The following is a 72089-nucleotide window of genomic DNA, read 5'->3' as shown; positions in this document are numbered from 1 at the left end:
TGAAGGTGCTACGGCTAATTTTCTAACAAAGCAAAACTACCCAGCAGGACAGAAGACAAAAAAGAGCCGACATCTTTCAAATACAGGTTCTAATCAGCTCTGTAAAAAACAGATTTTTCCAACCTCCTTCTACAGCTAATCAAGCCAAGGCTTAAACTTGGGCCAAAGCCTCAGATATGAAAAATGCTTCAAAATGGAATTGGGAGGTGATGGGGCTGAGGTAGGGAAATGTGGGGGTAGAGGAAGCACTGGCGTATGTTTTTGCTTCCAGTCTGCAGTTACTGAGTTCACGAGATTGTACGTTCTTGGACCTGTTGGCAAGTGTGTACAGAGCACGTATTTTATGCCAAGGTTCAATGTGGAACTCAGAAGTGTATGAGACACAGCTGCTATTCTTGAATGATTTGCCATCTAGCCAAGGAGACCAAAAGTAAGCAAAGATCTACGTAAAGGATTTGGTACCTGGTGGTAGGGAAGCTCACAAAGTCACTTCCCGTCTTCCCTTTGGGCTATTTGAGAGAAAGTTGATGTCAGCTCTTGTGGTGTCTTTGGACAGGGAGGAGCACTTTGACCATGGAGAAGGGAAAGATCGCTGTGGGCTGAGTGGCCAGAGAGATAGGCAGGGTGAAAGATGGCCAGGGGTGAGGGTGCCATGAGGAGAATTAGCTGGTGGAGAGAGAGAGGAGGGGGCAGCCCATGGTGGAGCTGGTAGGAGTGGAGGGCAGAGAGCTCAATCTGGGACCTCCATTTCCACGCCAAGTGGCAAAGCCAGGGCTTGAGACTGGAAGCCAGTGGTTCATTCTGACAGCCAGGGGATTTCCTTTTATGTTTATTTTGTATTATTACTTTCATAGTGTTTTATTATCTATTTTTAAAATCTGAATTGAAGAGTATTTGCTCTTCGAGTTTCAATTTAGCTCCAAGCCCCACTTCTCCTTATTGTCACCCAACTCACACATTTATGTTACTTGCGCAGACCCTGTAGGAATTTGAGTTTGTGACCCCAGCTCTAAAGGTAACAGGGAGCTACTGAAAAGTTTCAGAATGATGGAATTTCAGAACTATCACTCATTGGTAGGGTTGCCAGGTCAAATACAGGGTACTTAGTTTAACTCGAATTTCAGAAAAACAACAAATATTTTTAGTGTAAGTATGTCTCGTGCAATAAAAAGTATTCATTGTTCATCTGAAATTCTAATTTAACAGAATATCTTGTTGTTTAGGTGTTTGTTTTCCAAATATGGTCATCCTACCCGAGTGTTATATAGCAAATCCTCTTTAGAATGGGAATAAACTAGGAGGTTGCGTCAGCTCCCAAAAGAGATGGGCAATACGCTCCTACACTGGGCAGGATGGCCGGAACAGAGGTGAGAGACATTCTGAAGACAGAACGGGCAGAACTTGCAACCTGGGTAGAGATGTGGGAAAAAGCAGAGAAGCAACCCCAGAATTACAGAAATGTAATTCACTTAATTAATTAACTGTGCAACCTTGGGCAAGATAACTCCACGCTTAACCAACTGCCTTGGAGTCACTTCTAACTCATGGCAACACAATGTGTGTCAGAGTAGAACTGGGCTCCATAGGCTTTTCAATGGCTGATTTTTCAAAAATAGCTCACCAGGCCTATCTTCCAAGGCACCTTTTGGTTAGCAGCCCTATTTTTCCTACACCACTCCAGCTAAAGCCATGGTTTGCCCATGCTGTCCTTGTCTAATTATTTTGAACACAGGGCAAAGTTCCACCTTGCTCCATGTCCCCACTGGGCCACACTGCTGGATGTACACAATTCTTAGTTTTTCCAACTGGGCACTTGCAAGTACTTTAAGCTTCCTGTCACTGGCAAATCCAATGACCTTTTCTCAGTTTCTTCATGGAACCATTGGTAAAAATGTTTATTAGGGCAGGGTTGAGAATAGAGCCTAGCAACGAGCCAGATGCACTGACCCTCCAGGTGGACATCACTCCATAAATAAACACCCACTGTATCGCATCTAATGCACCTTGTCTCTCTGTCCTCAAGCATCAGGCAGAAACTTCCTGTGTAGACCACACAAGGCAACGGGCTCTGAGATCCACCCTCCCGTCTACTACTTTCTAGCTCTGTGATTTGGAGTAGGTTGCCAAGCCTTTTCATCTAAATAGAAGGTATTTTGTCCTTTGATGCCCTTTTATTTTAATTGCTTTTTCCTTTCTTCGTGTCATTTTTATGACTGATTAGTGCTTACACTAAGAGTGTCTAAACAAGTTCTTTCTGAGTTACAAATGATGGATGCATAAAATGCTTTCTCCTGACTGAATTTCTTCGTTAACCTGCCCCAGCTCTCAGGGAGCTCTGTCTCTCCCCATACCTGCCCGCCCCCAACCCCCCAATTGGGATTTAGGCCAGAATGCAGCACCTTTCCTTGGCCTCTGCTGCCACCTTCCGGATGATGTGGGGGATAGTTTAAGAACCCTGGATATAGCAGAGGAAAAAGGGAAGAACAGCGGCTGTGAGGCAGCTGTGAAGTTCCCTGGGCTTTACCAGTTGTCCACAGACCTCATGCCAAAGTTTGAAGGATGCAGCCCATTGCCTCTGTGGAGCCCATGCTCCATATTTAATTAGGTCACTGACTTTGGGCAAGTCACTCTTCTGAGCATCAGCTTTCTCATCTCCAATACAGGATTTGATAGCCATAAAATTGTTCTCTAATTAAAAAAACTCAAACCAAACCTGTTGCCATAGCATTGATTTCGACTCATAGCAACCCTACAGGACAGAGTAGAACTGCTCCGCGGGGTTTCCAAAGCTGTAATCTTTATGGAAGCAGAATGCCATGTCTTTCTCCTAACAAGTGGCTGGTGGCTTCAAACTGCCTACCTTTCAATTAGCAGCCGAGGTATTAATTGGTCATTCATTGGTATATTTCTCCATTAAACAAACAGCATGTTAAATACAAAGATATGAGAAAAAATAAAATAGTCCCTATTGGAAATTACTGTCTTATAATGGGCATCAGTCAAATCCATAGGTAGTTGTCACTTCCTTGTGGTACTTCCATGTCCCTTCTACTGTGACACCTTTCCTGCTGGCTCCAGGCATAGTCGGACTCCGACTCAAAATAACCCTATAAGTCAGAATTGACTCGATGGCAATGGGTTTTGTGATACTTGTAACATCAGAGGTATGAACAAAGTGCCAGGTGAACTGAGTAGCAGCTAACTCTGTCTGGTGCCAGCAGGGAAGGCTTCACAGTAGAGGGGAAATGTGAGCTGAATTTGGAAAAAACACACAAGCATTCACCAGAGAGAAAAGAGGGGAAATGGCATTCCAGAGAGAGGGAACAATCAATCATATTGCTTTGGCCTAGTTTGGCCCAGAAAGTTCCCAAGCGGTGATTGAACTTTCAGATCCGGCAGCAAGCTTGGTAAAAGAGAAGTGTAGGGAGAGAGAATTTTCCAGCTTCAAAGCAATGACTTTGCCCACGGTGAGGCCTGGCCCTGGCAGTGAATGAGGAAGAGGAGCTACAAGGGTGGGAAAAGAACATTCCAGTCAGGATCCAGAGGTCTGGTTCATGACCCAGGCTCTGCCACCCACTCACTATGTGACCTTGGCTAAGTCACCCACCCTTTCTGTGCCTTGGCTTCCTAATTTGCAAGTGAGAATAATAATACTCACCTTGGCATGTTGTTTCAAGATAACACAAGCAAAATCGTTAGCTCAGTGCCTGACATGAAAACCAAAAACCAAACTCATTGTGGATAGTCAATTCCGACTCACAGTAAGCCTATAGAACAGAGTAGAGCTGCCACATAGGGTTTCCAAGGAGTGACTGGTAGATTCAAACTGCCGACCTTTTGATTAGCAGCCAAACACTTAACCACAGTGCCACCAGGGCTCTGGTGCCTGACACAGAGGTGTTCAAATATGTTAGCCACTGGTATTACTACTACATATCCACTAGGGAAGTTAGCCTACCTTACCAAGCCTGTTTCTCATCTATAAAATGAGAATAACAGTGTCTTCCCTACATGCATCAAGAATTAACTGTGAAGATACAAATAAGTAACACAAGCTGTAAAGTCCATATAAAACTGAGGTATAAAAAGGGGAGTAGATCAACCACATGGGACCAAAAGGACAACATTTGCCCAAAAACGAAGTTCAGAAGGCAGAAAGGGGCAGGAAAGATGGGCAAATGGAAATGGGGAACTCAGGGAAGAAGTTGGTAGAGTGCTGTCACATTGAGGGGATTGCAATGTCACGAAACAAAATGTGTATAAATTGTTGAATGAATGTCATGAAACAAATGTGTATGAATTGTTGAATGGGAAACTAATTTGCTCTGTAAACTTTCACCCAGACCACAATAAAATGTTAAAAAAAAAAAAAAAAGGGGGGGGGACAGATGACCTCAACCCAGACCCAGTGCCCTCGAGTCGATTCCGACTCATAGCGACCCTACAGGATGGAGTAGAACTGCCCCACAGAGTTTCCAAGGAGTACCCTAAAAATAATAATAATAATCAAAACCTAGTTTTAAAAAATGTACTATTTTTCAAATACATTTTTAAAATACACCTACTATCTGTAAAGCATTTTTCCCTTCATTATTTCATTTAGCTTTTCCTGACAACAACCTTATAAAGTAGGTATCATTTTATAAAGAGCCTTGGTGATGGAGTGGTTAAGCACTTGGCTGCTAACTGAAAGGTCGGAGGTTTGAACCCACTAGCCACTCCTTGGGAGAAAGATGTGGCAGTCTGCTTCTGTAAAGATTTCAGCCCTGTTCTTTAAGGTTCTACTGATAATAAGTAAGGTTCTACTCTGTACTATAAGGTCGGTATGAGTCGGAGTTGACTCAACAGCAATGGGTTTTTGGTTTTAGATCATTTTATCTGTTCTTAACACATGTGAGGAAAGTGAGAGTTAGAGAGGTTAGGCTAGATGTTTGTCTTAGTTATTTAGTGTCACTGTAACAGAAATATCAGAAGTGGGTGACTTTAACAAACAGAAATTTATTTTCTCACAGTTTAGGAGGCTAGAAGTCCGAATTCAAGGTGCCAGCTATAGGGGAAGGCCTTCTCTCTGTTGGCTGGAAGGAAGGTCCTTGTCTCTTTTGAGCTTCTCCTCTTGGATGATCTTCATGTGATTTAGCGAACATTTTCTTCCATCTCCCCATAATAGCTTGTGTTCAATCTCTTTTACATCTCAAGAGAGATTGATGCAAGATACGCCCTACACTAATGCTGTCTCATTAACGTAATAAAGACAACCCATTCCCAAATGGGATTATAACCCCAGTAATAGAGAGGTTTTTTAGGATTTACAATGCATATTTTGGGGGGACACAGTTCAATCTATAACAATGTTCCTTGAGCAGGCACTATGGATAGAGCAGTGACCAAGAGAGGATCATGGGAATTATATTCTAGCAGAGGAAACAGGCAAAATGTACATGCTCGAGACACTTAAGGCTCAGCATTGGGACTTCTTTACCTTCACTCACTTGCTAGGTGATCTCACCAGCCTCACAGCTTTCAGTACCACCTATATCCTAACAAACCCTTTTCTATGTGCCTGTCTAGTCAAGAGCTCCATTTGCTTTTCTAACAGACATCTCAAACTCAATGTCCAAAATTGACCTTTTCTACCACTCTCCCCCTCAGACTTCCAATTTTAGTGGCAATGTCATCTTTCCATGTGCATGGAGTCATCCTTGATCACTCTCTTTCTCTGACACCCCACAATTTAACAGGAAATCTTTTTATTTTGCTTACCAAAGACACATTCATAATCTGATCACCTCTCTCCACCTCCACTGCTACACCTGGCCTGAAGCAGCACCCTCTGTCACCTGGATCACTGCATGGCCTCTTCTTGGCCCAAGTACTCTCTATTGTCCATTCTCAACACAGCAGCCAGTGTGACCCTTGTAAAAAGTCAGTGTCCATCTTCTACTCAAAAACCCAACAGTGGCTCTCTCCATTTCTTTCACATTAGAGCAAAGTCTTTAAAATGTCTACAATGCCCTATACAAGCTTCCCCTCCCAACAGGTGATTTCCTTATTATATCTGTTGCTTATTGCTATTTGAATGCAAGCTCAGCAAGGGCCCCTTTATTGGTACATAGTAACCAGTTGCCCTTGGCTCAATTCTGACTCATGGTGACCCATGTGCTACAGAGTAGAACTGCTCCATAGGGTTTTCTTGGTTGTAATCTTTACTGAAGCAGTTCACCTGTGTTTTCTTCTTTGGAGCTTCTGGGTAGATTCGAACCAACAATCTCTAGGTTAGCAGCTGATGGCAAGCTGCTTGTGCCACCCAGGCTCTTCACATAGTAAAAACAAAACAACCCAGTGCCGTCGAGTCGATTCCTACTCCTAGCGACACTATAGGACAGAGTAGGCATTCAATAAATATTTGTCAAATGAATGAAATATAAGTATTTAATTACATAGTGGTAAATGCTATGAAGGAAATGTACAAAAGGAAATTCATATCCAGAAAACCAGAATTCCAACCAGATCTCACAGCTCCAAACCCAGAGCTTGTTCTATTGAGACATGTGCAACAGAGTGCTGGGGACACAGTAAGTGCTTCCATATGTTAATTGAATTTAATCTTTCCTAACCATCTTTTTTTTTTAACCATCTTTTGAAGAAGACCTGGTAGTAAAATGGTTAAGTGCTTGGCTGCTAACCGAAAGATTGTCAATTCAAACCCACCCAGTCACTCCACAGGAGAAAGGCCTAACAATCTGCTCTGATATCCTACAAAATCTATGGGGCAGTTCTATTCTGTCACATAGAGTCACTGTGAGTTGGAATTAACTGGAGGCAACAACCTTTCAGAAACTGCTTGGCCCACTCTTTCCCCCCACCCCGTGCCCCTCACACACTCTGCCTTTCCCTGGCCTGCTTTCCTTAGGTTGGAGGATTTGTGGCTGCTTAAAATATAAACAGTTCCTGAGAGGAAGCATACAAGGACAGTCACCTGGACAGAGCCAGGTCACACTGGCTCTGCTAGGGACAAAATGTCCTTTCCCCTAGCATTTACTGCTGGGTGGAGAGTAGGCATCGACTGGAGGACGCCCAATGCCTGAGGAGGATGAAAGAGAATGCATGGGAAGGACATGGCTGCAACTCAACTGGGGGGACACCTACGGCCTACCTTTCCAGTCAGGAAAGGCAGGCTTGCAGAGGGCTCCCAAGAACTTGGAATAAGGTTGCCCTCTGCAGGCAAAACTATGAAATCAGCTCACAGTGGAAGTGTGCCAGGAACAGCAGGACTAAACTGTTCAACTTAATGGCCTGTATTAACCAAGGCCTCCAACCAGTTCCGGTTTGAACCCCTGCTGAGAACTGCGTTTCTAACAAGTTTCCAGGACGTTACAGGTAAGAATCACCTGGGGATCTTGTTAAAATGTAGATTCTGATCCAGTAAACCTGGGATGGAAATGCAAATTCTCAGCAGGGGTTCCAACCAGAAGGAACAGGTTGGAAGCCCTTTATTAACACATCTCAGGTGGGTAGTGTTCAGAGTGCATCAGAAACTAGGGGCACAGTCCAGGTAAGGGCAGACCCTATGGGGCTCAGGAAGTATCAGGTCACATTAAAACAGGCCAACAGGCTGTCTGATGCCACAGCACCGTCAATTCAACTGACACCTCCCCCCGCCCCCCCCCCCCCAATTCGTGATCTTCCAGCAACTTCTCCTTCTCTGGCCTCCCCTGAGGGTTGCCTCCAGGAAGGGACGCACCCCACCCCCACACCCCCAGGCAGATTCACACATGAGCCCTCCCCCTCCCCTCCCCCAGTGCTTTCTGTTGTAAATTTATAAACGACCTCCTGCGTGGTCAGCACAGACCTTCCCAGTCGGGCCCCCTGGGTGAGGCCGCTGGGGTTTAGAGGCACTGGGCTATCCCTGGACCCGACCCCACCCGCCGGGCTGGGAAGGGCCAGGAGAGGGCAAGCCCAGAGCTCTTCGGGTCCCACCGTGGGCTTCAGTGGGTCCAGGTATAGCCGAAGGGTAGTGCAGAACTGGTCGGTGAGGGTGCATTTTCTGGGAGGAGTCTATGGCTTCCCTCGGACTCTCAAAGGCCCCCAGACCCAGGAAGGCTGGGAGGAAGGACGCGAGGAGACCCGAGGTCCGACCTGTGGGACAGAGCCCTGGCTGTCCCACCCAGCCTCGGTCTACTGCTTCAATAGGCTCACACCACCGCATCCCCTCGGCTGTGTCGCCAGAGATGCGGAGGACGAAGGGGCGCCCGGAGAGCCGTGGGGCCGCCGCAGTCGGACTGGCGGCCACCTGCACAGGCTGGGCGGGTCGCCGGGCGCCAGGGGGCCGGGAGGGAATTGTGATGAACTTTCCTCTTGACTCTGGAACACCGACCCCATCCTCCTTCGAGAGTGGGGAAAAGGCCCCCAGGCGCCCCCAGAACCCGCGAGGCAGCAGACAACCCTGAGGGAAATAGTGGCCCGGCCGCCCTTCCTCAAGCGGAGAATCCTCGCCGCCGCAGCACCAGCGGGACTGGGTAGTTGTTTATCATAGGAGTCGCTGGGTTGCCTTGTAGATGGGCACGAGATGGGTGGGTGGGTGGATGAGTGGATCGATAAATGGACACATAAAATGTATATAGTTACGTGTATAATGTATATAGATTATGCGGATAATATATATACAATATAATGTATATCATATATAAGGATCGCTGGTGGCTCAGTGATCAAGCGCTGGGCTGCCAACGGAAAGGTAGGTGGTTTAAACCCACTAGCTGCTCTGCAGGAAAAAAAAGAGCCTGCGACCTGCTCCCTTAGAGATTACAGCCTAGAAAACCCTACGGGGTAGTGCTACTCTGTCCCATGGGGTTGCTGTTGATCCGAATCGACTCAAGGGCACACAACAACATCATACATATGTACATTTTTTTATCCCATAGCAGCTGCCCGTTGCCAGCTTTCCTGTAGTGGGCGTGGTGTTAAGGTAGAGGAGGGGACACCTTCATCTGTGGTAGTGCTGGGGCCAGGCCCGTTACAGGACTTCGTTTGTCCTCACTTCCGGCCTGAGCGAGGATGCCAGGATCTCGATTCTGCGCGGGGTGGAGAGGGGCTGAGGGAGGCTCGGGAAGACGCACCCCGGCCTGAGAGGAAGGGGCGGGGCTGTCACCTGGCTGCCTCACGGGGACCTCAGATCTCGGTGCAGCCAGACCGAAGACAGGGCAGACTCCATCCGGCCTGTACAAAGAAGCAACTTGCTCCCCCACTTTCCCCAGGCGGGCCGGGGCGGGGGCGGGGGGGAAGGAAAAGACCCCTGACATTTTTCTGAATTTTAACAAAATTATCGTTTGGGTTGTTGGGTTGTCCATTGTGGGTCTGCATGGAGGACTTCTCTGCGGGCGCAAACGTGCCCACGCCCACGCCCGCAGCCAAATCAGAGCCTGCCCTGGCCAGCGCCATCCCGGGGAACAATGCCCATTTGTCGCTCGCCCTCTCAGGGCTGATCCTGCCCCTCTGCTCCCGGGACTCCCTCCCCTTAAAGGATTCCAGAGAGAGCCACAAGCCTCACTCTTTGAGGTTTGTGCCTGGGAGAAAAGCACAGCAATCTTCCTAATGACTCCGAGCCAGTGGAAAGGAAGAGAACTTGCCCTGTATTCTGAGGGAGTGCCGCCCTTGAGTCCTTCCAGACAACCCTATCCAGACGAATGATTACCGAAGTTAGGTTAGCGCCTTGTGCAGGGGCCTACAGACAGTACATGGCAGTGGGGGTCTCAAACCCAGTGTTCTCTGACTGGGGAAAACTATATACATACACTATATATATATACGTACATACATATGTATGTATGTTTGTATGTATAAAAACCCATTGCCTCCCAGTCCCTTCAGACTCATAGCGACCCTATAGGACAGAGCAGAACTGCCCCACAGAGTTTCCAAGGAGCAGCTGGTGGATTTGAACTGCCTGCCTTTTGGTTAGCAGCCAAGCTCTTAACCACTGTGCCACCAGAGCTCTGTATGTATGCATATGTGTGTGTGTGTGTGTGTGTGTGTGTGTGTGTGTGTGTGTGTGTGTGTGTATAACAGCTACATGTTTATCGTTGTTAGTTGGCTGTGGAGTGAATTCTGGCTCATGGTGACCCCATGTGTTGCACAGCATCACTGCTCTGTAGGATTTTCTTGGCTATAATCTTAAAGGAAGCAGATTTCCAGGCTTTTTCTTCTGTAGTAGTGATGGGTGGGTTCAGTCAAGTGTTAGGTTAGCAATTGAGTGTAAACTATACATATGTGTGTGTGTATTATATATGTAAATATAATGCATATATATATATGTATATATATATAGTAAAACTTGGAAAAGCTGGAATCTGTAGAAGGCAGAAACCTGTCAGAGAAGGAAAACTCAAATATTTTCTACTAAAACAGGCAAAAGTAGTAAAAGAGCACCCTGGAAAAGGTTGAAAACTTGCCACACCCAGAAAAACAAGGCAGTGTTGTTGAGTTCCAGCACTCACAGGTTTCACTGTATATATACAGGCAATCCCCAGGTTACCAATGTCCAACTTATGTACAACCCATAGTTCCAAGCCAACCCCTGTAAAGCCTACTGTATTAAAAATTCAAGGCACATACAATGGTTTATAACAAGCGGGCACTACTTTGCAACTTGCATTAAAACATTATTACTGTATTATTATGTTAAAGATGTTTTAGTATATCCGGAAGTGTTTCTTTAATGTTTTTATGGATAGAAAGGTATACTGTATACTAAGACAAGTATTTGACTAAAAAGAACCTGTTGCCGTTGAGTCATTTCCGACTCATAGTGACCCTATAGGACAGAGTAGAACTGCCCCATAGAGTTTCCAAGGAGTGCCTGGTGGTTTCAAACTGCTGACCTTTTGGTTAGCAGCTGTAGCTCTTAACCACTATTCCACCAGGGTTTAGCTGACATTAAATATGAACTGCACCTAACTGTTCCAAATTATGTACAAATTCAGCTTAAAGAGATTTAGGAATGGAACTCGTTCATAATCTGGAGACTGCCACACACACCACACACACACAGTTAGTCCCTGGCTTATGTTGGGATCCCATTCCAACGACTCCATCTTAAATTGGTTCTGACTTAAGTCAATACCTCTATTTTTTTTTTTTTTTTTTTAGTTTTCATTATTATTGCCTTTTATTATCAGTATCTTTGTTAATCCGGTCTTTATTTGTCTTTGGGGGTTGAAAACATTACATATAAACATCTGCAAGTGAACATCTGAGAATAACATCAGTAAATTACATGCTGCAGCACTGTATGTAGTACAGATTACAAATGATAAGATGTAAAAAAAAAGACAGTCATAAGTGCTGCTGGTCATAACTTGAATATGTCGTAAGGCGGGGACTATTGGTATATATATTCTTTCTACCACACAGGGTTGAGAAATAATGAATTAATGCCATTATGACATTGTCCCCTTTCCATTCAGACCCTTCAAAAGCTAAGGCTGGCAAACACTTGACTCCAATTCTTCTACACGGCCTAGTAAACAGCATCTTCCCATCCCTTCCGTCACCGACTCCCCTTTACTTGCACCACCTCTTTGGTAGTGCTTGGTAACACTCAGGGTCAGAGTGTGACTGTTTTGGGGGCCTGGCCTCATACGCCATCTGCCTCATTCAGTTCTGAGCGGCCAATGCTTTCTATTCGGGTGCCCTTCAAAATGGTCCTCTCCTCTCTGGCTGTGGCTTGTCAGCCTCCCCTCAATGCTCAAGCCAGTCTCTCAGCCTCATTGCCAGGGCCTGGGAGAGCCAGGTCTTTCCCATCTGCTCTGCAGAGGGCAGACCTTAAGGGTGGTGTGGGTGCAAGGGTGTTCCCGTGAGGAACTATTGGCAGCATCCACAGGTTTCCATGGAGGCTGGAGCCAGTCTTAGACCAAGGATGATTGCTGAAGGCACAGGCCAACAGTTACAGAGAGACCACAGACCAAAGGTGCAGAATGAACGGCTCTTTGGGGGAATGTCAGTATCTAGGGGTGGTTATTTGGGTTGGAGGCAAAAATGAGGTGCTTGCACTCACAGCTCCATAGATTACAAAATTCTTCTCCCACCCCACCCTTTTCCTGTGCTCCCCCTCCTGTTTGCATTGGCTATGGACCACTTGTTTTTGCCAACCGACTCGGTGTAGGTTGGAAGTTTAATTTGAGAGAGGCCTGAAGGCTATATGCCTACCAATATTCACCTCCCCCCATAATAATAAATTAAAAATACGTAAATAAAAATAAAATTCTCAGTACTGGATAACTTAGAGATCCATGCAGAATTTGTAATTCCTGCTGGACCCAGAATGTTTGGGTCAACCAAAGGCAAGGCCAGGGCATCGTATGTGGAGATCATGGAAGTAACCTTCAAGGAGAAGGATAAAAGGAAAAATGTGAGGCTCTGACCTGGCTTACAATCCTGGTTCTGATACTAGCTGTGTGATCCTGGACAAGTTACTTAACCTCTCTGAGCCTCAGGTTCATCTTCCATAAAAATAGGAATAATACTTCTTGCCAGGGCTGTTGTGAGGAGAGAAAATGAAATAACATATTTGAAAGTCCCTGATGCACAGGAAGTTCTCAGTGTTTATTTCATTGGTAAATAATTATTCTGGTAATGAAGATAAGAGTGATTTCTGTGAACAAGTGTCTAAAATCCTCTGGGAAGACAGTCCATCAGAGGTCTTTGGGCACTTCAAGCAGGGTCTGGATGTATTCAGGAGGATGGGAAGGTAGAATACGGACTGAGGGTCCGGGGACTCATTTCCTTCTGGTTTCTCACAGTCTAGGTACAGAGGAAGGCAGCATAGCATTCTGGCAGCTTGCAAGTTTTTGGTAACATTTGTAAAATTGTCATTTCTTATAAAGGTGTCCAACTCTAGTCTCCTTTCTTCCCGCTCCCCTTCACCCCTTCTTGCTTCTCTTTCCTATTTCTTTCAACACCCATAGGATTTCAACTAGCCCTTTTAAACCTCAATTTTCTCATCTGAAAAACTTACCATCATAGTGATTCATAGGACTGAAATAAGGAATAAGTGAGAGAACATATATTCAATAAATAAGTCCTATTTCGCCTAAGTTTTTCCCTCTTTTCCTCTTCCCTGTTGATTTCTCATTCTCCCTGCTTTTCCTTTTTCCCGTCTCCACAGAGGAGAAGGTGAAGCTGGATCAGGTGCAGACGTGAGAGATGGGTCCTGGGAATTGTGCAGTTCCTTTGTTATCTTTTCACCCACTTCGCACTCTACCCTTTGAAGATGACTCTCAGTGGTATAATTGGCTCTTAATGTCTTATTGGCTGACGGCCTCCCACCATGTGTCTCTTTGAGTGAATAGCTCCTGAATTATTTACTTTTTGTAACTTCTCATTGGGTGTTTTAGTTACAATTTGGAATCCTAGAGCAAATAAATTCAATACTGTAAGTTGATTCAATTTGGGGTAATTTCTAAACTTGACAACATTAAAAATGTACCAGCCTGACCTGAGGGCTCCTTGGGAAGGTTACACAGAGCAACTTGCTCTGTTCATCTTAGAGCTTTGCAGCTCAGTGTGGACTACAGACCTTTTCAGGATTGTCTTAGAGTTAGGGTGGTGACTATTCTAGTCTCCTGCAGGAAGGAGTTTCCTTGTCCAAGGCTAGGGCTGGCTTCTCATATACATCAGCGGTCCTTCCTCTGTGTAACACTGCCTCCTTAAGAGTTCAAACTTGATTGACTGCTTGAGGCATTTATTTACTCAGCAACCATTTACTGTGTGGCTTGCTATGGGTGGGATGGGGTATTAAAGGCCCAGACCACTTGCCAGGACAACACCCCAGCTCCAGAGCTCCCCATGGGGCCTGCTGAGGTTTTTGTTATGACTACGTCACAGCCCCCTTCTCCTTGACTGAACCTGCATCCTTCCTGTCATCACACAGCTATCAGGACTCTCTCATGAATTCCCTTCATGCTAATCTCAGCACCTGATTCCCAGGAAACTCAATCTGCAGTGTGGAGCCACGTGAAAAGCACATGGACTGTGGAGTAAGACAGACCTTGTTGAAATCCTGGCTCTATCACATAGTACCTGTGTGGATTTGGATAAATTATTTAATCTAATTTTTTTTTTCATCTGGAGGAAAAAGATTATTGTTAGAATTAAATGCGCATACATAATAGTGTATAAGTGCCTGGACCGCTGAAGCAGCTCAACAAATGTTAGTTCCCTTCAACAGAATTTCTCACACATGTGGTCCCAAGTACTACCAGAATTTATGTTTTCATTTTTTTTTAAATAATAGTGCCTCTTTGAAAGGGGTGACTCTTTCATTATTAAAGCTTCAGAACACTGTCCTAAGTGAAATTAAAAAAAAAAAGTTGCCATCAAGTCTAGTAGAACTGTGTTCCGTAGGGTTTTCAATGGCTGATTTTTCAGAAGTAGTTTGCCAGGTCTTTCTTTGAAGGTGCTTCTGGGTAGACTTGAACCTTTAACTTCTCAGTTAGCAGCTGTTATGGATTGAATTGTGTCCCCCAGAAATGTGTGTCAGTTTAGCTAGGCCATGATTCCCAGTATTGTGTGATTGTTCACCATTTTGTCATCTGATGTGATTTTCCTATGTGTTGTATATCTTACCTCTATGATGTTAATGGGAAAACCTGGTAGCATAGTGGTTAAGAGCTACGGCTGCTAACTAAAAGGTCGGCAGTTCCAATCCACCAGGCACTCCTTGGAAACCATATGGGGCAGTTCTACTCTGTCCTATAAGGTCGCTATTAGTCGGAATTGCCTGAGTCGGAATCGACTCGATGGCAACGAGTTTGGTTTTTTTTTTTTTTTTTGGTATGATGTTAATGAGGCAGGATTAGAGGCAGTTATGTTAATGAGGCAGGGCTCAATCTACAAGATTAGACTGAATCTTGAGCCAATCTCTTTTCAGGTATAAAAAAGAAGTGAACAGAGAAACAGGAGACCTCATACCACAAGAAAGCAGCACCAGGAGCAGAGCATGTCCTTTGGACCCAGAGTTCTTACACTGGGAAGCTCCTAGACCAGGAGAAGATTGATGACAAGTACCTTCCCCCAGAACTGACAGAGAGAAAAAGCTTCCCCTAGAGCTGGCACCCTGAATTTGGACTTCTAGCCTTCTAAACTGTGAGAAAATAAATTTCTCTTTGTTAAAGCCATCCACTTGTGATATTTCTTTTATAGCAGCACTTGATGACTAAGACAGCAGCCAAGCCTGATTACCATTTGCACCACCCAGGGACAAGTGAAGTATAATGATTAAGGAAGTCTGATTGACTTTGGTTGACTTTGAACAAGTAACTTAACCGTATAGCCTATTACCTAGCTAATCCTTATGAAATTTTCTCATCTGTAGAATAGCGTATTAATAGAACTTATTTGTGGCAGATTGTATTTTCCATAAATGACTACAGAAATATCTCCCATCCCTTGTGCTCTTCTGAAATGTCCTGGCCATCCCTCCATCAAGAGGTGGAGTCTAGCTTCCCTCCCCTTGTATCTGGGCTGGCCTCAGTGACTTGCTTGACCATTAAAACATGACAGAAATATGTTCTGGGACTTACAAGTTTTCGCCTTGGTCACATGAGGCTAGGTCATTTCACCTGGGTCTCTTGGGATGCTCCCTCATGGAACCCAGTCACCGTACTGTGAGAAGCCCAAGCCACCTGGAGAGACCATGTGTGGTTCAACAGCCCCAGCTGACAGCTAGTATCAACTGCTGGCTAAATGAGTGAGCCATCTTGAACTCCAGCCTCTGTGAGCCTTCAGGTGACTGCAGCAGCAGCCAACATCTGACTTGCAACCACATGAGAATGGCCCAGCTGAGCCCAGTTAATCCACAGAACCATGACAGATAATAATAAAGTGTTGTTTTAAGCCTTTAAGTTAGGGGGTGGTTAGTTATGCAGCAATAGAAAGCAAAACACTACCTCCCAGGATTGTTGTGAAAATTACATGAGAGAGCATTGTCGAGGGGCTTTGAAATCTATGTTCAATGCATTCTCTCCATAGAGGCAAACTACTAAAGATAGCCAGGTCCTGATCAGAAGGTTGTTTGTTGGGAATGGGGTCAAACAAGAGGTGCTTAGATAAGTCAAGGTTTAATGGCATTGGTCAGGTGATATGGCCTTTGGATTTGGAAATATTCAAACTTCAAATTGCCTAGCCTTCCTCTCCAGGATGGTACCCATATAGGCACAGTCAGTGTCTGTCTTAGTGATTCTGCTTTCTGTGCCCTCCCATGGCTAATCAACTCCTTTTCCTCTAGAAACATTCTTTCTCTCTACATCTATCTTAATATACTCAACTGGGTTATGAAGCAGTGATGAAGGAGAGCTGACTTGCACCAACTTACACCAGCTCCAGAAAGTAGATTGCACACATCTCTTCTTAACTCTGTGGTCAATGATGTCACATTGGCAGCTTAAATGGGCCATAGTGAGAGTATTTATACCACAGAAATTGGCAAACACTATGAACCAGGGATTTTCTATTTTTATTTATTTTTTTCAGAAAGCTCTTAAGCATTTACCAGCACACCACTGGTTATAAGTGCAATCGACCCAACAGCCTTGTTATTCTTTCAGGAACATAGCTCTACATCATCCATTATGGCCTGATCTTATATATGACATTTAGAGAGCAATTTGTTTATTTCTAAAACCTAACAAGGCACCTCACTTAGCCCCCAGCCCCATGGGATGCTGGTCTCAGACAGGTGTCTGCTCATTCTCAGTACTGTGTTTCTCGTCATACCTCTTACCTATCAAAACAGATACTTCTGTGCAGGAGTTGTTCCCAGCACTTACATCATTTATTTTCAGTTGCTAGTATTGACACAATGTGTTAACACTCTTCGGTCTGTTTGCATTTTCATAGATAACAGTGACAACTTAAAGGAAGAATGCCAAGTGGTAGAATTTCTGGCAACACTGTGGGATGCTGGGGGAGTTATTTGGAAGCAGGAACTTTACCAACATTTCTTAAATGCGCTCAGGTTAGCTACCACCTGCTCCTAAGTATAACCCCGCTAATTGGTTCTACAAATCTGGAAAGAAGAAATACTAATACTATTAATAATGGACATCATGATGATGATGATGTTCCAGGACTAATCCATCACTGTCCATCCAAATATGTCCCAGGAGCACGGGGATTCCTCTGACTTTTGGTAAGTCTCAGACAGGAAAGGTGAAATTCAGAATCTCTGTAACCCAATGATATGACAGTACTTGTCAAAAAGTCAAAATTTCTTATTATCTGCGATTTGGCCAGACCATAGAGTATGTCTAGTCCATCTCTCCTGTTTTTGCAGATATGCCTGTGATGACATTGAGTGAAGGTGCAATAACTCATGGGAGGTAAAGGCAGATCCCCTGTGTCCCAGGAGAGCACCCTCCACTTTACACTAGCCTACCAGCGCCTCACTCTGGGGCTTCCACTTGCCTGGAAGTTTACATCTAGATGCAATGAGCAGGGTATAGCTGGATAAGCCTGATCAGCAAATAACCTGGGAGAAACAGACACTTGATACAATCCTTAGAAACAGTATCCTGGGAGCTGCTGTCTAGTGTTCATAGGTACACAGTTGGTGTGGTGGCAGGCCTGGGCTGCCTTCAGCTTGCAGGCTGCCAGGGGAGGTCTGGGTGGCTCCTGCCAGTTCTGAGGTTCACCTGTGGCTTTTCGCTCTCTGCACCCGTTTCTTGTCCAGCTGCTTATTGTTGTATGATTCATATGTTGTCTTCTTTTCAGTGCCTAATCGTTCAGGGACTCAGCTGATTCATATAAGAGGAAAGCAAATAGTCATGAGGTATGTATTGAGTAGCCTACTAGAGAGGGCATTAATTAAGCCTCAAGAATGTTGGGCCTGAGGAGAGGTAAAACGCAGAATTCTGAGTGCAGAGCCTTGCCTTATCAACACATAATGTTCCAAATTTACTGTCAAACCCAATCTTTGGCTAAGCCATTCACTCTTTCAGGAGAAATAATTTTCATTTGGAATCTGCTCACCATTTAAAAATGAACCACACACCAGTTTGTAAAAAAAAAAATAGGATCAACTGTGGAGCTTCCAATAACAATAAATCTTTATATTTCTATGATGGTTTATAGTCTACAAAGCACATTGTCTCCTTTGATCCTTACATCAGCCATATGTGGTTAATAATTTTATTTAGCCACATTTTATAGGCGAGGAATTAAAGTTTACAAAGCTTTGTAGATTTTCTCAAAGCATGACAGCAGAAGTAAGACTTGAACCCAGGTCTACAGATTCATTCCAAAGTGCAGGCTTAAAAACAAACTAACCAAAATCAAAACAACAACAACAAAAAAAAAACCAACAAACAAACAAATCCTATACCACGGCACTTTATAGAAGCCCTTTACTGGAGAATTCATAGTGAATTTGATCTTGGCTCCCTTTTTCCTAACAAAGAAGCCAGAAATTCTGGAATCTTTTGTAAGAACATAGCTTTTCCCATAACATTGACCCTGCAGGATGGTTCTGTATAGTGATATCCCAAATTGAAGGAGTATTGATCATGTATAGTACTTTCACCTGTTTAAAAAAAAAAATCTATTTTTTACTAAATATTGGTCCATCTTAGTGAGTGTGCCTTTTTTCTACACAATAAAAGAACAGAGCACTCCCAAGAAAAGAGGAAAGGAGTCCTAGGCCTCTCCTATCAAGGCCTAAATGGCTGTGGATGTGCTGGGCATTACCCTACTTTGTGCAAGGTTTCAGATCCCCGTAGGGGAAAGTACTTCTGCAAACTATAAGGTTACTCTATGGTTTAGTCTGCCATTTTCAGATGAAAAGGAAGCCTATAAACTTTTTCAGATGGGCAAGAAATGTCCAAAATACATTTGTATTTACAAAGGACTTTTAGGCATATATGAGAATCATGATGAGACCAGGTTCATAACAACTTTAGGCATTGCCATTCCTCCACCACTACCACCACCAAATTATTGTATTTATTCTTAAAATCCCTCTCATTAAGCATGAATTATATTTTCCTATACTTTAGAATTCATGTAAGTTTAACTCTGGGTGGTTGCATCAGCCAAGCCCCCTTCTTGTCCTCACAAACGCCTACCTCTTGTCCAGGAGGAAACTTTTAGTTGTGTCTAGGGAGGGTATGCATGAGACAAGGGCCCATGCAGCTGGGTCTCCTTGAGCAGTAGCCCATAGAGAAGAGGACCTGGGTTGGAAAAGTGACCTTTCTGGGGTGTAAGTATATCAAGATGAAAGAGGCAAGGTCAGTCCTGAAAGGCCAAGGCATAGCAACACAGAAGGCACCCAGCACTTCCATCACATTGAAGCAAGAAGCAAAGACTGTTGAGAGAATTTCCAGTAAGGAGCCCAGGAGGAGAGAGAAGAGTCTGCCAATGGAAAAGGGTGGCTCAGGACCTAAGTCCACGAGCTCTGAGCATCTGCCAGTATGACTCTTTTTAAATGTTTTTCCATTAAGTGGGCCAAGTCAGAACACATGGAATAAGTAGAGCCCTTATCATTTCTGAACAAATGGCCAAATTTAATCTTTCGGTATCTGATGAGCAAATTATTACATGGACTCTTTTTTTATAAAAATAATCTCTAATTAAAAAAAAAATTATTATACAATCTTTAGAGATACCACACAGTTTTATGTCATACTCAAGCACCCAAGTTCCAACAGTATTATCAGCATTAACACTGGTAATAGGTATTGCAGATGGGATGGGACAACCCAAAGATGGCATTGAAGAAGACAGACAGGGCCTCTTGGGGACTGTACCTCATGTGTGTGTGTTGGGGGGGAGAAGGTGGGTGATTATTGTAGCACAGGACCTAGGGTTCAACTGTGGGGGTCCAGAAAGTCTACTTTATCTATACCCCAGTGCCAATTAGTCTTTTGGGAACAAATTTTTAATTCTTTAACTCACAAGAGGCTGGAGAATAAAGAAGAGTAACTATTTATAGTGGTGGTGAAGTGGGTAAGAGCTCCGCTGCTAACCAAAAGATCAGCAGTTCAAATCCACCAGCAGCTCCTTGAAAACCCTATAGGGTAGTTCTACTCAATCCTATAGGGTTGCTATGAGTCGGAATCGATTCGACAGCAACAGGTTTGTGTTTTGTTTTGAATAGTGGAGATCATCATTCTTTCCAGCAGCTAAAATGCACATGCCCCTTCTCTAATTTACTCTCTTCCAAGTAGTAGGGTTTTGGGGAAGCTGAATCTATTATAGAAGGAAGGTTTTGTGACCATGGGCTCAGCAAAGTAGAGACCTGGAGGGAAAATTCCTCTCTACTCCAGTGACCAGAAATGCTCAGCTCTCCCTTGCTGAATAATGTTGGAAACATGTTGAGTTCCTATTCTCTGATCACCTATTTTCTGAACTCCAGATCCAGCTTCACTTGTTTCTTCAGACACGTTGTCACTGCTGATGAGGCTCAGGCTTCCTTCATTTCTCAATCATGATCTAGACTTATGATTCTGGTCCTTCCAGCTTTGATCTAGAGACATACTGACCTCTAAGATGACTCCCAACCAATCTCATCCATGATGTGTGGATTTTCTTAGCAACAACAATTAATGTTTACTGAGCACTCACAATGTATCAGGCACAGCGATGAGTGCTTTGCATTCACTAGCTCACTTTACTCTCATAACAACCCTCTGAGGTTATTAATCAGCCCCATTTTACAGATGAGAAAGCTGAGGCTTTGGATGGTAAGTAAATTTTCCAAGACCACACACAGTAAGTTGTGACAGCAGGATTCGAACCTAAGTCATTTTGACTCCAGAGCCTGAGCTCTTAACCATTAGGCAACACTGCCCTCCAGGAGTAATCTTGTGTCCAACTTCTGAGAGCATTTCACTGTGGACTCCTGAGATACACTCAACACAGTAACAAGTGGTATATATAAGAGCACTTTCTTTGTTGAAATTGAAGCTTAAGAATAATTGATTTGGAGTATAATTGTTAGAACTCAATTCATGATCAAGGAAAATACTTCCAGAGAGAGGCAATAAGAAGCCTGAGATCCCATTTGTGAAAATCAAGCAGTTCACACTATATTGCTTATTGTATAACATTTTGAAAAACATGTATTGTGTGGCACGCCAAATGCTGAACAAGACAGAGAATCACACACCAGGCCCTTCCCACACTGGGAAGGCAGCCAAGAATGACTGCCACCTCCACTCCAGAGAGGGCACCCTACACTAAAGGCCACAGACAGGACCTGTCCCTCCTCAGAGATAGCTTGCTATATTTCTCAGGCTGTGAGAGTTTCCTAATGAGTAAACAAGTAAGAGTACTTATATAATTTTCAGTATGATTCAGAATCAGGAAGCAATAAGCCTTTGGTGCTTATATGTAAAAGACAATCACAAACAGTGTACGTTCCAAACAGCTGAGAAAAAAAAAAAAGGCTTTTCAGAAAAACAACAAAGTAGTTCTAAGGCTGTTCACTGTTATACCCTCTTTGTTTTCTTCATGTATGACTCAAAATTTTAAACAATGAACAAAAGCCAAATGTGACTGGAAGCTAATATGTTACTGTTTGAATTAATATGGATCAAGAAGAAAACGGAAAAAAAATTTAAAAATCACAGATAATCCCTGTTATGCTTTGAATTGTGTCCCCCCAAAACATGTCAAAAGGTCAGCAGTTGGAATCCACCAGCGGCTCCTTGGAAACCCTATGGGGCAGTTCTATTCTGTCCTATAGGGTCGCTATGAGTTGGAATTAACTGGATGGCAAGGGGTTTGGTTTTTGGTTTTCAAACCTGTCCCCATCTGGGACTGGGCTTTCTTTGTTATGTTAATGAGGCAGTATTAGTGTAGGGTGTCACTTAAATCAATCTCTTTTGAGTTATAAAAGCAAATTAGGAAAACAGAAGAGGAAGTAGAGAGGGGGGAAGAAAGATGCCAAATCATGTGAAGATCACCAAGGAGCCAAGAAAAAGAAGCTGAAGGACAAAGACGTTCCCCCAGAGCCCACAGAGAGAGAAAGCCTTCCCCTAGAGCCGGTGCCTTGAATTCGGACTTCCAGCCTCCTAACTGTGAGAAAATAAATTTCTGTTTGTCAAAGCCACCCACTTGCGGTATTTCTGTTACAGCAGCACTAGGTAATGGAGATAATCCCCAAACCTCACTTCATGTGTTAGGATTCTCCCCTTTTAGATATTTTACGGAAATGCTAACAAGTTGTCAATAATTACTTTATTGATCATCTGCAAGGTCCACGGCATTGCACATAGCTTCAAAATATCCAATTGACTTTTGTCACATTCTCTGTAAAGCCTTCTCTGATTCCCTGGTTTTGTTGCTTTTTCTCCTGTACTCCAGAGAACATGCTTCTGGTACTCTTACTGCAGCACATACCAGGATATGTTACAGGAATCTATTGTGCCATCGCTTCTTCCCACTAGATTTTGAACTCCTCAAAGATGGGATCCATGCGCTGTTCATCTCTGCCACCCTGGTGTTCAGCACATGTTTGATAGATGAATGGATGATTGAACAAATGAAGAGTACTTCACTTTGGTTCCTTCTCTCAAATCCCTAGTCTGCATTTAGGGGGAAGTGCTTATGCTGAGTGAGAAAACACCATTCAAAAGGCCCAAGTGAAAAGAGGAGTGTCCAAAGGTATGGCTGAACCACAGACAAGAACGTCAGTTTCATAAGCATGAAGAGGTGTCTGTCCTCCCCAAGGGCCTGAGGATGTAACACAGCCATAGCAAACTCCTCAAGCCAGAAAAAAAAATGGGGTTAATAAACCTGAACTCCTGCCTCAAGGCCCAGTGTAGCTCACTGGGACGAGGTCAGCAGTTCAGCCACCTGCTGGGCTCCAGGCCCAATACAGCCTGTTTCAGAGGCACAGCCAACACTAGCAGTCCAGAGGAGCCTCAGCCACCTAGCCGTAAGGGTATTTTTTGCTTTACTGTCCGTTCCCAGATTCCAAAAATGGTCATGTAAAAATAAATAGACACTAAAAAACTCTAAAAGAGGACATTTCCAAGCAGCTCCACAAAGGAATGGTTTGGGTGCACTGTCCCTTGCATGGTCCCTGGGGACTCAGGCTGCTGTGGGTGCCTCCTTTGGGCCTTTCAGAACGCAAATACGTACTATGAGGGAATAATGGATCCCACGGGATGCAACAGTATGATATTGTGCATGGGAATCTAATGTCTTCATGACACATGCCAAATTTAATTGATTAGTCAGGGCCTGGGTCTTTTTGATGAATTTGAGAATTTTGCTATGGTCAGGGAGGCAGGTGAATAGCAGCACGCATGCCACGTATCTGACATCCCAGGTGTGACAGGATATGTGCAAAAGACTTGGCTCCTGATCTGCCATCAGCTAGTCATGAAACTGAGGGCAAGCCGGTTGCCTCCTTGTGCCCCAGATTCCTTATCAGATGAAGGTTTAACCAGACTGTCTCTGGGGTCACATCTGAGATTTCCTTTCTTTCATCCATCATCATTACCAAGGTAAAACCTCACCCTTTCGTTTACCTTCACATGCCTGAAATGAAGGCAGGCCCACTGACAGACTTTTATGTTCACAAACATGAGTGTTTATAAAATACTGCTTAAAATTATTAGATAAATCTAGTGCCTATCTCCCTATCATGTACTGATCTAGTGTTCATACTCCCCAAACTTGCATCACACATCCATCAGGATGGCAGCTCATTGGCTGCTGCTCTACTTTGGGTCTAATTCAACTATCTTTCTGCAACATTAATTCCCACTGTACTAACAGTTCTCATTGACCAACCCAATGCAAATGGCTGACCCATTGTTCTCTCCTTGAATGTTCTGTCTTTCTCAACATCTAATTTTTGCATCTACCTTTCTGATGACTGGTGGCCTGCACCCTCAAGCCGGTATTTTACACTTGGCCCTTTCTTGCCTCACAGCCACTCTTTAGAACATTCAGAAAAATCTAGGTGATTCCATCCCAGCTGTGGAAGGTAGAGCAAAGTTTGGGAGGCTCTGCTTTCTCCTGTTACCATTTTCAGTGCAAGGTTTAAAATGACAAGTGCTTGATCCAAAAATTTAAGATAAGCTCTCAAACTGAACTTGTCTTAATGGGAGAGCTATCTTTTCCAACCTCAAACACACTATAAAAATAATCTTCTAAGAGGTAATAATTCTTAATCAAGTATTTTTATATACAGTTTTTTTTTTTCAAAATTATTAGAGCAGTTTTTTGTTTTAAGTTTGTGTGTGTGTGTGTGCAGCTCTTTTCTATACATTTAGACCAAAACAATCATTTAAGCCTAAAAGTTTGAGTGGTTCACCATCCTGGGTACTTGCCCGATGCATTAAGAAAGGTTGATCTAGTATGTTGCAGAATATGAATATACATATTAGCTTAGCATGCAGGTCTTTGAACTCAACCTTCTCAACTACAGCTTTAATATATACCCAGTGAATCCAAGATTGGCTGAAAATGTCCAAGGGCTCCCACCCTTGAGTTCTCTTCCTTACACCTGAGAGGACTGTATTACACTGTTCAAGGGGCAAGAAAATCTTTGCTCTTATATTCTCACTTAGTCATGCCACATCTGGCAAAGTACAGAGTAACAAAAATGCTTAACGTTATTGAAAAGAAAAATGCAGCAAGGTTTAACTTGGAAACCACAGAAAGCTAACAGATACAGCAGGCTTTCTAATCCCAGCCTAGAAAGTTATCTCAGTAGAGAGGCATTGTCTGCATTTCACCAAGTTCAGTTGGGTTGAGGAGAAAAAGCAGAAATTGCTAACAAATTGGCCAGGGATATTTATTCAGTTTTATCTAGAGCCTCAGGGAGTAATGAGGGGAACAAGATTCCCTTCCTCTTTTCTCAAAAACCCTTTGGTTTAAAGTTGTCTTCTTCCCTATAATTTTAAAGTTGTCTAACAAAACCAAACCAAACCCAGTGGCGTCGAGTCGATTCCAACTCATAACGACCCTATAGGACAGATTAGAACTGCCCCATACAGTTTCCAAGGAGCGCCTGGTGGATTTGAACTGCCAACCCTTTGGTTAGCAGCCGTAGCACTTAACCACTATGCCACCAGGGTTTCCAAAGTTGTCTACACCCCTATAATTTTTAATCATCATAAATGAACACCAGAGTATCTCAGAGCTCATCTATATCAGTGAATAACTGAAATTATTAATGGCTTGAAAGTCTGCACATATCACCGGAGGTACACAGCAGATTACCTACACATAACCCCACCCTGAACGTCTCTCTTGGATCAAGTCTAAACTGTACCATCTTCCTTTGCTAAAACAGACAGATACCCCACCAGCGGTCAACTATAATCATTGACTCGACAGAAGCCCACTGTAAAGATAAAACATTCCAGATTTCTCTATGAAAAAAAAAAAATCAAATTCACTGTGGCTGAACACTATTAGTTTTTTGAGTTCTATAGCTCCCCAGAATTGTCAAAAGCAATCCTGTAGCCGATCCGTTTGCAGATACCAAAAATAACTTGACACAGACCAACCATAGTGCCAAATGCAGTGTCAATTAGCAGAGACACAGTGCCACCAAGGCCCACAGCAATGTCCTTGCACACAATCGGAATAGCACCCACAGTATACACAGGGAAAGTGGCCACATCCACAATCACCCGGACAGGGATGCCCAGAACACGGCAAACAGCCTTCAGCAGACAACAAAGGATCCGGAGAATGGCCCTGATGATCTTGGCCGTGACCTTGAGCACCTTCCAGGGAATGCTCACCAACTCTTCCCCAATGGCCATGAAGTATGAGACGGTGGCTGAGCCCAGGTGGTAAAGGCAACTTTCTATGCCGTTTATCGCCTGTTTGGTAAGGTACCACAGGAAACAGACAGTGTACTTCAGGACTCCCACCATAACGTAACAAATCAATTGGAAAAGCTTGATGAATGGGGTAGCAATGATGCCCATCAGTTTTCCCAAAAGGCTACTACTACTTTCCTCAGGTGCCTCTGGAGACAAAACAGCAGACCTCTTGTTCTTTGTGCTGGAGAGAGGAACAGGGATCACTTTAGATTGCACCGTTCGCTCTTCATCCTGGACTTGGTTAACCATTTCCAGGATTTTCTTCATTTTCTCTGTGTCTTGCTCAGTTTCACCACAGTTGTTCTGGAACAGCTGAGGGTTAGATGGAAGCAGTTTCTCAAGATCTTTCACCATCACATCTTCTATGACATCACCGTCCTGGATGTGCTTGACAAAGCCCATAGCCCAGCCTCCAGGAACAGCACAGCAGGCTGCCAGCCAAACAAACTTAGGGACCGTCACTTTGTCTTTAACTTTGTGGTCTGAGGGCACTGCACCTGTGATGATATACAGGTTTTCCCCATTGCCACACTGAGGGACCAAGGCCTGGTCCATTAGGCTGTTGAGATTCATGTACCACCGTTCCCTGAAGGACGGGGTCATCGGAGCTGCATTTGTGAGAGTGAATGTGGCCATCGGGAAATCACTGCTGAGGGGGAATGGATACAGCTGTCCTCTTTGATAATCAGAATCTAGGTAATCTGTATTCAAGGCTTGCTTACTTCCCAGATTGTTCACCGAGGTGATGGCATCAGCTTCATCAATCACCTCCTCAAGGTTGCTGTTGGGGTCATCGATCTGAAAGAAGAGAACAAGTGTTGAGATGTGACCTTGTTCACAGCAGAGAGGATGTACTTGAATCATGAGATTCTAGAGAAGTCTCTATTGCACACTCATTTCTCATGAAGGCTGGGTTCACTGGCACATGTACACTTCATTCTAAATATTCCACAATTCTGCTGTTTGAACACTTATTTCAAACAGGCTGTTTCTGTTTTACTCCCTGTGTATACCCCATCCCTGTTCAGCAGTACTCCCCTACTTCAAACACGCACACACAAATACACTATCCTGATACTCATTTTTAATCTGCTGTGGTTTTATGAATTTCATAGTTCTTTTCTGGAATATTTTCCCATGGGACTCAAATTAGATGCAAAAGTGAAAACAAAGGGAAGCAGGTTTCAACAAGAAATCAGAACTGCAATTCAGATAACAGCCACCGATTTTTGCTGCAATTTAATACCTACATTCTTAACGAATGTTTGCACACTGTGAGATACATGAAAAACAATCAACTTCAATCACAGCATCTAAATCAAATAGGGGAAAGTAGACAGTCTGGTGTAAGTTATTACACACTTAGGCCAAGCTAAAATTCAACTTTAAGCCTGCTGTTTGAACTGAACCTCCCCATGACATTTGCTGTTATTAACAATTCCTTTTCATTCTTGGTCAATCTAGATATGTTATATACCAATTATTTTATATATATACATATATTAAAAAGAATTTTTTTATATGTAGATACACACATGTATATATATATACATATATATATATATATACGCACACACACACATTCCTTCCTTTGGTTCTCCTTTTTTTTTCTTTTTTAATTCAGCAGTATAATATATACTTTCACTTTGCCAATCTGAAAAAACAAAAGGGAAGAGCTCAAGAATAAACCTAGGCCCTAATTTATGGCGTAAATAGAATATTAAGCGTAACTAAAAATGCACAACTCCAGAAGATAAACTAGATAACGAAGACCTCCTAAAAATTAAATAGCCATGCTCATCAAAAGACTTTTCCAAAAGAGTAAAAAGAGAACCTACAGACTGGGAAAAAATCTTTGGCAATGATATATCTGATAAAGGTTTAATTTCTAAAATCAACAATAAAAAGATAAGCAACCGAATCACTAAATGGGCAAAGGACACGAACAGGCACTTCACCAAAGAGGACGTCCAGGCGGCTAAAAATATATGAAAAAATGCTCGCAACTATTAGCCATTAAAGAGGTGCAAATGAAAACCATGATGAGATACCATCTCACCCCTGCAAGAATGGCACTGATAAAAATTTCAGAAAACAATAAATGCTGATGAGGCTGTGGGGAGACTGGAGCTCTCATACACTGCTGGCGGGAATGTAAAATGGTACAATCACTATGGAAAATAATAACAGCGCTTCCTCAAAAAACTAGAAATAGAAATACCGTATGATCCAGCAATCCTACTCCTGGGAATATATCCTAGAGAAGTTAGAGCTGTCACACAAATAGACATATGCACACTCATGTTCACTGCAGCATTATTTACAATAGCAAAAAGGTGGAAACAACCTAGGTCCCCACTGACAGATGAATGGATAAACAAACTATGGTACATACACACAATGGAGTACTATGCAACTATAAAGAACAATGATGAATCTCACAACATGGATGAACCTGGAGGGCATTACGCTGAGTGAAATAAGTCAATCACAAAAGGACAAATATCGTATGAGACCACTATTATAAAAACCCAGGAAGAGGCTTACACACTGAAAAAAACAGTCTTTGATGCTTATGAGGGAGGCGAGAGGTGAGGAGGGAAAATCTCTAACTGGGTAGTAGCCAAGCATTAACTTTGATGAAGGGAAAGACAATGCACAATACAGGGAAAGTCAGCACAACTAGACCAAAGCAAAGCAAGATACTTACAGGAACACAAAGGGGGAAAAAAAAAAAAGGCAACCAAAGTAAATACTATAATGTAGGGTCGCTATGAGTCGGAATGGACTTGACAGCAGTGGGTTTTTTTTTTTATACAACCCTACAACAGTAAAAACAAACAACTCACAAGCAGATACGTAGGCAGATACATATGCTGAAGAGGGAAGGGAGGGCATATATAGGTTAGACTGTGGAGATTTTTACATACATATTTGTATGCACAGAATATATTCATATATGTAATAGAACACAATGGGGGCACAGTCACAGAAGCTTCCTACGCACATCCAAATACCTCGAGGGACAAAATTACTGGGGCTGAAGGATGGGGACCATGGTCTTGGGGGACAATTAGGTCAATTGGCATAACATAGTTCATAAAGAAAATGTTCTACATCCCACTTTGGTGAGTAGAGTCTGAGGTCTTAAAAGCTTGCCAGTGGCCATCTAAGACACATCTACTAATCCCATCCAGTCCACAGCAAAGGAAAATGAAGAAAACCAAAGACACAAGGAAAATATTAGTCTGAAGGACTAATGGACAATACGAACCACAGCCTCCACCAGCCTGAGCCCAGAAGAACTAGATGGTGCCCAGCTACCACCACCAACCACTCTGACTGGGTCACAATAGAGAGTCCCGGGCACAGCAGGAGAAAAATGTAGAACAAAATTCAAATTCACAAAAAAGATCAGACTTACTGGTCTAACAAAAGAATAGAGGAATCTCACAGACTAGGGCCCCCAGACACTCCTCTAACTCAGAACTGAAGCCACTCCTGAAGTCCACCTTTCAGCCGAAGATTAAACAAGCCTATAGAACAACCAGTAACACATGTGAGGAATGTGCTCCTTAGATCAATCAAGTATACAAGACCAAATGGGCAACACCTGCCCAAAAGTAAAGGCAAAAAGATGGAAGGGACAGGAAAGCTGGACGAACGGAAATGCAGAAACCAGCATGAAAAGGGGGAGATTGCTGACACGTTGCAGGGATTGCAACCAATGTCACAAAACAATTTGTGTATAAGTTTTTGAATGAGAAACTAATTTGCTCCATAAACTTTCATCTAAAGCACAATAAAATTTTTTTAAAAAGAATCATAGATATGCACCAGGTTTAGTCATAACTGGAGACAACCTAAATATCCAGTAATAGAGGATGGTTAAATGGTGCTATAATCAAACAATAGAATACTACACAACCATTAAAAATAGTATAGAGTTATATGAAATATTACATTGCAGGCTGGTCATAATTTACTAGGCTAAAATCAGATTATAAAAATACTTTTACATGAAAAAAAAATACATAGGCCTAGAAAAAAGACTAGAAGGTATATGTGAAAATATTATCCATGATTATCTTTAGGTGCTTAGATTGTGTGGTTTTGAATTTTTTTTTGTTTGAACATTTCTATGAAAATTTTCCACAACAAAAATTATCATATCTGAAGTAAGAAATAATAAACTTATGATTTTATTAATCTTCTGGTCTGTGATATTCAAAAACAGCACCCTGGACAATCAAGTTTAAATATATATTTAATTATATAAGACAATACTAAGTAACAAAATATTCCCTATAAATGAAAATACAGAACAAAAGAGGTTTCATCCTAATTTCAAGGAGGAAACTCTCTTCTTAGCTTATTTTACAGATGGAGAAAGTAAGACACAGTAAGAAAAAGTAACTTTCCCAAAGTCAGTTATCCATTAGTGGCAGCAACTGAGTTTGAACAGAGATCTGTCTTTTTTTCCCTCAAAGCATATTTTTGTTGTTTGTTTGTTTTTTACTAACCCATACTTTCATCTTAAATGGACTCTGCCGTGCCAGTTTTCTCTATCAGAGAGTGGAAAACAACACTGCCCTACACAGATTGCTATCCGTAATCTCCTTTGCTCTCTGTATTATGGAATAAATGAAGCTCCTTGAGGTTGCAGGGAGGGAAGCTGATATCTGGATCCTCTGAAGTTGCAGTGCCCAGAATGAAGAAAGAACGGAAAAGAAAAGGTCAAAAAGTGTGTGCACAGACTGCTCCTCATGCCTCCTTTTTGCCTTTGTTCAGGGCAGGTAGTAGCTGAGCCACTAGCTTCACAGCCCAAAAATGTGGCAGCACATTGGGCAACCGGCCAGAGTAGTTGCCAGGGTGCTAGGAAACAAACAAACTCTTTCCCATGGACTTGACTCTGACTCATGGCGACCCCCATGTGTTAGAGGAGAACTGCTCCATGGGGTTTTCTTGGCTGTAATCTTTATAAAAGCAGAGCACCAGGCCTTTCTTCCACAGTGCTGCTGGGTGGGTTTGAACCGCCAAGCTTTTAATGAGCAGCCAAGTGCAAACTATTTGCACTACCTAGGGACCTCTCAGGGTGAGAAAATGGTTAGTTGGCTGACTCACAAGAGGCACTGTTCCTATTTATTAGCACCTCACTGACCTACTCCCTTTTTCCTCTACACTAGCAGGGGCAGAATAGTAAGAATCTATGCTCAGCAAGCTTTCCTGGAGAAAAACTGTAAAATCAGTGCTCCTACCTCAGCCTCCTCCACTCTTACTCCACAGAGATCTTTGAGACATTTAGGAAAGGGACCCTATGCAGTCAAGGTGACCTAGAAAAATCGTAAAGCTTAACTGAATCTAGACTGTGCTCCTTAAGGCTATTTTCAATAAACAAAGACTTATTCAAGTTGCCTTCTATATTAATGAGGGGCTCACTGGAAGAATACCAAAGCATAGAAATCCCACAAGAGTAGAACCAACTGACTCCACAAAGACCCAGGAATGTGGTATAACTTGGCACTGCTAGAACTAGAAATGAATCCCAGGCAACCCTAGGGAATCCTGGCAACTACAGTCTGTGATTGGCATTCACCAGACTTAGCCACACTTGACCTCTCTCTCTGTCCTTCTCCCACCTGGCTTCTTCACCTACTTACTTTTGCATATTCTGTATAGCTCTTCTTTGCTTCATAGCTTCTGCTTACTTACGGTTCCTGTTCCATCGTAACTTGAACACGAACCATCATGGGCTCTCTAGCCCACTTGCCATATCTTTAACCTTTATCTTCTCCTGCTACCTTATTTCTGACTTCAGACGTTCAACAGGTGGGATCTGATTTACTCATCTTTTCATATCAGGCCATATCAAGAAAAGCCTATGGAGTACTTGTCCCTGAGTCAAATGCCCACCTGCCCACCTCTGTCCAATCAGTTGTGGCTGGGTGCTGGAGAGAGGACTCTGGTGATCCACATATGGCTGCCCCTTCATCAGGAACTGTGGGAGTACCAGGCATTCTAGGCTTGGCTTGTCTGGCCATGGCCTTAGTACAATACTCTAATGTACATAAATTAGTGTGGATCCTGGTAACCAAAATTAAAACACAAAGTAAATAATTGAGAAATTTCCCAAAGTTTATCTAATCTAGTATGAAATCTCTGTCAAAAACACCAAAGGATCTCTTAAAAGAAGACATGCTGATCTTCTAAGAACCTTGTATTCTTTCCTTGTAGAATTCAATTAGAAATACACTGAAGCCTATCTTTCTATCCTGTATGTGTCTTTTCTTCTTTTTCGTATTTTATCTCTCATCATCCCTCTATAGTGTATTTTAGCTCTCGTCATCCCTCTATACTGTATTTTAGATGGGTTCCTCCGATTTATCTTCCAATTCACTAAATCTTCCTTAAAATTGTGTCTAGTCTATCCAACCTGTTTATTGAGGTGTTTTGTTTTGTGGTTTTTGTTTGTGGTTTTCATTGACAATGTTTTTCGTTTCTGGCATTTCTATTTTTTTTTTTTTTCTTTCTCTTGTGACATTCCTTCCTTTATCTTTGAGTAGTTTAGACATGTTTATTTTAAAATACATTTAAGATTCTCTATTTTATTTAGCTTCTTGGTTTATTTTGTTTCTTCTACTGGTTGACCTCAAGGTAAGTACACGTAAGTGCTTTGCCTTTTTTTTTTTGCTAGTGAGCTTATCTTTATAAAAAGTGCATGGTGTTTTGCTGAAAAGAAAAAAAAATCTAATAGGATTGCTTTTGTGGTTTCCTCTGCCAGAGTCCTATAGAATTGAACGATTCCAGGTTAGTTTTTGAGTTATTTTCTCAGTTCGGGGTTTCCACATGGAGGTAACAGTGTGAATTCAGACTCTCACACAGGAAAGGTACTAGCTCTGGGTTTACTTCTGGAGGATAGTTGACTATTCCCATTCATGACATGGTGTGGGCAACTGCTTCCTGTCACAACTTGCAGGTAGTTTTCTGGTCTGGCTCACCAGTGCTGGCTTTCCCGGCTCCCAGTTTTACTCAGTGAGCGTAGTTCCAGTTCCATGTCATGAACAGGCCCTTGACCCCTGTTCCCAGTTAGGTTAGAGCCCTGGTACCAAGGGCCCGTTTGGCTTCCCATACATAGCTTTGGCTATTGGTTTCTTAAGTATTTTCTGGCACCTGAAAATTTCTCTTTCTTGCTTTTTTTGCCTAATTATGAATTCAATATATTTAAAAAAATATATATATATATTATGCAACATCTCTATGTGTTTGTCATAAGAGGAGAAGAATCCCACATCCACTCAGGCACTTTCGTTTTTCTTTCTTTTATTAGCCAAACTGCAGGTTTAACTCATATTCGCACTGCTGTAGTCAAAACCAAAACTTTAATTAGTCTTCTCCGTAGGGAAATTTAGTGCTTACAGGATGCGATCAGACACTCTCAGTCATTAAGGAAGTCATTTTGGGGATCGAGAAGCCGGGGAGGCAGATGCCTGGCTGGTGCTGGCCGCTGAAGCAGCTGCTGAAGGGTTGCGAGAGTCGGCGGCGGGGGGGTCGTTCCAATGCCGCCATAGTGGTAGAGTAGATAGCGGACCCCCTGAATACTCGGCGCCCCCACATTGGCACCGTGGCACGCCATCGGCAGCAGGGTTTGAGGCTGTACGCGGTAGGCGAGGCACATGAAGGCCAGTGAGTAGAAAATCAGCGCTGTCGTCATGCGGCCGCTGTTGGTCTCCGGGGATGCCCTCATATCCTTGAAGGCGGCCAGTGGAAGGCCCCATTTGGCCACGGGACCTCAAAAGTGCGTGCTAGTCAGGTATTCCCGGAACTCCTTGGACTGCACGTGGTCCCTTGCCCTCGCACTAGTGTCGCCACTGTCACCATCATGGCTGAGCCGTGGGAGAGACAACCAACACTGCTAAGCACTTTACATTAATTTGCTCATTTAACCCTTAAACATCTCTGAGTTAGATTAACTATTAAACCCATTTTACAGGTGAAGATACTGAGGCTCAGTCAGTTTAGGTAAGCTTCCTAAGGTTATGCCCCCAGAAAAGAACAGTTAGGATTTGAAGCTTGCTCAGGCTGAATATAAAGACAGTCCTTGTAACTATGTTTAGTGTAAGTTGAGTGGTATTTTTCAACACTGATGGTGTCAAGAACTTTATAGGCTAAAGCACCTCACTAAAAATTAGCTACAGAGACCACACCCAGCCCTTTCCTAAATCACATCAGCCAGCTTATAAACAACCTGATTCTATTTACTGTCTTCTTTGCATTATTATCTATAACTCTTTTATTTGTTCATGTGAGTGTTTTTGTCTTCCTGAAATTTATTCCTACTGATTTTGTATTTTGCAACTTGAAGTCATCCAAAAAATTGGAATTATAAACTCTTTTTACCTTATTATTTGTTTAAAAATATTAAATCCCAGGACCTTATAATGCCCTGCCAGCTAATCCCCACTGAAAAAAAAATCCATTAGGCTAACTGTTGCTTCTGTCGTAAGACCAGTTTTTTAACCTATGTCAAAACTTTCTTCTGATCCCAAGATGACTAATGTTTTAATAGCCTTTGTTAATGAATCATCTGAAAATCTAAATAAATCACTGTACCAGCTCCCCATTATCTTCATGGTTATTTACCTCTTCAAAACAATCAAGTGTGTTTGGGTAGGCTCTTAATTTCTGAAGGGATGCCAAAATGTATGTGTGTGTTTAACTAAAATGCCTCACTCATGTGTGGGAAACTATACTAAAAATAATGATAGTACCTGATGAAAACAGTTTTAATCTATTCTTGGACCCACTGTCACTGAAAGGGCAGATGTGTTTTTTCCATGCTGTCTACAGACATAGCTCAATGATCTGGTTATTGCAAGTACAGTGAATTACTGACAACACCACTCCCTAAAGACAACAATACACCCAGGGTGTAAGAGGTAATTTCAGATGTTGACTTCTGGGTTACACCTGTTCTTCTGTTTGTACCACTAAGTCTTACCCTTTCGCTTCCTGGTGCAGCTCTGGTGCAGGGGCAGCCACAAAGCTCTCGCTGACTAATCCGCCTCCTCAGCTGACCTAGTGCCCCGGGAGTGCCAATGGAATTTGATACAATTCCTGTATTTGATGGAATTTTTTCTTCTAATCTGTTAAATAGATTTTTAGAAGAATGAACCCTTCCCCCTCCACCCATAAATAATCTTATAGTAAAGTCCATTTCAAATTCAGTATCAGGAAAAATATTGTTTCTCTCAATGAACTGATATGTTTCCTTATACCAGACAGTAAAAAACTATTTAAACCCATAGAACTTCCTTTTTGCTTCAGAATTAAATGAAGGGAAACATTCAATTTTTGTACTAATATGTCAGCAAGAAAAGAATGGAAAACTGAAAAGGAATTCTATTTTTTTCCATTGCCATCGAGTTAATTCCAACTCACAGTGACCCTATAGGACAGAGAAAAACTGCCCCATAGGGTTTTCAAGGCTGCAAATCTTTACGGGAACAGATTGCCACATTCCTCTCCCCAGAGCGGCTGGTGGGTTCAAACTGCCAACCTTTCAGTTAGCAACGAAGCACTTTAACCCCTGTGCAACCATGACTCTTTGAAAAGGAGTACTGGAGGGGAAATAGTCACCCATTCAATAATGAATTTATTGAGTATATATACTATATGCCTAGCACTGCAGGATGATGTATAAGGTCTGATAACACCAATATTACTACTGCTAGCAACATTTACTGAGCACTATATGGCAGGATTCTAAGAGCTTTAAAAAAAAGAGCTTTACATGTATTAAATCTGTAAGTGGCGAAGCTAAGTATTCACTCACTTAAACTCAACAACTAGGTACTATCATTATCACCTCTTGGCAAGTGAGGAAACTGAGGCACATCAAGATTAAGTAACTTGCCCAAGGTCACCCAGTTAAAGTGGTGGAATGAGGGTTAGGATCGCAGCTAGTGATCCCAATGACTGTTTTATATGCTTCAGAATAGGTCTTCACATCCAGAAACTCATCTATTTAGGGAAACATGACATAGATACAAGGTTAAACAGAAAAACAAAAGTGCAGTGCAGCTCATGTTAAATGCAGAATGAATGGTATAAAAAAAAGGCAATACAATTTCAGAGGAAGTCAGGGAAGACTGTACTCAGATACTATACACTGGGGAGACTTTTTGTAGGAAATAAAACCTGAAATGGGACTTGAAGAATGTGCAAGATTTTGATAAACTTAGAGAAATAGAAAGGTCGATAAAGGCTTAGCAAGACTTCTGTAAGAAGGCTTGGGGGCAGAGACAAGCAGCCTGTAAAAACATAATTCTAAGTATGAAAAAGTATAAAGTTTAAGTGGAAAGAATAGCTGGGGACCAGATTATAAATCCTCTGAGATGTGTGTGTGTATAAAACTAATAATAGAATAATTATGACTACCACTTACTGAGTGCTTGCCATGCACCTTGGAAAATACTTGGCATAAAGTATCTTTTTTAATCCTAACAACATCCCTACTGCCTCCCTTCACAGAAGAAGTTGAGGCTCAGAGACACCAAGTACCTTGCCCAACATCACATCGCAAGAATGGGTGGTCTGACTTTAGTGACCATAATGCCCCACGCCTCTGTTCTGCTTTCTGGGCTCTTTAAATACTATGCTTTTAAGTTTGAACTTTACCTGGCACAGGGTGGAAATTCACTGATGGTTTTTGAGGACTGAAGCATCAGTGTGGACATATAATTCCAGGGAGACAGACCCTAAAGAATATTGAATGTTCTGTGGTCTGTCAGAAGAACAAACAAAATCAGTCTTAGAAGAAATACAACCAGAATGCTCCTTAGAAGTGAGGATGGCAAGACTTCGACTCTCTTACTTTGGACAAGTCATCAGGAAAGACCAATCGCTAGAAAAGGACATCATATTTGGTAAAGTAGAAGGTCAACAACAACAAAGAAAGAGAAACTCTCAGTGAGATGGATTGACACAACAGCCAGAACAATGGACTCAAAAATTCCAACGATCATGCAGATGGCATAGGACCTGGCAATGTTTCGTTCTGTTATACATAAGGTTGTCTTGAGTCCAAGCAACAAAGTCCAGGCAACTAACAACAGCAGCAAAGTACTCAGATACAGCAAAAATTGTAAAGCAGGTTTGTAAATTAATAAAATTTAGAAAACATTGCTGCACTCCATTTACTTTCTGTGCAACACTACGAGGTAGGCATTATTATCATCTCCATTTTATACCTCGGAAAACTAAAGCTCAGATAAGTGGTATATACAAGGTCATCCAACCAGTAAGTAACAGAGCTAAGGCTTAAGACCAGCCTTTTAGACTCTAAAAGTCCTAACCCTGTGCCAGGGATAGCCCAAACTCTGCATGAGGAAGGGAATGCAGGGAGCCACAGAGCGGCCACCACTAGAGGATGACAGGAGAATGAAGAGACAACTGGGAGATACAGATGGAGCAATAAGGAGAATCCATTATCTAGCGTCATGTCCACCACTCATTTGCCAGTTTGTCATGGTGGTGGCTTGCGTGTTGTTACGATGCTGGAAACAATGCCACCACTATTTCAAATACCAGCAGGGTTACTCTTGGTGGACAGGTTTCAGCAGAGTTTCTAGATTAACACAGACTATGAAAAAAGGCCTAGTGATCTACTTCTGAAAATTAGCCAATGAAAACCCTATGGATCACAACAAAATATTATTTGATATAATGCTGGAAGATGAGTCCCCTAGGTTGGAAGGCACTCAAAATACACAGTGGCCATAACAATGGACTCGAGCATAGCAACGATGGTGAAGATGGCGCAGGACCAGGGAATATTTTGTTCTGTTGTACGTGGGGACACCATGAGTTGAAGCTGACTTGATGACAATTAATAGCAACAACAGTGTCCCGGTCAGAAGCCAAGGGAGAGGAATACTTCAGCCAGAGAGGCATCAGTGGTGTGTGCCACCTGCTGCAGAGAGGAAAGAGAAGGATGGAGATAAAGTCAAGGCCTTCGATGATTAGAAAATTATTGGCATGATTTCAAAGGGCAATTTCCACAGAGGGCTGAGGAGGAAGATGGGGACTCGATATGGGCAACAGAAGGCTGCATAAACAGATTTTTTGTTGGAGAAATCTTTGGGGAAAAGGCAGGAGTCTAATAGGGTCTTAGCTTGAGGGGCAGAGCGCTAAAGGAAGCAAAGATTATCTTCCTGCTGCCCATTCTTACCCAAGTAAAGGGAGCCCTGAAAGGTTGGAGTATTTGGGTCTGTATGTAAGGGGGTGTCTTGGGGCCTATTACTTGAGATGCTCCTCTAGAGCATCTCAGGGGGACCAATCATAAGGTGACTGGCTAGTGGTATGGGAGCCACTGATCACAGCCCCAGGCCCTGAGGGTTTCTGGGCTGTAAAATCCACGTGAACCTCAGGGACCAGAGTCACCTGGTGCAGATTGGCCACGGGGAGTTTGTCACTGAGGAGGGAGGAGGCACTGCTTGTTGAGTGTGATAATGATCTGCAGAAAACAAACATGAAGCTTCAGCCATTGTCAGAGGCAACATGCTCACCAACTCGCAGGAGCTCTCTCTCTTTGCCTCCTTTTCTCTCTTGTCCTCTGTTATGTGTGAACTGTGTCCCCCAGAAATATGTGTTATATAAATTTCTAACCCCTATACCTGTGGTTATAATCCCATTTGGGAATGAGTTTTCTTTGTTATGTTAATGAGACAGTATTAGTGCAGGGTGTGTTTTAAGTCAATCCCTTTTGAGATATAAAAGAGATTAAACAAGCAAGCAAGAAGCAGAGATGGGGGAAGACAGATGTCATACCACAGGAAGATCAGCAAGGAACAAGGACCTTCCCTGAGAGCCTAGAGAGAGGGAAAACCTTCCCCTAGAGCCAGTGCCCTGAATTTGGACTTCCAGCCTCCTAATTATGAGAAAATAAATTTCTGTTTGTTAAATCCACCCCCTTGTGGTATTTTGGTGATAGCAGCACCAGACAACTAAGACATCCTCCTTCCTCTCACTCTCTTCCCAACTCCTCCATGCTATGTTCACAAGCACTTACTTTGAAATAGCTTAGAGACATGGCAGGTACAAGGGAGTTCCTTTAACTCCAGCAGCAAGCCGTTGATGTGACACATGATCTCAGAGGGCCAGAAAACTATGAGGGTCAGGTGGCTCAGCTGAGATTTCCAAGATCAGCCAGAGGACTGCAGTGGATGGGGAATTATACCAGGGGTGGCTCTGAGAGTGGGCGGAGGGTCATGGATCAGTGCCAGCATACACATTGAGTACAGAGAGGTTTTGCAGAGGGCTAGGATGCTTGGTGGTGGGGAGAATGAGAATGGTGAGAAGGTTATCATTAGTTACCAAGTATTAGTTTTAAAGGGCACATGCAATGTACCCAACTGGGGGTTTGAAAGTCAAGAGGAAAGAGTTACGAGAGAGTGGAAACACTATGCAGGAGAACAGGCTCCCATACATTTGCTTCCTTGTATTTTTACAGTTTCTAAGTATTGGGATGGTATCTTGTACTTTTTGTCTGCCTAAATCATCTTCATATGGTAGATTCTTGGTAATTTTTTTTTTTTTTTTAGTTACACTGTACTAAGTCCACCATCCGTCGGTTTGTCCCACTGTGATAGCTTGCATGTTTCTATGATGCTGGATGCTATGTCACCAGTATTTCAAGTACTAGTAAGATCACCCATGGTGGACAGGTTTAAGCAGAGCTTCCAGACTAAGACTAACAAGAAAGGCCTGGAGATGTACTTCTAAAAATTAGCCAATGAAAACTCTATGGATCACAACAGAATATTGTCTGATATACTGCTGGAAGATGACCCCCTAGGTTGGGAGGCAACAATGGACTGGCATGCCAACAATAGTGAAGATGGTGCAGAATTGGCCATTTTTTGTCCTAGTGTACCTGGGGCTGCCATGAGTCAGAACCAACTTCATGGCCACTAACAACAACCAAAACAACAAAGTACTAAGTAGATGAGTACACAGGTCATCATGATGGTAGCGATGGGCAATGGGACAGAAAAGGGAATAACATCGGGAGCACATGGAAAAGAGTTGGTCTAGGATGAGGGCGGAGCCCTGGTGGCACAGTGGTTACATACTACGGCTGCTAACTAAAAGGCTGGCAGTTCGGATCCACCTGCTGCTCCTTGGAAACCCTATGGGGTAATTCTACTCTGTCCTGTAGGGTCGCTATGAGTCAGAATCAACTCAACAGCGATGTTTTTCAGGTTTTTTTTTTTTCAAGTATGAGGACAACCTCTTCTGGGAGAGCAGAGGAGGATAAGCGGAAGGTGGATTTTGTTGGTGATTTCTCAGGGAAGTGGTGGTAGGGTTCTTTGCCATGAGTGCAGAGGTGGCAGCAAGGGGGCCAGAGTGCAGGGAAAGTTGAGACAGGTCTGGAAGCCTCATAAGGTCACTGTGCCAGAGAATGCACAAGAGAGGACAGAAAGGGTGCAGAGAAGGAAGGCTGGCTGGGTGGAAGCTAGCCAGGATAAATGGATGGGCCAGCTCTCCTAGGCCAGGGTTTTGTTTTTTGTACTTGAGTAAGCCAGCTCTCCTAGGCCAGGGTTTTATTTTTGGTACTTATTTTATCCTGAGTAATGATCTGTCATCTAGGAACAGAAAGAGAGAATGACCTGGCCTGGTAAGCGCCATGGTGGGTATTTCACATGGGAGCCTTGTCACTCCAACGTTCCAGGCGCTTTCCAACAGAATGGAAGTGCCTGAACTCAGAGTCCAGGTGGGCAGGGGCTAGGGTTGCAAGTGAAGGCTAATGACGCTGCTGATGTGGAGAAACTGAACTGGTGTAGGTGAAGGTGAAGAGTAAGACTGGCTCAGGAAGTGTGGAGAGGCGGAGGAGGCAGGGAAAAAGAAGCAGTGAGTCAGCAGCTCGCAGGTAGAGGTACCAGGTATGGCCTTGCTGACGACTAGGCGGCTGGTATGAGTGGAGACACCTCTGAGGAGTCTGGGCCATGAGTGAGTGATAGTCAGGCAGGCTGATGACTGAAGACAACACGGGCTGAATCGTTCCCTGCAATGAAATTATATGTGTATCTATCTGTCTGTCCCACTTAAGTGAGGGGTCATGGCCAGGGCCTCAGGATCTCTGTGCTTCCTACAACTAGCACCAAGGCCCTGCATATGAGAGTTACCTTGTTTGACCTCTACAAGATTCTTCCGATGCACAGGGGATTCATTCCAATTTGCAAATGACAAAACAGAGGCCCAGAGAGAACTGACTGTCCTTTTAGTTCTACTTCAGGATCTGCAGCATGGAAAAGGCAGCCATAAAAAAACACAAAAACAGTTGTCATCCAGCTCATTCCGACTCATGGCGACCCTATGTGTGTCAGAGTAGAACTGTGCTCCATAGAGTTTTCAATGGCTGATTTTTTTTTTTTTTTTTTTGGGAAGTAGATCACCAGCCATAAAGAAGCATTATCAAAGTGGTTAGGAAACTTCACAGAGATCGGCCATCGGAAGGGTGGAGTTTCCTTCCCCTGGAGAATTTGAAGATAAGTACATGTCAGGGTGATTCAGACAAGATTCTGTGATGAGGAGATGATCTAGTGAGCTCCTATCTCCTCTGTGGGGACAAAGAAGCTATTTCCTTTGGGGTTTGTTCTATTTTTCAACAAGAGTTAAATAATAGATCGAGTTCAACAGTGACTGCTCCATTTTGTCTCTGCTGTGTCATCTGGGATATGTACACACATAAGAAACCCTATCTCCCTGCTGCGTATCACCAGATAGGTCGAGGACCCCTCCTTAGGAGGAATCATGAGTGCAGCTGACAACTGAACATCAGGTAATCTAATCAGAGCTGGATGGGGCTTAACGGTCCTTTGGACAGTCACGCACATCAGAAAGAACTAGAGCTGAGGTCCAGGTAAGTCCTAGGAGAACCTACTTACCACAGAAGATACCCAGCACAGGAAAGAGCTGCCTTTCAGAAAAGAAGGGGGAGGCCTGCGGGGCACGAGAGCAAGATTAAGGACCTTGGAGGAGAAGCAACCACCAGCACGTTCAGTTCGTGGGAAATGAATAAACAAAGTTCAGACCCACCCCCTGAAGGAAAAAAGCCTCCTTGCTTGGCATTTAAGATATTCTTGATTCTCTTGGGAACAGACACAGCTTTAGAAAAATTAGAAGGATGCCCCCCCTTTTTTTTTTTAAGTAAAGAGAAATGCAGAGGCTCTTATTTCCTTGGCCAGCTGTTCAGCCATAAATTGGGCTTCCCATGCTCTCCGCCTTCCTCCCAGTGAATCACATTTCCTCTGGGCTCCCAGGCCCCTCACAGACCTTCCTGCCTGTAGGCGTTGCTGTTGTTAGCCAGTCAGTCCCCAACTCATAGCCACTGCATGCACAACGGGATGGGACCAGTGTGCTCCAAAAGGTTTTCCTTGGCTGACTTCCAGAAGTAGACTGCCAGGCCTTTCTTACGTCTTAGTCTGGAAGCTTCACTGAAGCCTGCTCAGCATTATAGCAACATGTAAGCCTGCTGTCTACACTGACTGAACTGACATACGAGAGGTGGCTGCACGTGAGGGGCACTGGTCGAGAGTCAAACCCGGCGTCCCACCTGCAAGGTGAGAATTCTACCACAGAGCCACCACGGCACTCATGGTGCTGTGCACCCTGTAGGTGTGTAGCACTTGTTGGGTGGGTCATGGGGGTAGACAAACAAGTGGCCAAAGAGTTTTCTTCTCCTAAGTCAGAAGACAGTGAAACAGGAGATAATGAAAAGGTTTCCTACTTCCATTTCAGACTTCCCTTCTTGAAAATTAAAGGGGGAATTAAAAAAAAAAAAAAAAGCACCAATTCTAAATTGGCAAAAAATACAGGTGAGAGAGGCCTGAGGGAAGCCAGAGGGTGGCCTCAGGGGCAAACAAACTCCCTCAGGACTTCCCTACTCCTTCTCACACAGAAGCCCAAGTTTCAAACCCGTTTTGGAAGCTGGTTCCTTTAAGACCGGTCCCAAACTGCGGCACCTTCTCAGGTTACATCATCCTTGGTCTTCTCTGGTTTCCTTCCTCATTACTCACAGAAGCCTATTTTCCACTCCCTACTCTGCTTTCTTTTCCTAAGCAATTATTCTCAGCATTGGACTGTGTGGTACAGAATTCAGAAAAGTCAGTTAAATTGAGAAGTCACCATTTCTAATTTTTTCCACCTTTTGAGTTCAGAAAGATCAGGAATTCTCAACACTAGCTACATTTCAGAGTCACCTGGAAGCTTTAAAAAGTACCACCATTGGGTTGTCTTTATGTTAAAGAGGCAGGATTTGTGTAGGGTGTATCTTGAGTCAATCTCTTCTGAGATATAAAAGAGATTACACAAGCGAGCAGAGGAGAAATGGGGCAAGAGAGATGCCAAGACACATGGAGATCGCCAAGGAACGGGAAAGCAGAAGCTGAAGAGACAAGGACCTTCCTCCAGAGCCAACAGAGAGAGAAAGGCTTCCCCTAGAGCCGGCGCTCTAAATTCAGACTTTTAGCCTCCTAAACTGTAAGAAAATAAATTCCTGTTTGTTAAAGCCAAAAACAACAAACAAAAAAACCCACTATACTCCCCAAGTCCTCCTTACTCATACCAGACCAATTAGAATTCCTGGGGGCAGAGCAAGGCATCAGTAGGTTTTTATAGTTTCCCAGGTTACTCTAATGTGATTCTAATTGGGAACCTATGGACTAGATCCTTTTTCAATTTCCATTTATTAAGCTTTGGTGGAATTAAGCCCTTGCTTTCACAGCCACTACAGGAAATTAGTGACATCTCCTTAAATCAATAGTTCCCAAAATTCAGTTTGTATCAGAATCACACACCAGAGATTTATTCAGTAGGTCTGGGGTGGGGCTGGGAATACGCATTTTGAACTATCACTCCAAGTGAGGCTGATGCAGGTGGAACCCACTCTGAAAAACAAACTTTTATATCTTCGGATGTGCACCAACCGGGTTTAACTTATTCAGGTGGTATTCTTTGTGACAGGCATCATCCACAAATTGAAAGAGTTGTGATGGTAATTTGGAGCCTCTACCTACTGGCTCAGAAACCCTGGAAGCATAGTGGTTAAGAGCTACAGCTGCTAACCAAAAGGTCGGCAGTTCAAATCCACGTAGGTGCTCCTTGGTAAACCCTACGGAGCAGTTCTACTCTGTCCTATAGGGTTGCTATGAGTCGGAAACGACTTGATGGCAACTGTTTTTTTTTTTTACCTACTCGATCAGAGCTCTGGTGGTGTAGTGATTAAGAGCTATGGCTGCTAACCAAAAGGTCAGCAGTTCGAATCCACCAGTCACTCCCTGGAAACACTACTGGGCAGTTCTGTTCTGCCTATATGGTTGCTATGAGTCGGAATCAACTCGAGGGCAATATTTTTGTTTTTGTTACTTACTGGATCAGCTAATAGGTTGATCATATAATATGTGAAAGCATAGATTTCCAGCTTTTTCATACATGGAACGAGAAGTCTGTTTTTGCTATTTATATGCTTTTGAACAAATCACTTCTCTCTTTTAACACCTTCAATGGCATCCTATCATTTCCTGGTAAAATGATGAGCTACATACTCATAAGCGTCCTCCACTCAAATTCCTTCAATCTCTTTTCTCAAACCTTCCCTTAGAGTCAACCAAAATCCCTGACCGGCTCCAACCATGTCATTTACATACCTCTGCATCCTTCTGTACAACTGCTCATGCCCTCACTGGCTAGGGGTGTCCTCACCATCACTCTCTGCTACCAAAGTCCTACCTGGGTGCCAAGGTTGGGCTCAAACCTCACAGTTCCTGTGCTGGGTGGTCTCCTTTTGCCTCCTACACCCATTCTTCACTCTTCTCTGCCCTGATCTGTGTCCTGGGAGGCTGACTTCTAGGAATCACATCACCTGAGCCCCTGTGCCTCTGGCCTCTGACTGGAGCAGCCAATGGGAGGGCAGGAAGAGGGGAGACCGGAGTATTTATTCCCTTGCTCCCTCCCTGCTTGGTTGCCGTGGTTCTGGCTCTGGTTAAGTTTCTCTATAGCACAACTCTAACCAGGCTTTCACCCCTTACCCCATCAGGACTAGGATGGTAACAGCTTTCTGCCACTGCTAGTCCCTGGCTGCTTCATCATCCTGTTGACTCCCTTAATTTTCTGTAAATAGTTAAATTCTGTTGGTTCAACTATTTTGAGAGTTCCATGTGTTTCCTGCCGGGACTCTGGTTGGTACAGCCCCTATGAGGTCTTTCCCGAGATCCCAACTCATCTAGTCCTGGGAGATCACACCCCCTTCGGGGGCTCTGTAGCATGAATTGCATGCACGTTTGGTGCACAAAACAAGTTCTGTGGAGCGGTGAGGGTTTACTCCCACCTTGCCCAGCAGACCACCAGGTGAGCCGGCCGTTTCAGTCAGGTGCCTGCCATACTCAACTTCTGCTGCTCACTTAGCCAGGTATTTCCGATGCTATCCCTGAAAGTGCAGCATTTCTTACCACATGACCCCCGCCCACAATCTCTGTGCAAGTTAAAACCAAGGACCAGGCAATCCAACCAGCAATTAACCAGATCGCTCTCTTCAGTCTTCAACCTAAGAAACTCCGAGACCGACCACAGTTGGCGGTAAGTCTGATAGTTCCTAGATGCAGGTTAGGGTTGGCAGCCAGACTGACCAAAGGGCAAGCAGAAGAACTGGTTAAAAAAGAGCTGAGAAAGGAAGGCTGGAGAGAGACCCTGAAGCCTCTGTGAAACTTCTGGGTTCTAGAAGTTTCCCAGCTCCAGTTCCTTTGAGGACTGTATATATCTCAATCCCTATGCCTGTGGAATCTACCAGTGATGTCTTACAATAGCCCTGCCCTTCAAGCAAAATCATGAGTTTATAATTCTTGCACCAAGGTGCCTCAGGAGTATTATTCTTATGAGAATGCAGTAAGCCCCCTGAGGAAATAGGAACAAGGATCTTGTAGGCAATGGAACCTTCTAGATGCCAGGATTAAAACTTGGGACAAATGAAGAGACAAGGCCATTTTGCTCCTAGAAATCTGGGAACAGATTAAAGGGACACCCCAGGGGGGAAAGAAAAGGACCTTGTAACAAACTCTTCAACAGAGAAGAATATCATCAGACAACAGCAACACAAAGGATGGTGCAGGGGCAGCAGAATCCAGAGAGAAAGCTAAGGCCAGTCACAGGTAAGGTGGTGATGAAGCAGGGGTGTGTATGTGGGGAGAGGAGGAGGACATTTCAGCAATAAGATTAGGTCGGACCTAGGAGCATGATACCCTCACCCTGGTTGTCATTCAATACATTTAGCATGTGTAGCGTGCTTAGGCACAATGCATAGTGCCTTTTGCATACACCGTCTCACTGAGCCATCACGACTCCTCTGTGGGATCAGGACGATGTACCGGCCCTGTGCATAGATGGGGAATTGAGCTCCACGAGATTCAGTAACATTTCCAAGTTCACACAGCAGTAAATGGCAGAGCTGGACTTGACCCAAGTTTGTTTCACCTCAAAATCCTTTTTCTTAATCCCTCTATTATGCTTAGTCCTTGCCTCCTAGGATCTAATAGTCTAGTGAGTGAGAGAGGTGAGCAAACCTACTTCTTGCTCATGATCTGTCTTCCAACTAAGTAATAAGACACCTGAGGTCAGGGACTATGTCTTGGACTCCTATTTCTTAGCTTAGTCTTGAGTTCTCAATAAATGGCGTTCGATGCTGATGAAAATGACAACACTGATAAAAGTATTCAATCAGCAGCTGAATGACTGACCACTCATCTTTTGTAATGCTAAGATTCTAGGGCTGCTGACCCGGAATAAATGAAGGGACGGATGAATGGATACACAAACGACCAAGGAAACAAATAAACAGGGCGAGCTTGTTTCTGTCACTGAAGCTGCCTATAATTCCATGGTTATCTCCTAAACCCCAATTCTATGATTACATGTTGCTGTCAAGTCGATTCTTACTCACAGCAACCCAGTAAGACAGAGTAGAATTGCCCCATAGGGTTTCCAAGGAGTGACTGGTGGATTCAAAGTGCCAACCTTTTGGTTTGCAGCCATAGCTCTTAATCACTGAGCCACCAGGGCTCCCAATTCTATGATGCCCAAACCAAACCCGTTGCCATTCAGTCGATTCTGACTTATAGCAACCATACAGGACAGAGAACTGCCCCAGAGGGTTTCCTGGTAGATTCGAAACACCAGCCTTTTGGTTAGCAGCCATAGCTCTTAACCTCTACGCCACCAGGGTTTCCAATTCTATGATAGGGAGAACAAACTTCTGATAAGTTCTTGTCTCTGACTGGCCGTGACCACATTTATTGTAGTTAGGATAACTGAGAGGAAACACACACATAAACTCAGAATAGTCTTCCTAATTCCTTAGCTTCTTCCTTCTTATCAGCACCCTGAGGTACTGAGCTGTGGTGGAGATGGAGGAGCAGAACGGTACCCAATATTGACAGCAGCAAAAGTAACAGCAGTAACAAGCCTGGTCAATGAACGACCTGGGCATGGAATTGCACCCTAAAAGATAGCACTGTCGACTCAATTATGAAGTAAATTTCATTTGAAAACTGGAAGAAATTATTTGCCTATTTCCACACATGATATTATAACTACACATAGCATTTCTCCAAAGCCAACAGGCAAAATTTACCCTTCATTTTAAAGACCATTATAGAAGGAGATTTGATAGTCCTTTTCCTGAGGAAGACACAAGCACTCTGCTTCCGTGAAGATTACAGCCTTAGAAACCCTATGGCACAGTTCTACTCTGCCCTATAGGGTTGCTATGAGTCGGAATTGACTGCACGGCAGTAGGTCTGGTTTGGTTTAGACCCTTTTCCATGGCATAATAACACACTATAAGGAAATGGTTCATTTGCATCGCACCTAAACCCTGGTTGAGCTATTTAAGCTTACAACCACTTACATTAAGCACAAAACAGACAAAGAACATCTGCTTCTCAGTGCTGTGTGATAAACAGTATTTCAAGTTAATAAATCTGCCCTCAGGCAAAATAATTTCTGTTTCTTTGGCTTTTTCTTCTGAGTTTTATGATTGTAGCTCTTCTTCAATTTCCTCTAAAAGTGAGGTTATATGGCAGCAGAGTTTATTAACAGAATACCAGACTAGAAATCAGGGGATCTGTCAGCTCTACCATTTACTGGCCTTACGGTTTTGGGAAGTCAGTGAGTCCCTGGGCCTCTGGCTCCTCTTCTACAAGAGGAGAATGATAATGCCTTCTTTGCTCAGAAACACAGGAAGGGGTATGAAGGTAGGATTATTTCAAGCCATCAGTGGATTATCCATTAGATTCTCTTGAAAGAAAAATGTCAGTAGATTTTGTGTTCAAAGTCCCCAGGTCTTCTATTTCTAAAGGAAAATGCTCAATGAAAAAGATTATTTATATTTACTACACATTCACCCATCAAAACATTCCCATTCTCTTACTCCAAGGGGTTGATGGTTGTTTGAAGGACTTGTTAGATGCGGTTTTACAGAATACAAAAGGATGTCAAACCCAGTTGACTAGAATAAGGGGTATGAAAATGTCCATGTGCCTCTGTGTAATGAAAATTTCTGGAATGTTATACACACACAGACACAAACTATGAAGACTGGTTATCCGTGAGAAGTGAGATCTTTTTCTTTATAGTCTTCCGAAATGCCCTGGGGAAAAGTATACATATTACTTTTATAATCATAAAGAAACAAAATAATAACAACTACCACCATAACAATAAAAAGATGAGCTGAAAATTTTAAGTCTAAATCTAGGGTTGCCCCGCCATAATAGGAATAGGATTGCAGTTTTTAAATTTCACGGCCACTATTCAATTCAGATTTGCTGAGTGCTCAGCATTCAACAACATTTATTAATCATAGGCTAGATCCAGGGTTGACAAACTACAGCCTGCAGGCTAAGTCCAGCCTACCGCCTGTTTTCATAAAGAGAGTTCCATTGGAACACAGCCATGCTCATCATTTACATATTTCCTGTGGCTGTTTTTGAGGTAAAATGACAGAGTTGAATAGTTGTGACAGAAACCCTATAACTCACAAAGCCTAAAATATTTACCACTTGGCCCTTTTCTGACTCCTGTGCTAGACAGTAAGGATTTAATAGTGAGGAACAACAGCCCTGGGCCCTGTCCTCATGGAACTCAGAGTCTAGGTGGATGACACATAATTAGTCATACAAATTAACGACAACTGGAACACGCCAGCAAAGGGAGGTGTGTTTGGTGCTACTACAGAGTATTATGGGCAGTGGACCTACTTGCGGAGTCACGGAAAGCATAAGAAACGGCAGATACAAAGGCCCTATGATGGGAGAGAAAATAAAAATTTTTTTAAAACTGAAATGAACCAAAGTGTCCGGAGCCGAAGACATGGCAAAGCGTGTGACACCAGATAAGGCTGGAAGAGGTGTGAGGGACAGACCATGGGGGATTCTGGAGACTACGATAAGGAGTTGTATCTTTATCTGAAGAGAAATGGGGAGCCCTAAAGAGTTTCAACCATCACAAGGAGTAGACTCGCCTGTGAAGGAGGCCATCTGATGTTATGATGGCTACCATGGCTCAAAATACAACAGAAACATCAAGAATGAGGAAAGAATTTTTATGGTTCACAAACTCAGCTTTCCTTTCTCCATGCTTCGTGTGTCCTAAGACGGTAGTGGATGCCCAGCCTTTCAAAAGCATAAACAATGGCCAATTCCTCACATGGTCTCTGCTCAGTCATGCATCTTAGTCAAAAGAGTAAAAGACCCAACGCAGACCAGCTTTTTCCCTTAGTTATAACTGCTAAGATAATGGTGAGCGGATGTCCGTGTCAGGAAACACTGCTATCTCCCAAACACATAGGAAAAGTGCATCTACTCAGCAGGGGTTGAATGCAGGTTACCCAAAGATAAAAACACACAAAGGTGAAGGACTGGAGCTTATTAAAGAGTCATAAAGGAAAAAGGAATTTCTGCACCTTCAAGGAGGTGGGGTGTTCTGAGTCAGAGCAAAGACCTTCTTCTGGTCCCAGAGCTGGGCTTATTGCATTTCTGGACCAGTAAATTTCAGAATGTGCTATGTTCAGCCACTTTACTTCCCTGGGGAACCAGGCAGGGTGCACAGGAACTCCAGAGCTGCCTGAGGCTGCAGGATGGATGAGTAAGTGGGTTCTCTGCCTTTGCTGGAGGTGGACTCTGGAGGGTGTGGTTTGCCTGCACCCTCCCATCCCTCCAGCAGTTCTCATCCAGTCAGGAGCCAGGCTCTCATTCTTCCAGCTCCTGCACCGCACCCAACCTACCAGCCCTGCCTCTCTGCCAGCAACAAGCTCCATGTCCCACAGATGGAAAACCCCTCCCTGAGTCCTGCTGCTCCTTCTCACTGAGACCCAGGGGACAATACCTGCTGCTGTACACAGTTAACAGTTTTTATGATCTATTCCCCCGCCCAAACCCAGTGCCTGATGGAGAACGTCTGCTTGCTCAGTGATCATAGGAAATGTTCATGACGAATTGAAACAAGGAAAGATTGCAAAGGCAGCAGTGTCTCCCTCAGCCCAACACAGCATTTAATGAGCATGTAACTGCCTTTGCTACATGCACAAAGGTGCAGCTAGAGGCCCTGAGCTGCTGACATCCGCTGGCATGTGGTTGTGATGCTGAGAATATGCCCTGCTCTAAAAATCCTGGTAAAGGGATATGTGAACTTTCAAAGGAGGAACTTCATTCAAGAGAATTAAATAGGGGATCTCCAAAAATATTCATAGGTTTGGTAATGGAGGCAGCTCCGTGTGTGTTTTGGTGTCAGACATCTAGGGCTCAAACCCCAGCTCCACCACTTACTAGCTGCAGGAATATGGGCAAGTAATTTATCTTCTTGGAGCCTCAGTATCCTCCTCTGTATAACAAGAATAACAGTACCTATTTCACATGGTTGTTCTGATGATCAAGTGAGAATACATGTGAAAAAAATGCCTAGAAAGATACCCAGCATGCTGCAAGCACTCAGTGAGCTCTAAACCAGTGCTTGAAGCTCCACTGAATTCCTGAAAGCATCTCACACTTAGCGCGTCCAAAACCCAGTTCTTGATACGGCCCCCCAAGCCAGCTTCTCCTTTTTCCAATTGTTCTGGTCAGGCCAAAATCCTTGTACGCATCTGTGACTCCTCTCTTTCTCTTACTCCAAAGACTCTTGCCTCTTTATTTAATATATTCAGAACTACACTGTCACCACCCTGCCACACATACTACCACCACCCAAGTCCAAGCCATCACCATCTCTGATCAGATCACTGAAACCATCTAACTGGTCTCTCTGCCTCTGCCCTGGACCTCATACAGCCTGTTTTCAACACAGTAGCCAAAATGATCCTATTAAAATATAAGTCAGATCATGTTAAATCTTTCTGCTCTGAATCCTGAACAACGGCTTCCCGTTTCACACAGAGAAAAAGCCAAATTTCTTACCAGTAGTCCAGAAGGCCGTAAATGATCTGCCATCCCTCTCCAATCTCATCCCCTGCTTCTCTCCTCATGTATCCTTCTCTAGCCACACTGGTCTCTCTATTCTTCATCAAATACCAGGAACATTCATGCCTCAGGGTCTTTGCACCTGCTGTTCCCTCTACCTAGAACATTCTTACCCCAATACCTGCACGGCTGGCTTGGTCGCTTCCTTCAGGTCTTTACCGAAAAGTTACCTTCTCGGTGATGTCATCCCTGGCAACCCTTTTAAAACTTCACCCTTCCCCTAATAGCTCATATCCTTTTTCTGATTTATTTTTCTCCATAGCACTTATCACTATTTAATACTCTCTCTCTTTTACTCATTTATTTTGTTTACCATTTCTATCCTCTATTGGATTTTAAGCTCCATGAGAGTGGGGATTTGTGTCTGTTTGAATCACTGCTCTATTCCCAGGGCCTGGAATAGTACCTGCCACATAGTTGTTGTTGTGTGTGGTCGAGTTGATTCCAGCTCATAGCAACCCTATAAGACAGAGTAGAACTGCCCCATAGGGTTTCCTAGGCTGTAATCTTTATGGGATCAGATCTCCAGGTCTTTTCTCCTGCAGAGTGGCTGGTAGGTTCAAACCGCCACCCTTTGGGTTAGCAACCAAGCACTTTAACCACTGCACAACCAGGGCCCCTTCTGACACATAGTACCCAGATGATACATAGTAGATACTCAGTAAATATCTGTTGAATTATCTGGCAGACAGTCTAGGGTTTTCTAAAGTATTCTGTGTCCCTGCTAACTGAAGGTCAATCAAAACTGAAGACCCGTCATCTCTAAAATAAAAATATAATTGGAAAATGTAAACGAATTCACTTTTTCAAATAATACTTTAGCCATCTGTTTGCTTTAAAAAAAATGAAATTTTCCGTTCTTACTAAAAAGAAAAACTTGATCTCTTTTGACTGAGCCATACTTCGGTCAGGCACTGGGTCAATGAAAACACGACTGGAGCACTAAATTGTGCTTCTATTCTTGGTTCAACCTATGAGTCGGTTTCTTTTTTACTTCTGCGTCCTTTCAGTGGCCAGATAGATACACCAGCATGTAACGAATTATTGCTGAGATAGTTCTATGGAACTAAAAGGGTAAGTAATCACTCAGGAGACATGATGTGTATCTTGAAGAACAACAACCAAAAAAAATTCTTGGATTAACAGTCATTTTAGGGGCAGGACCTACCAGCAAGTGAAAGGATTTCTTTTCATCCGCATAGCTGACATTTCAAAAGGAAGAGGAAATTAAAACCCTAAGAATAAAATATTTATTCCCCGAGGATAGTTCCATCCAGTGGGGATGAGCTAATAACTGAGCTACTGACAGTCTAAAGCTGGGATTTTTTCAGAATAGTGTGGTAGCAGAAAAACTGTAAGCTATCCAAGAAGTTGGTTTAATTCAATAAATTAAAAAAAATTCAGTCAGTCAATGTGGAATCTAGAGAGAAAACAGTGACATTTTAATTGAAAAGCATTATGGTAGAGTAGAAAGAGAGCTCTAAAGACTTTGGGGTTTGGTGGCCACAAGTGCCAATCCAGGCTTTGCCATCTAGCAGCTGTGTGACCTCGGGTAAGTCACTTAGCCACTCTGAGCATCTGTTTCCTAAACTGTAAAGCACAGACCACAATACCTACCTAGAAGAGTTGTTATATGGATGAGAGGAGTTCACTTGTGAAGTCCCTTGCGCTCAGTAAGGGATAAATAAATGATAGTTCCCTGCCTGGATTGTCAAAATTTAGGTCTGAATTGAACGAATAGTGTAAAGTGGTGTCACCACTGGGCTGTTTCAGGACAAAATGTCCCTGAAATATTCTGGCAATATAAGCTAAGAACCTTAACTTACTCCTGAGAATAACCTGTAAACCAAATGTAAACACTGAACTCAATGATGATGAAAAAGCCAGAAAAGGAGACAAATGCAACAAAGGACAGCATGTGTGGCTCCTGTTTGTGCTGTCTGCACCACAGCAAGGAAGAAATTGTGGGTGATTTACTTTGGAATCATCTTCCTGAGTCAGGTGCTTCCCAGCCTTACCCAGGCTCAGCACAATAGATTGGAATGCCATTGCTCACTGTGTTTGTTTGGTGACAACACGCCTTTTGGTTGCCCAAGACAGAGAGGGTAGAGGTGTATCTCTGGAACCTGTTTTTTTTGTTGTTGTTGTTATTGTTTAAAATCACCTAACTACATCCGTTCATTTGTTCAACCTTCCGTTCGCGCAGTCTCTCACCATGCATTTTCAGAGCGTCTATTATATGAATGTGACATATACCAAACACTTGAGACGATGCACAAAAGGACGTTAAAGTCTGAGGCCCGACCTCCATGGCTTACATTTTAGGAGAGGCTTGTAGGACTCATCTGTGTAGTCCAACGTTTCATTCATGTGCAGTGCGTGTGCGAACACATGTGTTTGTGTGTGTGTAAGGCCTTGATAAGGTATACACATTAATATTTACCAAGAGCTTACCATGTTCCAAGTACAGTGCTGCATGTGCTATCTGGGTTATTTGTCACCAAATAATCATTCTATGAAGTAAACACTGTTATTACCTTTAATTAACAGAGCAGGAAAATAGGGCTGGAAGAAGTTAAGGTCATATAGCTTGTAAATGGCAGAGCAGGAATCTGAACTCAAGTCTCTTAACTGGAGGTAAGGATCAGAATTGTCCTATTTGGTGAGTTCCTTACACGGTGATTGAGTGTATGACATGTTCTAGACATCTACTCTCTGACGCAATGAAAAGAGTGCTGATGTTAAAATAAAGAGTGTTTTTGATAGCTTTGAGGTGTGTAAGCAAGAATTCACTGATGGAAATTAAAGACCAAGGACTTAATCAAGATTCTAACTTGTGACAACTGTTCATGTGCCATATACTAAGATTTTAACTATATCCTCATTAGGCCCTCTGAGAAAACTACTTTTGCACTCAACCAGAGTATACTAAAATTTTAAATATGTCCTCATTGGACCCTCTAGAAAACTACTTTTCCACTCAACCAGAGTATCTCCTTCACTCCAGAGCCAGTGACACTGTGAGAAACACTTACATGGACAAATAAACATGTGCTCCACTTTTCTGACACGTATTGGGAAATAGAAATGGAGTACAAATTAAGAACGAAGGAGTGGTGGTTCAGTGGTAGAATTCTCACTTTCCATGCAGGAGACCGGGTTCGATTCCCAGCCAATGCACCTATGAGCAGCCACTACGGGTCTGTCAGGGGAGGCCTGCATGTTGCTGTGATGCTGAACAGGTTTTAGCACAGCTTCCAGACTGGCAATCTACTTCTAAAACATCAGCCAATGAAAATCCTATGGATCACAATGGTCTGATCCACAACCGACAATGGCGATACTGCAGGACCAGGCAGCATCTCATCCTATTGGTGACTCGATGACAGCTAACGACAAGAAGAAGAAATTAGAATTCCATATAAAAGATGAGAACTAAAGTCCCAAGATTGTTAATGCAATGGATTGTACTGTGAGGTCAAAGAATCGCCATGGTGTACTGAAAGAGCACTGGACTAGGAATAGACGGTCATGAGTTCAAGTCTAAACTGTATGACGTTGGGCCCATCAATTAATCTATCTGAACCACATCTCTCAATGAAGAGAATGATATATACCCCACAATATTTTTGTGAGATTAGATAATTTTAAGTTGTTACTACTGTCTATAAGGCCAGTTCCTTCCAATCTTCATGTTTATAAAATGATAGGGTCTTACATGTGAATTGACAATTTACTTCGGAAGCTCTGGTGCCTCCTCCAAAAATTCTTCCATTAAATGGAAAGGAGTTGAGGGACCAAAAGGTTTGAGGCTCCCTGCACTAAACCAGAACCCAGTTCTCAGGATTCCAGAGTCTTGACTGGAAACCCTCCAAACATCTTCCATTATGGTAAATAGGGACATGCTTTCTCATCGCTTTTCTGCCTTCATCCTATTCTCACTTGAAAGACGACCACATTACACATAAAACCCACTGGCCTCTGTTTTCTCTGCCTCTTTTTAAATATCCCATTCTGTCTCTCAGAAGGTTCCATTTAAATTTGTCCAACATGTGCAGACTGGTTCCATCACTGAAGGGCTGCTTTGCAGAGAAGGGATCCAAATCATTTGGGATAGTCCCAAAGGCCAGAGCTAGGACTGATGGGGTGGACCTGCAGGTAGGTTCCAGCTCTGCATATGGTACGTTTCTAATAGAGGCTGCTGGTCAGCTTCTGAAATGGGAAGCTCCCTGACCAGGAAAGCTCAATCAGAACATCTCAACCACTGCTGCCTGGTTGATCCTCCTAACATTTCATTATTTTATTCAACACTCACTGAGTGCTTTCTATGTGCTAGGCACGAGAAGTAAAAGACTGAGTAAGATGCACTTCTCAGCCCTCGAGGGCTCAAGTTGGGGAAAGAGATACATAAGTGGGTAAATGTAAAACAACATGGTAAGTAAAGAAATGGAGATGGACCTAGCACAGGTGGTAGATCTAATTCAGGTGGGGAGTCCTTTCTTGAAGAGGTGACACCTCAGCAGAGTCTTACGGAATGGAGTAGGGTGAAGGAAGTGAAGGGCAAGATGAGGCATTCAGGGCAAAGGGAATCAGAATGCTTAAGGAAACTGATGTGACAAACAGTATGGTTTATGAGAGGAGCTGCAGACAGTTGGATAATACTAGAACATAAAACGTGTGAGGGCAAGGAGAGGTGAGAAACAGGGCTGGAGCTGGAGACAGGAGCCACACCATGGGGGACCTTGTAAACTGCACTCTGTGGTTTGAACTTTGTCCTGTCAGTGCTGGGCAGCCACAAGAGTGACTCAGTTTCTATGGTCTTTGATTTAGGAGTTTTTTTCAAAGAGGAACTTCATGAAAGTCACAAAGCTGCTGAATTGTGCCTTGGGAGTCCCAATGTCAGTCTAGCCCTGTCTGACTCATTCCTGAAGGCAAGCACCAAAGCCTCCTTCAGTCCCCAGTCTCTTCTACCCTGTCTGCTGGGCCGCTTGGTAATGCTGACCTCATAAAAAGGTGACGTGGGCACACAGCGACTCAGCATCACAAACTGCTCTGAAGAAGCCAAAAGTACACATTGAGCCCTGAGCATCTCTCTGCAGTGGGGACCTTGGCTCTGAGGCAGGCCTCTGGAGCAGGCCACAGGGGAGTCAGGTTTGCAGCAGTGTACTTGGGACCCACCCACATCTGGCAGCTCCACCTACTGCTTCCTTCCCTCCCTTCTAATACCCTTTGGTTCCTAGCTGGTTTGACTTGAGGTTAGGGGCGACCCCCATCCTGCAGGCAGAAACACATTGCTGTGCTCAGCCACTATGATCATTCTGGCTTAGACTTCTGGCCTCCCATACTTTTCAGAACCACCGTACATCTCAACTCTCAAGCTGCCATTTGAACCTATCTCCACCCTCCTTCCCCATCCTCCCTTATGTCCTCAGCCCCATTCCTCAATACTCTACTGAGGCTCCAGCATCTCCACTGCCTGTGTGACTGGGTTCTGTCCACTCTTCTCTGCCAAATCACACCCCTCATGACTCCTTCAATACTGGCACAGATGGCACTGTCTCCTTAAACTGTCCTGATTACTCCTTCATATTTGACCCCTCCCTTCCATTATTCCCCTTCATTCTGAACACTTGACTGTAGTCTATTCACTTATATCAGCTCCTATTCACTCACATGGGCTCAGCTGTTCCAACCACTCCCCACGCACTAATCCCTGAATCTGCCACGCATTTCTCACTCGTGATGTTCCCTCTGCTTTAAATGCCCTCCTCTTGCTTGTCTTCCTGCTGCACTTGGCCTCATCCTTCCAGGCACAGCACAAATACCCTAACCCTACCTGAAAGATGGATAAATCTAGCAGGACTTTGTTTACCTTTATTAAATTATGTTTTTTGCTTATAACAGCTGGTACTTACGTGCCAGACACGTCTCCGACAGCATTACATACAGTACCTCATTTTATCCTCACAACCATCCTATGATGCATCTCCAAGTTAACCTGTCCAGATTTACAGCTAGTGTTCGGAGGCACTGGGATTTGAACCCACTGGGATTTGAACCCAGGCAGCCTCATTCTAAACAGATGCTATGTCACCTCTCTGTACCACAAGCTCTACCAGCAGACTCTTGAGTTCAGGAGCTACACTCAATTCTCCCAGTATCACAAGTGCCTGGCACACAGTAGGTAATTACTAATTGTGTTCTGAATTTAACTGAAAGTCGTTTAGCATGTATTTCCTTGTCCTTCTCATGTGTATGTTCTGTCTCCCCAAGGAGTCTCTGAGATCCTCAAGGAGAAAGGAGCAGGCCATCTATTTTCTTCACAGCCCCATCATCACAGTGAATAAGGAGCTGGGGAATACACTGAGAGCCCTAGGGGTGCAGTTGGGGACAAACTAATTTTAGATTAAACTCTGTCTTAAATTTCTGTAATTTACAAAGGTATGATCTCATACCTGAGCTCATCGGTCCTAACATCAACAAGTTAGGCAGGGGAAATGGATGTGGAGAAGTTAAGGAAACTGAAGGGTGGATTGCTTGAGACCTAGCCAAGATCTCAGAGCTAGCAGTGTCTGAAAGCGATTAGAACCCCCTAGTCTACAGTTTACCCAAGTGGTCGGGGCCGGCTGTGGCCATCAGGAGTGGGCGATGCTGGGCGTGTCGGCTCCTCCCCCAGCTAGGGTGGTTTGGCTGCAGGGCCAGGGGTCCCTCCTTGATGAGAGGCGGAGAGCCGGCAAAAAAAAGGGAGCTTACTTGGCTGGGCGTTCTAGAGAGGAGCCTGGCCTTGTGGACGTGGGGAAAGATGCTGGCAGGCTCAGCAGGGCCTCTGGGTGCCTGATGAGTATTTGGTCACTGTCACCATACAGGACAGAACACCAGGGAGGGGACATGATTTCCAGGTGGTCTGATAATACAGGTATGAAGAGTCAGGAAAATCTGGTTTGTCTTTCCCATCAGACGGAGGTTGTCAATGTTTCCTTACCATTTGTAACTATTTCACTGCATTAAAAAAAACTCTATACCTTTATTTTATTGCCCTCACTCATATTTACTAGATGTTCTTTTCATACGCGGAAGGGAAGGATTTTCACGTTCGGATGGACTCTGCAGAAGGGAAGTGAACGTACAGACAAAAGATCTGCCGCATCTTACCAGCTGGGTGATCCTCTGCCACCCTCTTCTTCACGCCCCCCCCCAACCCTAGCCAAGATCTCCTCCTGTGTAAAATGGGAATAAAAATGCCCACCCCCGCCCCAAAAGTTGTGGCAATGACCTGCGCCACGCCTGTGAGCGCCCAGCCTCCTCTTTCTACGGATGGGAATCGTCTCCTGGGTTTCTGTCTCACGCTCCTCACTACCCAGGAAACGAACGAGACACTGCAGATGACTGCGCTGAAATGTAGGGAGAACCACCCATACAGGAACCTCCCACCCCGGGGCTCAAGCGAAGGCCCGCAGAGGGCAAGTTCTGGCTTTGACAGGAGGTGAGGAAGGCGCTATCTCCTGCTCCGCGGTGGGGTGGTTCCGAAACCGCGGGCTCCTGACCCAAGGCACCGAAGGCGTGCGGGCTGCCTTTGCCGGTCCAGCTCTCGGGGTGGATGCAACGCTTTCCTAGGAGCAAAGGCCAGCGGCCCAAACCCCGCAGCTGGCAGGGCTCCGGGACCACCGCGCTTACCTGCGGCTCCACCAGCCAGCGCTGCTCGGCGCCACCGGCTCCCGGTCGCGCCGCGCGGAAAGCAGAGTACACGGGGATGCGGTCCCGGGTGCTGTAGAGCGTGGCGAAGCGCTCCGCGCCCTCGGAGCGCTGACAGATCTTCACGTGGGAATCGGCCGCCAGGCCCGCCGGAGGGGTCTCGGCGTAGAAGAACTTGTTACATTCGCCAAAGCCGGCCTCCTCCTCGCCCACGATCCGGCCTTCCAGCAGTCCGGCCAGGGCAACCAGGCTGCCCAGCGCGAGCAAGCGCGCGGTGCCCATGGCTGCCTCTCCGAGCGCCGCGGGGCCGAGCGGCTGGGCGGCCGCGGCGCGGGCTCTGTGGGCTGGGCGGGGAGCGCGCGAGGCCGCCGAGCCGGGAGGGGAGGGGAAGTGGAGCTCAGGCGCGGCACCGCGCGGCACCGCGAGGGCTCGGCTGGGCCGCCTGGGCGGTGGGGGCGGGTCGTCGGCTCGAGGCCGCGCCTCCGTCCCTCCCTCCCTGAAGATGGCTGCAGAGGCCCCAGGCTAGGGTTTGGGGATGCAGGCAACGTCCTCGGAGCTGTACTCTGGCCAGGAGACTTCAGCCACCTGCCGCTGCGGCGTCTCTTCTCTGCAGTCGGCGGGGACGCGCGCGTCACCTAATAGAAGTTCGGGGCGGAGCCGGCCGAGTCCGAGTGGCTGAAAAGGCGTGCGGGCCCAGAAGCCTCCCAGACTAGCGCGCCCCAAGAGCCCTCAAGAGAGCAGAGGGACGGCGGGAGATGCTCGCGGAGCCGTGGCTCTTTGGAGCGGGCGGTCCCAGACGGGCTCTGAAAGCTGATGAAGATTATTTTCCATGTGCCCGCTTCAACGCAGGACTGCCCACTCGCTTTTAAGACTTTGATGCTGTTTTGGCAGGTCAAGCCCCGAGGCCCAAGCAAAAAATCCTGTTGTAGGAAGTTCCTAAGTGTCTTCGTTATCTAGCGCTGCTGTGGCAAAAAATTCCACAAGTGGACGGCTTTAACGAACAGAAATTGACTTTCTCACGGTTTAACCCAGTGCCGTCGAGTCGATTCCGACTCATAGCGGAGGCTAGAAATCTGAAATCAGAGCGCCGGCTCTAGGGGAAGGCTTTCTCTGCTCTGGCCTCTGGAGGAAGGTCCTTGTCTCTTCAGCTTCTGCGTCCTTGGAGATTTCCATGTGTCTTGGCATCTATCTTACCCCATCTCTCTTGCTAGCTTGCATTTTTTTCTCTTTTATATCTCAAGACAGATTGATTGACTCAAGATACACCCTACACTAATCCTGCCTCTTTAATAAAGACAGCCAATTCCCAAACGGGATTATAACCACAGACATAGAAGTTAGGATTTATAACATATATTATCGCGGGACATAATTCAATCCATAACACTAACCTAGGCAGGCGGTACAGCTCTGCTGTAGTTTACCTGGGTACGGGGTTAGAAACAAGACCAGTACCAAGAAAGGAAGGTGGTAAGGCCGGTTGATTCATTCCTTCAGTCACCTGTCAATCAACCTTGCCAGCCTGGGTTAGGCCCTGGGTTACAGTGGTAGACAAGAACAGGATGCCTGCCATGGTGAATCCTGTAGCCTTAACAACTTGTTGTCAACCAGATAAGCTATTAAAGGAATAATTAAAACTTGAACGTGAATCTGACCAGTAAAGGGGTCCAAGATATGGCCCAGAAAGATGTGCCTGAAAAAGTGGCACCTGAGTTGAGACCTGGAGAGTAAGTAGACAGTAACTAGGCAAAGAGGAAAACAGCATGTGCAAAGGGGTCTCCCAGCAGAAGGGAACTTATGTTGGAGGAACTTAAGGAAAGGCTGTGCTGAGTAAAGAGCAGAGATTTGGGAGAAGAATATGAGAAATGGAGCAAAAGGAGTCCTGTCATTCAGGGAATTATAGACCAAAGGCCTTTAATTATTTGCCAAGACCTACAGTGAAAAAAGAATTTTCATGAAATAATACTTAACGCTTACAACTCACATTGCAATCCGGTATTTCTATTCTATTCCACTTTTTAAAAAATTGCTGGTGGTGACTGAAAAACAATTGTTTCTATTACCCATTACTGGCTTATGACCTGTACTTTGGAAAGCAATATCATAGATTAGGTGGAAGATTTTTAGTTTTCAATGGTGGCAACACAGGTGGATCAGAGTGGTCCAAGATGAATTAAGAAAAACTTTTGCAGCAATCCAGGTAAGAGATGTTGATAGCTGGGACTAGAATGATGATAACAGAGATGGAGGAAGAATGCCTATTCTGGGCCAGACGTCTTTTCTTAACATCTTATTATTTAATGTCATTTCCCCAGTGTGCCACGGGGGATACTGAGGATCAGAGCACTTCAGTGGCTTGCCTAAGATGACATAGCCAGTGAGTCCTGAGCCAGATTTGAACCAGTTCTCTCTGCTTCTCAAGCCTGGCCTTTCCTCTTAGTCACAGCAGATTAGAGGCTATAAAGTAGGTGACTAATTTTCACAAGAACAAACTTTGGAGCTCAAGACCAAATTCCTCACGCATGTCAGTGCCTGAAAACGTTGACTAGGTTTGGTTCCCGAAATGAAATCTTGATCTGTATCTTAATAAGAAATAATAATAATAAAAAGACACATTTAGTGTGATGTCACAGAAGGGGCTTGGCTTGGAGCCTCCTTTGACTTGGGATTGATTACCCTGGTCATCTGATCCTAGTACCTTGACCAAGTCATCTCACCCCTGTAGGCATTGATTATGGGGCTGATGCCTCTGATCCTAGTACCTTGACCAAGTCATCTCACCCTTGTAGGCCTCGATTATGGGATTGATTATGGGGAGATGCTCTGAGGAGTAGGTGTTCCCCAATGCCAATTCATGGTGTCAATTATAAAGAATTACACAAGCACAATTAAATAACTGGGAATTAATCCCTCCCTTCCCATGCTCTTTGTACATATATCTATTATGGTTCATATCATGTTAGGGTATTAATAATTCCTGTGTCCATCTTCTCTAGTAGATCATGAACTCCCTGGGGGGCAAGGTGGTCTCTCTTCTATCTCTGGATCTTCAGTGGGTGCCATCCAGTCTGTAGTATGGTGGGTAATGAGTGTAAAATATGATGACTTATGTTTTAACAAATGCCAGAAATACAACAAAATAAATTCTTGGCCTTATTGACTAATTATAGGACTTTACTTCACTGTCCCTCAAATTTTTTTTGAACCTTGTCCTTTTGATAATCTCCAGTGGCAAATTCTAGTTTTCCCTTATCCCTCTGTCAGTCAATGACATGCATATATACACAACATTTACACAGCCACAGCCAGGATAACCTTTATCTATATCCTTTAGTATATGGTACAAAACAATAGCAGTTCTTTCTGTGGGTTTGCCTTCTAAAGATGAAATATAATATTGAACATGCTTTTGTAGATTACAGATCCCCTCACCCCAAGAATCTTGTTCACATGACAGGGTAGGAGTGCCTTAATCTAATTTAAGAGTTTTTAACTGCTCATTCTAGGGGAATACTGTCTTCAGCAGTATCTTTATGTGCGATACACAGTCCATCAATAATTCACTGCTATCTCCCCGTTCAATCATCTCTAGTCCATTTTCTTTTCTACTGACTCTCTTCTCACAGAGAGAATGCTTTCAAATCAGACCCTCTGAGGCCTCTGCACTCACATCCATGCCAATCCTACATGTGTCAAAATCCCCCAGCAAAGGCTTGACGAGGGCAAGTAGTGGCTGATGTGGAATAAAATGGCATTTGACTTGTACTTCCATGGCTGGGTGGGCTCCCTCCCAAGTTGTTTGAAAATATGAGCCAAACTAGACACTTCTCCTCCCACTCCTGCCCTACCTCCCTGCTCGGATGACAGTTCCATCCCCCACATCACCACCCTAGACCTAGTTATCATCATCTTTCAATTCAGTCATTATCCTTTCATCCCTTCTAGTCCATTCTTTGGAGCCCTGGTGGTGAAGTAGTTAAGAGCTTGGGTGCTAACCAAAAAGTCGGCAGTTCAAATCCACTAGCTGCTCCTTGGAAACCCTATGGGACAGTTCTACTCTGTCCTATTGGGTGGCTATGAGTCTGAACCAACTCGATGGCACCTAACAGCAACAACAAGAAGCCCATTCTCCATCTGATAGTGTCATTCTACTCCCACAGCCCTTCAGTGGCTCTTCATTCACCCTAGGATAAAGTCTCAACTCCCTGACTCATACCCATTGCCATTGAGTCGATTCCAACTCATAGCAACCATGTAGGACAAAGTAGAACTGCCCTATAGGATTTCCAAGGCCGGAAGTCTTACAGGAAGCAGATTGCCACATCTTTCAGCTATAGAAGGGCTTAGCAGCCAAGCACTTTAACCACTGCGACACCAGGACTTGTCTTTCAACTTCTAACTGGCCCCCAAGACCCACTGAGATCTGGCACCTTCATCTCCAGCTTCATCTCTTGCTCCTCCCACCTCTATTCTCTAAGCAACATTCAACTACTAGCAGTTCCTAGAATGTGCAACGCTGTCTCTTGTCTCTGAGCATTTGCGCCATAAATTATTTCTCTTGTTGGCCTGGAGTTCTTACTACTCACTCCCACCCTTTCATTCCTTTCTTTTTGCAGTTCAGCTTAAACATCACTTTCTTAAATCATCCACCTTCTTAACAAGCATGCCCTTAGGCTCCCCCCTCAACCACCACCACACACACAGAAGAGGCTAAAGGCCCCTTCTAATTATGCCAATTAAGCCTGGTATTTCCTTTGTATCATAATTGTTACCTCCTCCCTTAGATGTAAACATTGCGTCTGGTAGAGATTAAGCATTCAATAGAGTGAGAGAAAAAGAAAGAGGGAGGGGAGAAAGAACCCTTTCTCCAGGAAACTTCATTTGGGTTCTTATTGCTCTAATTCATTTGTTTTTCTTCAAAATATTTTTAAATAACTACAAATAGCTAGTAATTGTGATAGATGCTGGGTATTAAGGAGGAACAAAGTAAGATGTGTTCCCTGCTCTCGTGGCGTTCATGCCAGCACCTCTCGGTGCCACATGGGTAACCACAGAGAAAGCTGAGGATTTTGGTTCTGGATCTGAGTCTACTGTTAGCTGATCCTCTCCCAGCTGCTTTGCCTTAGACCAGAGTTAGGCGGTACTGGGGAACCTTCATGCACTCAGCGAGTTCCGTGACACTGAGTTCATGCCGTATCCAGCCCCATGCTAGTGCAAGACTGACATAGTACTTTGCTCTAGGGAACCTGAAGTATGGTAGAGAAGACAAAGAAGCAATTATAATGCAGTGTGAGAAGTGTGCTGATAGGGGAGGTACTCTGTGTGATGGAGGCAGAGAACGGCCACATAAGCCAACCTGGGGGTAAAGAAGCTCTAGGAAGACAGTAGTCTTTCATATATCAGATGATGAGACATGGTGAAACAATGGCTCATAAACGAGAATAACAATTTCTAGGTCCCGGAAGCTATTCTTCGGCTCTGTTCTCTGTAGATTGTCCAGCATTTGTAAGAAATTGACCAATAGTAAGGAAGTTAACCCCATTTGGATCACTAGGACAGGTAAGGGGGCTGAGGAATAGGCCCTATTTGCGTTGTTGTTGTTATTGTTGCTGCTGTAGTTGTGATCTAGTCAATTCCAACTCATGGCAAGCCAGGTGTGTAGAGTAGAACTGCTCCATAGGGTTTTCAAGACTATAACTTTCAGAAGCAGATCGATAGACCTGTTTTCTGAGGCACCTCTAGGTGAATTTGAACCACCAACTTTTAGGCTAGTGGGTGAGCACATAACGGTTTGCACCATCCGGGGACTCCTACTGTAAACTTAGTAAGTAAAAATTTGAGAAAAACTCTCAGGAGGACTTCCCTTTCACTAGTTGTTCATGAATCGCCAAGGCACTTAGTTGTTCTTCCTTAAAATGCAAACATGAAAAGGAGGTTCTGAAAAACAGGATGAAAAAAATCCACTTTCTCCAGATATGAATAAGCTACTGGGTTTAGGGAAACCCTGGCGGCGTAGTGGTTAAGTGCTATGGCTGCTAACCAAAAGGTTGGCAGTTTGAATCTACCTTGGAAACTCTATGGGGCAGTTCTACTCTATCCTGCAAGGTCACCATGAGTCAGAATTGACTCCATGGATGGCGATGGGTTTCGGGTACTGGGCTTGGCTTTCTTGTCTAACTCCTGTTAATATGATTAAGTAGTTGTTGAAATCAACAGTCTGCTCAGCAGCATGTAATAATCCTCCTCTAATTTGTCCAACGAGGTTTTGTTGAGAAAAATGGAAAGGACCAGAAAGAATCACGACATTGCCATGTTATCGAAACATCTAAAGTTTTCCTTCGCTTGCTACCTGGCTTCCCTAGTCTTATGGATTGAATTGTGTCCCCCCACAATATGTGTTGTAAATCCTAACCCCTGTACATGTGACTGTAGCCCATTTGGGAATATGGTTTTCTTTGTTATGTTAATAAGGGATGATTGTGTTTTTAGCCAATCACTTTTGCTATATAAAAGGAGCAGCTTAGGCACAGAAGGGAGAAACTACAGCTGGGGGAAGGCGGATGCCACACCCCGATGAAGATCACCAAGGAACAGAAGTTGAAAAGAGACAAGGACCTTCCCCCAGAGCCAAGAGGGAGAGAAAGTCTTCCCCTAGAGCCAGTGCCCTGAATTCAGATTTCTAGCCCCATAAGCTGTGAGAAAATAAGTTTCTCTTCATTAAAGCCACCCACTTGTGGTATTTCTGTTTCAGCAGCCCTAAGAAACGAAGACACCAGTGGTGAGTAGGTGACTTTCATTTCACCACAGATCTGGGTATCACTCCCTGTCTCCCACATGAAGATGCCTTCTCTTGGATGCTTTATACCCACCCCCACGCCCAGAGAGCTCTGCCTGCATTTCCATTGGTGTCTGGTCTGTGGTCTCAGCTCCTGGCTCTCTCATAGGCCTGTCTGCTTCACCTTGACCAACACAGGGTGAGCCCCCTGCCCCTTGAGCCAACTTCTGCTATTAAAATCACTGAGCATTGGAGGCCTTGGTCTTTGCGTTCTTAATCTGCTCTGCATGTACCCAGGACCCAACAATGAGGGCATCTGTTGTCAATCTAATATTAGCAACAAACCCAAGTCACAGTATCTTTGTATAAAGAGAATATTGAGGGAGAAACATTCGGTCACTGGCAGGGATGTGGCAGCGTAAAACAAGGAGGCCTGTCAAATCCCAGTGCTGTGTGTTATTCAGGGGAGAGGAAGCCTTGGGTTGGGGCAGAGGAGAGAGAGGAGAGGGCAGAGAGAAGACAAAAGAGCATAAATCTTGCTTTCTTTCCTTCTGCTCTGCTGCCCTGAGGTAACATGATCTACTCTGCACGACTCCTACAACATCTGGCACCAGGTCAGGCCTTGAGGTGGACTGTAACCCCAGGAGGACATACGGAGGACTTGGATGGTGCAGAGTCAGAAAATAGCCATGCCTGAACTTGGCCATGTTTAGGGGCTGCCTTTGGCAGAGAAAGGAGCCCTAGTGGTGCAGTGGTTACGAAACTAATAGGGCCAAAAAAAAAAATTACCTGAATTAAAAGCCTTTGGCCACGTGACGTGACTTGTTTAGTACAGGGGTCACCTCTCAAAGGCTAATTGGCCAATTTTGACCTCTGGAAATGCTTTATTTGGCCAGCAGAGTGGTTTTTTTTTTTTTTCTTAATTAGATGCCAACATTTAAAAAAAAAAAAATTTTTTTTATGAAGTTCCCAGTTTCCAGCTTCTCTTGAAAATTTAGAAGACAGCCACATGACCCTCATTCCCACATAACCATCTTAACAGCCTTAAAATGGACCATGAGTAGCTCTGCTCACTTAAATAGCTTGTATCCCCCCTGTAGGAATATGAATTTCCACCCAGAGGTCAAGGGCCTGACATGAGAGATCAAGAGGAGATCTCTGGCATGGTTTTCTCCAATTAAGCAGCCTCTGGGGGCTGTGAGCTGTGAGCAGTACCGGAAGAAGGAAGGAGAAGAACCCCATTTCAAGGAAAGACAAAGTCCCACTGCAGGAAAACCAAGCTTGTTGGCACAATGGCTTGAGTGAGTGAGACACAGACAACCAACACAGCCTGGACACTGTGAACTGCAACAAAGAGAAACAGAAACACTGGCCAAGAAGCCGGCACTGAGCCTTGTCACGTGTCCTGTTGGCTGGACTGAAGACTGGGAAATGGTGGGGGTGGGAAAGAAGAATGTGTCCTCTTCGTGGCCCCTCATACTTCCACTGGGCCTGAAAAGAAGAAAAACAAACTAAGACTCTCACTGGTCATTGCTGAAAAAACTGAACTCCCAGCCACCCCTGCAGCCTGACTCCCCCTGGACCGAATGCTAGATGGGTGGTTCTTAACCTTGACTGCACATTGGAGTCCCCCAGGGAACTTTTAAATGTTTGTACTCCAGCCAATTAAAAGGGCATTTCGGGAGGTGGGACACAGGCATCTGTATGTATCTAATGTGATTCCAATGGGAAGCCAATATTGAGAACGAGGTACTAGAACTTCTCAAACTTAAACTTGCCTGTGAGTCACCTGGGGATCTAATGAAAATGCAGATTCTGAGTCATAGGTCTGGGGTGGATTCTGAGCATCTACATTTCCAAGAAGCTCGAAGGTGATGCCCATGCTGCTGGGTCCCCAGACCACACTCTGAATGACAAGGGGTTAGAGTGCTTTTCCGTTGTCAGTCACTTCTTAAGCACTTTAGTAGGGAAGACAGCAAGCCTTCCCTAAGTCTGAGACTAATAATAATAGTGATGATAAGGAAAACATCAATAATAGCTAAGCTTTATGGTGGGGCTCTTTTTGCCAAGCGCTGTACTAAAGTCACATTTTATTAAATATCTCAACAAGAGGTGAAATAATAGTTTGTTGTCATCTTGAGCTGACTAGTATTCATAGTGCTTTACTTACAGGGATTTATTTAATCTTTGACACCGCCCTGAGGGTGAGGGTACCATTATTAGCCTTCCTATTTTAGGGAGAGGGAAGCTGAGGCATGGAGGGAGTAGTTTCGCCAAGTCACACAGTTACTAAGCGCAGAGCTGGGATTTGAACACAAAGAGCTGGAGCATCAGAGTTGCGTGTTACTTGTCCATGGCCGTGCTAATAAATGACAGAGCTGAGGTTCAAATCCTCAACTGCTTTAAAAACTGGGCTCTTGGAAGAAAAGTGAGTAATGTGTACAAAGTGCTAGTTGGGGTTCTTGGCACATTGTTGTTTTGGCTACGATGAAGTAGATTCCAACTCATAGTGACCCCATGTGACAGAATAGAACTACCCCATAGGGTTTTCTTGGCTGTAATCTTCACAGAAGCAGACCACCAGGTCTTCTGCAGAGTGACTAGGTGGGTTCGAACCATCAACTTCTGGGTTATAGCAGTCATGCGTGTAACCATTTGTGCCACCAGGGCTCCTTCAGCACACTGTAGAAACACTAACATAGAAGTGGTTTCCAGCCCCTCTTTTCTGCTTCCTTTCACCTTTCTCCTAGTGTAGCCAATGTGAACTTTAAACAAGTAGTGCGGGGAAAAGGTGGTGGGAGGGAAAAGGGAACCTAGTAAATGGAATTTAAATGACTCAGTTCCCTAAAGAAGCTAAAGGATGTAGAGGAAGGGAGGGATTTGACAGTAGACACACTCACTTCTTAGAGCCAAGCAACCAATGAGACATTTCAGCTAGTCAGGCCCCTGCAGGAACAGCTGACACCTGGCAAAACTGGCAGGAAAGGAACATAGATGCCTGGTACAGTCATCACTCCCCAAATAGGTGGCCTGTACACCATTGGGGAAAAAGTGACCAAGAGGACTGCCATGAGCCTAGGAATGGGCTACAACAGCTCTGTGTGGCTTTGCCTCTGGTTTTGAAATTGACTGCTTCCAATAAAAGATATATTTCTTCAGGGGTTCTAACATCAGCAGTTTGGGGAAAGCCTGGATATTGCTATGGTTTCTCGGGGGCTAAACTGTGGCATGGTGAAACTGCCTGGTTGTCTATGTCTCCAGGTAGACTGTAAGCGCCATCTTATGTTGTACCTCCAATACTTAGTACAGTGCCTGGCTCAGAGAGTCTACGCAACAATATTTGTTGAATAAATGAAAGGAACTCTTGGATTAGAATAAGAGAAACAGAGTTTATACTCTGGCTCTGCAAATTATTTCAACCCTCCAGTTTATAACTGGATATCTTATTTTAGAAGATAATGTGAAAGCAATAATGCTATTGTTGTTAGGTGCCATCGAGTGGATTCCAGCTCATAGCAACCCTATGTACAACAGAATGAAACACTGCCCGTTCCTGAGCCATCATCACAATCATTGCTATGTTTGAGCCCATTGCTGCAGCTGCTGTGTCAATCCATCTCATTGATGGTCTTCCTCTTTTTCACTGACCCCCTGCTTTACTAAGCATGATGTCCTTCTGCAAGGACTGATCCTTCCTGATAACATTTGCTAAGTATGTGAGATGAAGTCTTGCCATCCTTCCTTCCAAGGAGCACTCTGGATGTATTTCTTCTAAGATAGATGTGTTCACTCTTCTGGCGGGCCATGTTATATTCAATATTCTTCTCCAGCACCTTAATTCAAATGCCTCAGTTTTTCTTCAGTCTTCCTTATTCCTTGTCCAGCTTTTGCATGCATATGAGGCAATTGAAAATACCATGGCTTGGGTCAGGTGTACCTTAGTCCTTAAAGTGACATCTTTGTTTTTAACACTTTAAATAGGTATTTTGCAGCAGATTTGCCCAATGCAATGTGTCATTTGATTTCTTGACTGCTGCTTCCGTGGGCATTGATTGTGGATCCAAGTAAAATGAAATCCTTGACAACTTCAGCTATGTTATTGTTAGGAGCCGTCGAGTTAGTTCCAACTCATAGCAACCCCGTGTACAACAGAACGAAATACTGTCCGGTCCTGTGCCATCCTCAAAATTGTTGCTATGTTAACTTCAACTACAATTATAATTCTTAGTATTAACATCAACTATAATAGAGACTATTTACTTATTCTAGCCCTTTCTTATGATGGTAGCCTTTTTTTTTCTTTTCTACCCATAGCTTCAGGTCATTAATTCATTTGATCCCCGGTATTTATTGAACCCTCATTATACAGAGAAAAACCTATTATATTAGTCTGATTTAATCAATGAGATGAAATGTAAGTCAAATGAAGTACTTAAAACTCTGTGGGATTCTAGAGGGTCATGTGTAAATACAGTCAAGGTCATATCTCCATATAGGTGAGGTTAGGCTACCTGGTCTCCAAGTAATTCTCAGATAGGAGACAAGAAGTTTTACTTATTCAGTAAAAAAAAAAAGAGAAGCTTGATATTTACAAAGAATGGATCTGGAGACCTTAACAAATTCCTAGTCCTGGTACTTTCCTCAACAGTATTCTTATTTTGAGCCAGACATTTCCTATGTATAACTGCATACTCCAAGTTGACTTCCTGTTCCAGTTCATACCTGACTGCTTACCTGGGAGCTATTTTTCAAGGGAATTCCTGCTGCAGGCCTTGCAAGAGCTAGGTGTCTCCCTCCTTCACACTAGCTCCATCACCTTTCGCATTATTCAAATATCGGCCTCGGCAAAATTCCAAAGAGTTCACTGCACGTCCTTGGTTAGGGGTTGCTCATAAATAGCTGAAATGGCTGTTGTTAACTTGGTGGGTACCGGGGACATGCTATGTCTGCTAGAGTCCAATGCGATTTAATACAGCGTATGAAGAACCTACTATGAGTCAGACACATACTATGTGAGCTGATACAGCAGTGAACCAAAAAATATGGAGTTTCTACTCTCATAGAATTTGCATCTGATAGAAAAGACCAGGCCACTTGCAGTGTTGACTATGAATTATGAATGTTTTAAAAGGTTCTGTGACTCCCAAATTCCCCCATCCTCTGTGTACCTAAAACACCAACTGCTCCAATCACTCAGTGCTTTTCTGGAGGAGAATGCATTGACAGAGTTAAGACATTTTGTGCCTGCCCCTCCCCTGCCCCACCATCCAGATCCTTGCCTCTGCTTCCATCCCTCATTCCAGTCCCCTTGCTAATCCCTGAGCACATTAAGGATGCTTCCACCTCAGGGCATTTGTACTTGTTGTCCCTCTGACTATAATGCTCTCACTCCCATGTTCACATGACTCCCTCAAAGACCACCTCCGCAGAGCGGCCTTCTCTGACCACCCTATCAAAAATAGCAGCTCCTGTCGTTCATTGCTCTTATGACGATTTGACATATTCTTATGTCAGTCTTTATAATAAGAATATAAATTCCAAGAGAGTTGAAACTTAGTCCTTTTCACTGGTGTGTCCCCAATTCCAAGAACAGTTGACCTGGCACATAGTAAGTGCTCAATAAACATGTGTCGAATGAATGAATGGGCCCTGAAATACATAAAACCGAAAAAACCAAACCCAGTGCCGTCGAGTCGATTCCGACTCATAGCGACACTATAGGACACAGTAGAACTGCCCCACAGAGTTTCCAAGGAGCACCTGGCAGAGTTGAACTGCCGACTCTTTGGTTAGCAGCCGTAGCATTTAACCACTACGCCACCAGGTTTTCCCCTGAAATACATAGACAGATTTAATATGCCTTGTTTGAGAAGAGGCTCTTAGGAATGGGACAGAGGGAAAAATTGTGATGGTAGCAGGAAAAGATCCTCTCTGAGGCCTACAGACCTGGATGTGGTTTTTGGGAGGGGCAGGGGGCCATGAACAATTAGGGCACAAGGATAGTGGGTGCCAGGAAACTAGAAGCGAGGTAAGAAACTGCAGAAACCCAGAAACACGAATATCACATTTTTGTAGGATACCACCACCAAAAGAAAGACTCTTTAGTGCAGAGTTCTGCTTCTCCTTCGTCCTACCTGGAATGCCTTACCTCCATAGCACCCACCACTTGCTGAGGATTAGTGAGAAAGGTCTCAAGGTATTCCCCTAACAGTGGCT

The 72089-nt window shown here is 44.0% G+C and overlaps 1 protein-coding gene and 1 pseudogene across 1 annotated transcript; both read right to left on the bottom strand.

Moving 5' to 3' along the window:
- Positions 1-22215: 22215 nt before the first annotated feature.
- ENDOD1 (endonuclease domain containing 1) lies at positions 22216-59411 on the bottom strand. Its single transcript, XM_064288834.1, has 2 exons — positions 59081-59411; positions 22216-26642 (listed from the first exon to the last, which is right to left on the bottom strand). The coding sequence occupies exons 1-2, from the start codon at positions 59378-59380 to the stop codon at positions 25440-25442; spliced, it is 1503 nt and encodes a 500-aa protein (XP_064144904.1). The 5' UTR covers positions 59381-59411; the 3' UTR covers positions 22216-25439.
- Positions 26657-38989, bottom strand: LOC104846385 (mitochondrial pyruvate carrier 1-like protein; annotated as a pseudogene).
- Positions 59412-72089: the final 12678 nt, after the last annotated feature.

Source organism: Loxodonta africana, chromosome 7, assembly GCF_030014295.1.
Source record: "Loxodonta africana isolate mLoxAfr1 chromosome 7, mLoxAfr1.hap2, whole genome shotgun sequence".
Lineage (NCBI taxonomy): Eukaryota > Metazoa > Chordata > Mammalia > Proboscidea > Elephantidae > Loxodonta > Loxodonta africana.
This window is presented reverse-complemented; position numbering and strand designations above follow the sequence as displayed.

Bases quoted from the DNA above. Each gene is read 5' to 3' on its own strand.
- ENDOD1 (XM_064288834.1), bottom strand. From the start codon at position 59,380: ATGGGCACCGCGCGCTTGCTCGCGCTGGGCAGCCTGGTTGCCCTGGCC. The intron at 26,643-59,080 runs GTAAGCGCGGTG...CTCTTCTTTCAG, and splicing joins GCTGGCTGGTGGAGCCGCAG to ATCGATGACCCCAACAGCAA.